This window comes from Rattus norvegicus, chromosome 19 (assembly GCF_021556685.1).
Source record: "Rattus norvegicus strain SHRSP/BbbUtx chromosome 19, alternate assembly SHRSP_T2T, whole genome shotgun sequence".
In the NCBI taxonomy this organism is placed as follows: Eukaryota; Metazoa; Chordata; class Mammalia; order Rodentia; family Muridae; genus Rattus; species Rattus norvegicus.
The window spans coordinates 12,368,182-12,440,000 of record NC_141552.1 but is presented as its reverse complement, the minus strand read 5'-3'; the positions used below and the strand labels follow the sequence as shown (position 1 = coordinate 12,440,000).

Genomic DNA, 71,819 nt, shown 5'->3' with positions numbered 1-71,819 from the left:
AATTCTAGAGAATAGGATGTACAGTATATGACTATATACCAGATTTAAAGGGTACACAGTGTAAGACTCTTTACATCTTTGCCCTTAGAAGGACTGGGATATATTTTTTCACAGGATTCTTCTTTCCATTCAAAGGTTGAAACTTCTAACAATCCCCCTGGATTATCTCCTCATAGCCTGGTGAGACAGGCATAAGCTGAAGATGAGATAGGAGTAATCCCAAAGATGGCAGCACTCACGACATCACAGTCCCTTTGCAGCAGGCACTCTGCTAATTACTTTATCTGCATAGTTTTATTTCTTGCTTATCTGAACCCTCTGAGGTAGAGACAACCATCTTAAGATCCTAGCTGGGGCATAACAGTTAGATAATCAGCCTTGTTTAAGTCAATTTTATGAAGTACCCATTCTCAGATTTGTATTGGTAGGGCACTTGGACTTAACCTAGAGAGTGAGGGTCACCTTAAATGTCAAACCCTTAACTAGCACTGGCCCTTGTCACCAGTATTTTATAGATGACAATATTAGAGTCTCTAGCTCATCCCATCATTCTAGTTCTATTTCTGTTGTTGTGACAAACAGCATGACCAAAAGCTTGAGCTTGTTGCCATTACTGAGGGAAGCCAAGGAAGGAACCTAGAGGCGGTAACTGAAGCAGATATCATGGAAGAATTCTATATATTGACTTGTTTTCCATGGATTGCACATATTGTTTCTTATGCCACCTTGGATCACCTACTTAGCAGACTGTATCCTTTCGCATCAATAATTAATCAAGACATGCCTACAGGCAAACCTGATGAAGGCAATTCCTTAATTGAGGGTCCCTTTTTCTGGATGACTCTAGTTGTTATCAAGTTGACAAAAACTAACCATCATAGCGGTTACACTCCCTAAGCCTGGTGAAGCTGAAATTGAAACCCCGATGCTTGACTCTAAGAACTGTGCTGCTCTGTGTGTAAATGAAGTAGGTACCAAGGAAACAGCATGTGGGTATCCCATGGTAGCTGGTAAATACTTGGACCAGCTGATGAACAGGCTACCTTTGAAAACTAAGCTCACTGAAAACTTACTCATGGTGTGTTACACATTGACCACTTCTGGTAGAGTAGCTATTTCAGTTCCCTCCTCCTGGTGATTACTAACCACACCCATGCTCAGCTGTCTCACTGTCCAGTCCTTTCTTCAAAGGAATGTTCAGTTTTTCTTGTCACAACTGATTCCCATTTCCAAATAATTCAAGCCTAAAAATGATTCTTATTCAATATCTCCTGGTGTAATAGTAAAAGATTGGCTCCTAACTGGACATTGTGTTCAATATGGCTTGATTTAGACTTCCTACATAATAGAAATCATGGAAACTAAGCAATAGACTATTTCCTCCATACAGGTGATTATGCTGAGTAGGTTATATAATTATTCCTGTATTCTGCTTAATCGTAAATATCTGAATATGAAAAATCGGTCTCTGCCCTAGGGGATAAAGTAAAAGTTTTAAAATATTTTTAATATTTGATTGGCAAGTAGTCAACTGAACTACATACAGTAGGTGAGGAACTATCCTGGACTCTGCCAAGGACACAAGTGTACTTGTGTTGCATTGGGAAATTCACACCTCTTCTCCAATTTAATTTTTGGTTCAATTAATGCTACCAATGGATCTACTTTACCATAAATTGGAGACTGATTCTTATCTATCTTATTTGAAGCAGACCTCTACCTCGATACTCAACTAAGTCTCTACCTTCCATTTCTATTTAGAAAAATAGATCTGTCTTGTCCTAAAATTAACACAGTCTCTGACTTAAACCTTTGGGTAGAATCATAGTGTCATAAAATGAGCATGGACTTGGGGGAAGTGCTAAGTCTGCCCACCCATAAATATGCAAACTCTTTTGTCCCATGCACATACTGCTAATAGTAGCTAACTCATACATTGCACTCCAGGGAGTATTCTGACAGCTTTCCATGAACTGACTGATTGGAGTCTCATAGGAAGTCCAAGATGTGAGCATAATTGTCTTAGGCTTTCTGTTTTTCCTGTTGTTATGATAAACTACATCGATAAATCATCTTAAGAAAGAGTTTAACTGTTCTTTGTTATACTCAATCAAATTGAGAGGCTCAGCATCAGGAGATTGAGGGAATTGTTCACTCTACATCTACTGTCTCGAAAAGAGAGTACTTAAGGAGTATGGGCCATTATTCAGCTCCTTTTTTCACTCTACTGTACTTCAGGATCCCCTACCTAGGGAATAAAGCCATCCACGGTGAGCAGTTGATCTTTCCACCTCAAAACAATCCCCCAAGACATGCTCAAAAATCCTCAAGGTGATTCTAGATTTTATGTTGACAACTAGTCATCACAGTGATTATGTCAACCTTATCATCAAGGCTATGTAAAAAAAAAAAAAAAACTAGGAAGTTCAGTGTCTGGCAGTCTGTTCTCTTGATTGGGAAACCCTATAATGTCCCAGAGAGAATTGTGGAAAATGGTCTTAAAAGCAAAAATAAATATATCTACTTAAAAGCAATGAGAGATAGCCCCCAAGGGTCTACAAAAAGGGAATTCAGTGATGAGGTTGGGATGATTGGAGTTAAATCGGATTTAACAAAGTTTCAGCTGAAGGAGTTGACTTGGGTTTTGATAGTCATCAAGCTTTGGGAACTAAGGCCTACTTAAGGGAAGGCCCTGGATATTTTCTCATTAGTGACACAGAGGTTAGCAAAATAATCCTTAATTTCTATTTCTAGGCAAAGTTGATGATTAGTGATACATTACCAGTACAAAATTCACACAAACACAGAATAAAGTTTAAAAGAATCAGAAAATTTCTAGGAGGTAGAAATGATTAAAAAATGCTTTAGAAGAAAAATAGCTTTTCCCTTGGAATATCTGCTAATTTCTGGTGGCTAACAGCTTATCATCACAGAAAGATGCAGACAAGCCCAAGACATAAAAGGAAAGTTAGATCAGTTACCCTTAAATGAAGATAACCTAGTCTTAAGATATTCAGAGCAAAAATATAAAATTGTAAACTTGATCTCCAGAAAGCAAGGGTGGGATGCTTACTTAACTCTGGGCAAAACAGATTAAAGCCTTCACAGGAATCTCTCCTAGAAACCCATCTGGACCAAAAATCCACACAGGATGAATAATCCAAAAACTATTCCAAACCAAAAATGTAATCGAAAGCATTCCAGTGTTGTGCAGAATGTAATAAAATCCTCTTTTGAAGAATGTGCTTTAACTCAGGTCTATGGGGGACAATAGTGAAAAGGTACACACTCATAATAACACATTTCATACCACTTAGAAACAAATAACTATGATCAAAACTGAGATCAAAAACAAGAATAATAACAGAAGCTTCGATGGTAAAATTAGAGTGCACTATCCATCAAATGCTAGGATTGAACAAAGGTGCTCATGCATGTTATAAATGTCCTGCTATTGAATGATGACCCCAGACACAAATTAGATTCTTAATGCTGACCAGTGTTGGAGTTATCGTGACAGAATAAGGAGTTGGTAAAAGAATAGACTTAAGGAAGAAAATAGATATTGAAAATTTGAAAATAAAATCAAAAATGGAAAGAAATTTTTGAAAAGCAACCAAGTATAAAATTTCTAATCAATACTAGAAACCATGAATATTTAAATAACAGGTTATATAGATGTATAAGTCTTGTTGACCTATAAGATATGTTTCATTGATTATGAAGATAGAGCTCAGGAAACTAGAAGATAGAGACTAGGAACAAGACATCAACAATAAAAAGGACCGAGCAAGGTGGTGGTTGTGGTTTGATCATCCTGGCTCCCGACAAAGACTTGAGGGCTTGGATGCCAATGTAAGCGTCATTCAGAAATTGAGATGTGGAGAAGAGATTGGATGGTTAAGGTTCTTCCTTCAGGAATGATATAATCCATTGATGGGCTTAAAATGGTATGATATTGAGAGGCGGTTGAAATGTTAAATGGTGGACCAAGGCTGCAGGAAGTAGGTTGCTATGGGTATGTCTTTGAAGAATGCGTCTTGTCTTAATTGCTTTCCCTCTGAAGCGCTGTCTGTTTCCTGGCTGCCAGGAAGTTAGCAGCTCCCTCCTCTACACTTTTCGCCTCTATGCTATGTCTCACCAAGGCATGGAAAAGAGTCCAAACAAATCATTCTCCCTTTAAGTTGCTCTCCAGATTTTTATCACAGCATCAAAAAAATGATTAATGCAAATGTCTAACAGTCAACTTGTCTGTAGAGTAACAGTAGGAAGATTGGAAAAGGGGGAACCACTGCTAGGCATTTTTTTCCACAGTTGCGGAATCTTACGAATCCTAGAAAAATCAAATTGCCGATTATTATTGAGGTGCATAAATTGATGACTGCTTTCCCTTCCATTAAGTAGAACAAGAAGACTGAAAAAGAGTACACTTAAAGTATAAAAGAAAATATTTGTTAAACTAGAATGCATGTATGGATATGCCCTTTCAAAAGCAAGTGTAAAACAAATGCATTTTAAACAAATAATCAGTAATATTGAATATGAAAATAACTTCATATAGGCTATGCTTCCAATATAAAATAAATTAGGCTCATAAAAAAAGACAAGGGAAGAATGGGGAGGGTTTTTGAACAATGAATCTAAACATTTTTGAAATGTAAAAGCATTTAAATTATATCTTTATGCAAGTTTTAAAAAGATTTTAAAGTACACACATATTTTTACTGAAGAGTAATCAGCATGAAAGACTTTTTATTATGATTTTATTATTCAAAAAATAAGCTCTAGATTTGTTTAAAGTAAATGTTTATGTTTACAATTCAAGGACAGTAGAATTACTGAAGCTTATAACTTTAACCATGTGGTTAAAAAAATTAAAAGTACCAAAACTCAAGTCAAATATAGTAAAAAGAGACAAAACTGATAGAGTAATACACATTTGAAATGGAGAAAAATATAAAAATATCAATTTGTTTTCATCTGCTTGGAAAAATTACAAGGACCCACTGGTAAAGTTAGTGAGACAAACAGAAAGTCATCAGTACCAGGTGTTCTAGCCTCCTGTAAAAAAGTGTGGTATCCAAATTAATACTGTACACATGGTTTGAGAAATTCCTGTCAAAAAATGTAGGGAAATGTTGTTCTAGGAGAGGTTCAGTGTATATGTCCTTCCTACAAGTAAACTGTCATTGTGTTTCAGGGCAGAGGAAAGTTCCTCAAACCTCAAAGGCTGCTTGCAGTGAAAAGGCACCAACCAACTGCATGGTGAGGTGATGTCTCTGAGGGCTGTCAGACATGGCATGTGTCAAAATTACACCACAAGAAGCATGAATAATAATGGAACAGTTCTGCTCTGTAGACATGGTAACCAGGTTTGAGTGAGCTATAATTGCCTCTGGAAGCTTCCCTGCGTTATGTGTTCCCCAGTTTTTGACATGTATGGAGCCAGGATAGACTGGAGAAAATGCCTATAACTTAAATATGCTTAAAAAATTACCCAGAGAGTTAAAGAGATATAGGAATAGTATGAAAAAAAATCCACAGTGTTGAAGAACCAAAAAATTAATAGAGCCTCAGGAAAGAAGCTAAATGACAAATCTGTAATTAAATTTTGGTTTACCATATAACTGCCTATCCTTGCTAGAGCAAGTTATTTTATTTCTCAGAGCTGTAGATTTTTGCACTTACAAAATGGTATTTTAATATCAAATTTACAAGGTTACTTATGTAATAGAAGTGAATAATATGCATAAACTCACACACACGGGTGTTGTCAGCCTTGTTTCCTCTTCACACTTCTGCTTAGTGTTTTGCCTTCTGTATCAGCTTATACTTGACCTTTTCTTGGCAAAGAAGATCTAATAGAAAATATAAATATCAAAGAATTTAGACAGATACAATTTTATATAACACAAATAATGTAAAATGTACATAGTACATCGAAGGTAGAAATTCACGGACAAATGAAAGTGAGGGAAGTAAACAAGGTAGGAAATTAATTAAATGAGGGATAAATGCCAGTCTGCAAATATGTTAAAAAAAAAAAAGAGCCCTGAGGGCTGGAAAGAGAGCTTAGTGATTAAGAGCACTGGCTGCTCTTCTGGAGGATCCAGGTTGGATTCACAGCACCCAGATAGTTGTTTGCATCCGTCTGTAACTCCAGTTCCAGTGGATCTAATGCCCTCTTCTGTCAGCTGCAGACATTGCACAGAAATGGTATGCAGACATACTTGGAAGCAAAATACCCATGCACATGAAATAATGCAAGTAATTTTAAAACCGAAGAAGTCCTGAGGAACTACCAGAAAATTGAAGATGTGGTTTTTGTAATTCACCTGTATGTACTGCGACAATGCAAACAGTGCTGTCAAGGTTTGGTCTTTTGCTTGTATTGTAATGCTAAATATTGCTTCCCCCTCAGGCCTGGTTGCCCCCAGGGATGAGTCCTCTCATACCCAAGTGACACTATATAACCTTAAGCCCCAAGTTATCCTTGATTGGTAAACAAAGATGCCTACCTAGTAGCTGGGAGGAAGAGAAATAGGCAAGATGCTTGAGTTCTTGGGCTTAGGGTCTGAGGAGACCACAAGGAGGGAGAAAAAAGTGGAAAGAGGAAAAGAAGCCATGGGATAAGGATCTTGAAATCATGGCAGTGAGGGCTGGTCAATTGGAGTTAAGAACATCCCAGATGGAACCATTGCAAGTCATATCGTGGGGTTATTTCAGGGCAATAACCATAACAGTAAAAGGGTAGCTATCTGTCCAGCTCTAGTTCTTATTATAAATTATTAAGGCGTATTATAAATATAAAGGGTGTGTGTCTTTTACCTGGGAAGTGAATGTTCAAAGCTCCTGGTTGAGATTAAATATTTTCTACAACACAGTGATTTATGGTCCTTAGCAGAAAAGAATTTTTTTTCCCCTTTGTAGGTCACATGGCCCATGTTGCAACTTTGTAGCACTATCATTGCGTATGAAAGCAGACATGACAAAATGTAAATGAGTAACCGCAGCTTAGTACCAGCAAAACCTTATTTGTAGAAACAGATAATGGGGTAGATTTAGCCCTTGTCCACAGTTTATCAATCTCTAAAATGGGCTACATTTTTCTTTTGTTTTTATGTCCTTTCATTTCTGTAGTCATTTAGTCTATCTTAACACATAAACTATGACTGTCTCCAGTTATGACCCTGATCACTCACAATGACACCCCCAATATAAATTAGCAAAGAGGTAGCACAGGATAAGAAAGCTCTAGGTATTTTATTAGAACTAGGTCTGCTTGAATCCATTACTCTTCTCAACTATTTACTGGATGGACAGAATTTGTGAATGGCATTCAGGACTTCAAAGGCAAGGCCATGCACAATCTTCCTACTTCCAGTATCTTGTTTTGCTGTGTAGAAGCCCTAAGAGCTATGTGAGAAATTAAAGACTTTTTTCAACGAAGAACATATGGAACGCTTCAGACTAAATATGAAGGGCAGTACCAAGCTAACACTTGCTTCGAGCAATCTTCATTCGGGTACCAGACACACGAACAAGCCAACATATTCCCTGCATCCAAGCTGACTCTAGTTGATGTCAGATGAGGAAGGGCCATGCAGGTGATCTCTATCTAAGTTCCTGACTGATGACCTGATGCTCTTTGTTTTAGGCTACTACATTTAGGGTGGCTTGGTTAAGTAGCATCAAAATGTTGGGACATTTGAAGAAATAACTACACCATTGAACTATGAACTATGTCCATTGTATCTGGATACCTGGGTCAGATTGTTATTTCTCTGTGTAGTCTATAGAATTGTCTTACCTTCCCTATATTTCTCATAGGTCTGTTCCAGTTCCTGTTCATCTCTGAAAATCTACCTCTATGATTTAGACTAATCCTCAAATACTTCAGGATTCACGTCATGGCCAATGTTTCTTTTCTGTCTATTTCCTGAACTCTGGGAATTATGAGCTGGCTGTTATCCAAGACTGTTTATATCTTACATGGCTCCTATTTCTTTATATTCCTATGATTTGTAGGAGGTTGGACCTTGGAGTCATCCACTGGAGCAATTCTAAGGTTATACATAGAAGACGTGAGCATTTCCTTTGACCAGATCTGAATTTCTCTTCTGAAACTTATTAGAAATAAGGGCTGAGTCACCTGTCAGCCAGTAATGTTATGAGGCTTCTACAAGCTGTGCAACTTGTAGTAGAAAAGTGTGCTTGCATCTGGACACAGCTTGAAAGCCTGTGGGTCTAAACTCTAGAGAATAGAGAAAGGACCTGACTTATTCTGCTTTTTGATGGAAAGAATGTCAAACAAGAAAAGACATTTTGGACTTAGTTGCCAAGCAAATTAAGTCTTCATGTAAGGTATCTAGAGTATTCCTGTATGTCTGTAGGACCTGACGACCTTGGGAAGTTGACATGAGGCATAGTCCCTTCAATCAGGGGGTTAGGCCACTAGGCCTAGATTTCAGGGGGGCGGGGAAGGCACCATGGCAGGACAAAATAGTTCCAGCTGAGAAACACAGCCTCAGTGAATGAACTTGGGATCCCAGCACATCGATAAAGAATCTAGAATAATAGAGTAGATGTTTGCTTCAAATTCCTATTGTTTGCTATGTTCAAGGGTAAATTAGATTTTTCAGACCAAGAAGAGTGAGAAAGGGCTGAAAAAGTATGGCAGGGAAGAAGCAAGAATTTTCCACAATGGACAGATCTGAAGACAGGAGACAGGAAGGCTGAAATGAACCATAGGAGTAATTCATCCCTAGAGTGGGAAGCAATGGGTATTCAATTCTATCTCAAATAGATGTCACTATAGTACTCACGGCAGGTAGGATATAATTTTCTATGTTATAAAGCTGGGTTTTTTTTAAGTAGAGTTTCTTTACCAAGCTTCTCGTAAGACGGTAGAGCAGATGAATGGAAGAAGGTGAGAAAGGTAGGAAAGCTTATTGCAAATTTTCTCCAAATTTATTGTAGGGCAAAGAAACAGAACTCTCCTAAATTTAGAAGAAATAGGAATTTATAGATATTAGAAGTGAGTTCAGGCCTGAAATTAGGGACTAGCTAGGAAAAATAGAATTTAAACACAAGAAAACATTAGAAACCGAAGTTATCCAAAGGACAAAAACCTGTTACAGATTGGGCTAAGCTATCAGGTGAATTGTCGCGTTAATTGTAACAATGGGTATTTTAAAACATCCATTCTGTGCCAAGCACATAGTAAATAACACATGACATTTTATAGCAGGTGGATGAAAGGACGGATGAATGTTAGGTTGAAAGATAATGGGTGGAAACACAGTGAGAAGTTACTAGAGCCAATCTGTCTCCCTGTTCCCATTGCTTCAGATCTAAAGCAATCTAAAGACTCAAAAGTCATCTCTGTGCAAGGCACATTCAAAGCTCATGAAAAATGTATATGCAGGGAAGGAAAGTGTGCAGACCTCATATGAGTTTTTTTTTAATGTCCTAAATAATATGTGAACGATGACGGCTCCAACACAAGTGGGGGAAATCTCAGTACGTCTCACCCTAACATGAGGAGTTACAAGCCCTGACAGGGAGAATCAGATCTCTCCAGGAGATGAACTTCCTGAAAAGGTTATCTAATCTCAAGTAGTTAGCACTAAACACATGTGCACAAGACCAACACCGAATAGATTCAATATAAATCTTTACATGTATAATGTCTCTCCCTCAATATATATGCATATATATGTTACCTATGTAAACACATATGAATTTATATTAAAGAAGAGGTATTGAATTTGAGAGGGGATAGGGGTATACAGGAGGAGATGGAAGGGAGAGAAAGAGGGGTTAAAATGTTGCAAATATAGTACTCTTCTATAAAATTCTTTAAAAACTACATACATACATACATACATACATACATACATACATACATACATTTTAATGTGAAAGGAGAAACTGTTGGGAAGCCTAAAAGAAGATATTGTGCAATATCACACCACAGAGAAAAACGTGTGATGTTTCTCAGTGCTCCAGGCTATAGTAGACAAACAGCAGGAGATAGGGCTAAGCAGGAGTCCAGAGCAGATGCTCAAATCTTCCCTCTATCTATCTACTCATCAAAGGGGGCTTTCTAGCTCCTTTTGCTTAGCCACAGAGACAGATTGGGAGTCCCCAGTCATAAAAGAAGGCTAGGAACCCGCTAAATCCTAAGGAGGAATGACAATATGGGAAGGAGGGGCCCGAGGAGGAAGGAAGGGTTTTGTGAGAAAGCTGGGGTCTACTTAGCACTTTTCACTGAAAGGAGGTACTACAGAGAGCACCTGTGGCCTAGCAACCACCACTGTCAACTGTCATAAAGCTACATTTACTCAGGATGATTGGAACACGAGGGAAAAAGATGGTAAAAGGAAAATCTCTGCAAAGGACAGGTACACCTTTCCGATTTTGTTTTAACTCACACACTTCAGCCTATTAGTTTGCCTTTTGCCATGGGGCCCACACTTGCTTTCCGGTCTGAACCTGCAAATTGGATATCTCCATCGTCATCCATAAAACTCAAAGCCTTTACATTTCAATCACACCATCGAACCTTTTCAAATGAGATGAGAATGCAGCTCCATGTGATGCTGTCACAGGGAAGCCTTGTTCTCCTCTTTTACTCTTGTTTCCCAACCACTCAGACATGTCACTGAACACTGAGAGCTTTCTCTTTCAGTGTTGGGATAGAACCCAGGACTTTGCACTTGCCAAGCAGAAACTATACCATTAAACCACACCCCTAGGTTTTAACCACCTCTTTTAAGTAACGTTCTTCTGAGTTTTTCCAACTAATTTAACTTGGCTTTATGACAATACTGCTCTATTTCCTTTTAGATGCACATTTTTATTAACTTATATAATATCTAATTAGGTCAGAGTAGCAAAGCAGCAAGCAGGCTATCCAATGAAACATTTACCATTGACCCAAAATGAGCTTCTAAGATGAAAAGCAAATAGTGAATCACAAACTCCACAGAGGACTGAGAGGACTGACGGGCACACACAATCTGGGAGCATCAAGAGGTGTTTGAGCCCAGTTCTTCATTCACTGTAACACACTGATGACCATTAAGACATTAAGGAAGACATCCTCGTGTGTGTGTGTGTGTGTGTGTGTGTGTGTGTGTGTGTGTGTGTGTGTGTGTGTGTGGTGATCCCTCTGCCATCACAGGGGAAAGAACACCACTTTTCACTGTAGGACAGAAATGGGAGAACTATGGAACATCACCAACAGACCTCTAGGGCGTGGGCAAATCATACCTTCTTGTCACAAGCCTATCTGAGAGCTCTGAGAAGAGAATCAGGCAAAATGCTGAGGCTGGGAGAGAAACAGCAGAATAGGAAGGTGTGGCCAGGGTGGAGAGGGGCTGACTAGAGGGACAGATTGCTGGGCATACCCCAGCCCCTCCTTCTCTTTGGACTTAGACGTGGTAGATGAGGCCTCAAAAATTATTTTGAGTCTATTAGGTAGCAAGAATGATTTTGAAAACACACCTGCTAAAGATAAAAAGAACCACTGTTTGGTGGAATTGCTCAATATTGAAAGAGAACATTTTTTTTTTCAGTGAAGAAAGATGTGTGATTTGTCCTGGGCCATATTTTAAATTATTCATGAATAAAAACATTCATAATTAATAATATTCATCTCCAAAATACTTTTACCTAAACTGCAGTGTGTCTGTGTTGAGAAGCCCTCCTATTTTACTGAGTAGTATATTTAGGTCAATTATGTTAGTGATATAATGTCCCCTAATGCAGTGCTGGAAAATTCTGTGTACACTACCAGAGGAAAAAAGCAATCTTCAATCTCTGCTAGCTATGAACCCTGACCTACAATAATGACCTACATACTTAGAAAACCATGACCACTGCAATAGTGGCACAAAGGTCATGGGAGTATCTTTCTGGAATTAGGGCCCTCTCCACAAGACGTAACCCATACCTGGTACAGTTAGCAGGGTTAAGAGTCAAGGGCCACACAGAGAGAGTGTAGGCCCTGGAGAGAATCTACTACTATTACTCTGCTAATGGGACATAGCATTAAGCCAAAGTCTAGTGAACTCTCATTATACACACAGATTAGTTCATTTCTGAGCATCATGAGCCTCAGAGGAAAAAAAATATTTTTTAAATACATGTCTGTTAACACAGAGACGCACAATTGGTTAAGGGGGTTATTTTTTGGACCCTATTTATTTTAAATCTAAGAAAATAAGATTAAAATCAAAACTTACTTAATTATTGGAGCTTTGTGACATATCAGGGAACATGTTTTGTTTTGTTTTTCATTTGTTTGTTTTGTTTTGTTTCCCAGCTTTTTTCCCCTGTAATTGTCTTTGGGCCATGTGGTATTCTCTGCATTTCCACAAGCACTGGATAGCTTTCTGTTGACACGAGATAGAGTCATCTGGGAGGAGGGAAACTACGTTATGAAAATACCTCCATAGAATCTGGCTGTACAAAGGAGACAATTTAAGATTCATTGACAGGGAAGGGTCCAGCTCATTGTTGGTGGTGCCATCTCTGGGCTGGTGGTCCTGAGTTCTGTAGGAAAGCAGGATGAGCAGGCCATTGGGAGCAAGACAATAAACACTGCCTCCTCCACAGAGTCTGCAACAGCATCTGCTAACAGGTTCCTGTCAGGTTTGAGTTCCTACACTGACATCTTTGATGACGAACAGTGATGCATCACTACAACCAAACAAACCCTTTCCTACCTAAACTGCTTTGGTTATGGTGTTTTCTTGCAGCAACAGAACACCTAACTAAGACACCATATACACTTTAGAATGTTTTCCTATTTCCATTTGATAAGTATTGCATTAATTGTCTACATTGTCTATACATGTGACTATTAAAAATCTTCTGATCTGCAAGCATGAGAGACTCTCCCATTTGTTCCCATTTATTTGCATCTACAATTTCATTGGTGTTCTAGTTTCCTTATATGAGTCTTAAAACTTCTTGGTTCATTTATTCTAGCCCTTTTTAAATATCCAATCAAAAATAAGATTGTTTTCTTAAGTTTCTTTCTGGATAGTTCATTCAGAGTTCTTTGATGTTTCCATGCTGGTTTCTGCACATATTTTCTACTGTATATTCTTAGCATTTTTTTTGTCAAAGTCTTCTTGACTGTATGCGTGGGATTCTATTGAATTTAAAGGGTCATAAGTCTGTCCTTAGGGTCATGCCCCTATATAAGGTGAAAGTTATTTTAGAGGTATATCTGTAATTCAGCACACAAATGTCAATTAAGTGAGGTGCCATATTAGCAGAATGGAAGATACCTATCTTAACTGGATAGGTATTTAAAAGAGAATTATAAAAAAAATTAAAACCCTCATATTTGAAACACATCCAGTTAGTTTTATATTCCACAGTAAACAACTGGAAGGTTTTTCCCTAAAACATGTACTAAGGCAAGGGTACTCATTCTAGTCCTTTCTATGTAATAACACTGGAAAGCCTGGACAAAGAACCAGGCAAGTACTAGAAATAAAGAACATTGAGAAAGATAATGAAAAAGAAAATGTATGTGCAAATGGTATGATCTTCTATGTAGAAAACACTAAAGCATGTGCACATGAACCCACCCACTCACCCCTACCTTTAAACACAATAGAAACCCACATATACATTCAGCAGTTCTTTGACAAGAGTGCTAAGAATACACAATAGAAAATACATGCACTCAACAGAGGCAATGGAAAAACAGATGCCCCCATTCAAACACCTTAAAGTGGACACTTTCCTAAAACCACCCACAAAAATGACTCCAAATGGATGGAAAAGAACTGAGACTTCAAAACTCCTGAAAGAAAACATAAGGGAACCATGACTTTGATCCTGACAAAGATTTTTTTGTTTGCTTTTGAGATCACTATTGCAATATTTTTCCCTTCTCTTTCTTCCCTAAAACTCCTTCCCATACAAACTCCCTCTCTTCTTCAAATTTATGTCAATAAAAGCAAAAGAGTTAAGAGGTATGATACTTCTACTAAAGAAAAACAGAGAGACAGGCAATCTATGGAAAGGATGGATATATTTGCAAACTATATATCTGATAAGCAGATAATTCCCAAGAACTGCAGGGGAAGCTTGTAAGTCACTAGTAAAAAACAAACAAAAATAACACAAAATAAGAATGAGGAAATTATCTGGATGACTATTTGTCCAAACACACCCACTGATCAAGCAGTATATAAAGAGATGTTCAACATCACTGACCTCTAGGGAAATTCAAGTTCGATATATCTGAAATGTCACCACGTATCTGTTAGGATGACCATTACCCTAACAAAAAGCAATGAAGAAGTTATTAAGTGTTAATGAGATTTTGAGGACTTCAGAGCACTTGTATGTCATTGATAGGAATGCAAGATGCTACAGCAATTGAGGGAAGTTTTTCAAAAAATTAAAAATTGAATTTCCACATGACCCAGGAATTTTGCTTTTGGGTATTTATCAAACCTGCCCAACTTGAGATTCATCCCATTGGCAAGCACCAATCCTTGACACTATTAATGATACTCTGTTATGCTTGCAGACAGAAGTATAGCATGGCTGTCCTCTGAGAGGCTCCACCCAGCAGCTGACTCACACAGATGCACATGCCCACAGCGAAGTAGTGAATGGAGCTTAGGGACTCTTATGGAAGGATAGGAGGAAGGTTTATGGCACCTAAAGGGATAGATCGTCCACAGGAAGACTAAAAGAGTCAACTAACCTGGAACACTTTGGCACCCTCAGAGAAGCAACAATCAACCAAAGAATGTACATTGGCTGGATCTAGTGCCTCCCTGACTTCCTGCCGTACATATGTAGCAGTTTACAGCTTGGGTTTCATGTGGAAGGAAGAAGACACCATGGGGTAGATGGATCATGAGAACATAGGCATGAAAGCTGGCCTGTTGGAGGAGAGCAGCCCATGTGTATCATGGCAAGTTATATCTCAGGATTAGTGACAGGGAGGCAAACAAAATAGCAGAGTTTGATATCTGCCCATCCTTAGTACTATTAATGCTAATTATAAATATAAAGGTTTTATGTTATTTATTTGGGAACTAAATGATCAAAGGTGGGCTAGAAACTCCCAGACTTTCAATTATCATAATTGGTGAAAACAAAATATTCCATGAAAAAAACAAATTCACTCTCTCAGGTATCTCACACCAGCCTCTCTTTCCACACCTAATCCCCTCTTCCCCTCGCCCATTTCCTTTCCCACCCAGTTCCCTCCATTCGTCCATGCCAAATGACTATTTTATTTTCCCTTCTGGGTGAGATTCAAGCATCTTCCCTTGAGCTTTCCTTGTTATTTAGCTTTCTGGGGTCTGTGGATTGTAGAATGGTTATCCTGTACTTTATGGCTAATATACTCTTATAAGTGAGTGCATACAATGGTTATCATTTGGTTTCAGGTAACCTCACTTAGGATATTTTCTAGTTCCATTTATTAGCCTAAAAAGTTCATGAAGTCCTTTTTTAAATAGCAAAATATTATTCAATTGTGTAAATGAACCAATCTTTCTTTATTCATTTTTTAGTTGAGGGACATCTGGATTGCTTCCAATTTCTGGCTCTAATGAATAAAGCTGCTATCAACATAGTGGAGCAAGTGTCCTTGTGGTATGGTGGAAAATATTTTGGGGATATGCCCAGGAGTAGTATAGCTGGGTCTTATGGTAGAACTATTCCCAATTTTCTGAGAAACTGCCAAATTGACTTCCAGAGTGCTTGTCCAATGTGTACTCCCATCAACAATGGAAGAATGTACAAGTCTGCTTTTTAAAACCAAAAGATTTTACAAATTCCTTCTGTAGATCAAATCTACCTGTGTTAAGTGGTAGGTTAAGGACCCTTCTATGGCATTGTGATTTATAGTGATTGGAACACATGCGTTCTGTGTCATTGTATGTTCAGCATTTGAAACAGATGTCCTGTTGGTTCCCCTATGTACAAAGAAGAAGCTATCAATGAGTGGCACAAAGAGGGTTATAAAAAATTAAAAATTCTTCTGCCCAGCTTTTCTGTGAATCTAAGACTGATTTTAAAATGTAACTAGAATGACTAATAAGTATTTGTAAGATTTAAACAACACAACGTAACAGGACTAGTGATATGCCTCAGTGAGCAAAAGGCACTTGCCTGACAAGCCCAGGAACTCAAGTGTTAGCAGACTCTATAGTCACATGCACACACACACATACACACACACAACACACACACACACACATACACAGAGAGAGAGACAGAGACAGAGACAGAGAAACAGAGAGAGACAGAGACCTACACGTGCATACACATCACATACGCAACATCACATACACACACAGGTCACACATATACACACATATTGTCACTCATATACATACATGAACACACATACTCTTACACACACACACAAACACACACACACACACACACACACACACACCCCTCTTGGTTTAGTATCTTTTGATTGTGGCAGAACCCAACTTAAGCCAACTTTTTAAACGAGGTAATGGTAGCTGTGGCTCATTGAAAGTGAGTGTATACAGCTTCAAGACAGGCTAAGCTCAGTGGTTCAGTAACGCTGATCTATAATACCATCTTCCTTTTCAGCAGTGGCGTCTCCATCCTTATGTCAGAAGGTGAATGGAGGGCAGAAGCATGAAAGTTGTTACACAGTCCCAGCCTCAAAGCAAGGGGAGCAGGAGCTTCTCTTTCCAACAAGTGACAAGGGACAAGGAAAATATTGTTAGTAGCCACTGAGTCATTCCCAGAGGGGTCACATGTCAGTCTGTACCGTCACCGTAGGAAAAGAAGTTCTACAATGTGTGCTCAAGATCAGGTATGGAGCCTTCCCTGAAGCAAGGCATAAAGTCATCTCTACCTCCACCACATTGACTAGGAGGGCTAGTAACACTCTCCTAGAAGAACTTAGGGGCACAATGATGAAGAAAGAAGTAGGGTGGGCTCATGACAGAAGAAAAAAATACCATCTTCTATTAAGGATCATGAAACTGAAGTAAGGGAAAATGTATTATGAGACTGAAGGTAGTTTTTGTTGGTATCAGGATCTGGCTTTTGCCTCGGGACCCAGCAGTGACATCATCCATAGGCAACAGGACCTCACGCATCTGTTGTCATGGCAATTGCCATACATTGCCATCGTCCATTTTATTAAGCTCCCACCTTTACCTGTGAGTGGTTATGTCACAGTTAACATAAAAAGCAGACTCTTCCTGACCTTCACCCCTTCCTCTCCCTCTTTACCCTCTTTGTCTTCTTTTTTTTTCAGCGCCCCTCTTTGTCTTCTTTGCCTCTCAATAAACCTCTCCCATGTGGAACTGCATTGGCTTGGTGTGGTCTGTTCTGATGCTAGCCCTGATACTATCACAACAGTTTTTAATCTACCCAACATTTGCAAAATTACAAATCATTGACTTTCCTTCACAAAAGAAGATACAGAGACATGGAACATGTAGGAAACTTACCGAGGATCACAAACTCTGTAAGTAGAATCATGGAGAGATGAACACAAGCCTCCTTTCTCTGGGGTTTGCTCTATGGTCCTCCTCTTTCCTGTATTCCTTGTAAACCCATTAATGTAGCAAGCAAACTCCTGTTTAGTGTAGTGAGATCTATTAGGGCATCTATTTCTTAAGCCTCAGTGGGTCAGAGAGTGGTTTCAAAGATGGTTAGAGAATTGAATGAGACCTTGAAGAGGAACAAAACACTTGGGCACCTGGGAAAATTTCCTGAACAAAACACCAATGGCTTATGCTCTAAGAGCAACAATCGAGAAATGGGGGCTCATAAAATTGCAAAGCTGTAAGGCAAAGGACATTGTCATTAGGATAAAATGGCAAGCAACAGATTGCGAAAAAATCTTTACCAATCCTGCATCCTGTCTATAGAGAGCTAATATCCAATAAATACAAAGAACTCAAGAAGTTAGATTCCAGAGAATCAAATAACCCTGTTAACTAATGGGGTACAGAGCTAAACAAAGAATGGCTGAGAAGCACCTAAAGAAATGCTCAACATCCTTAGTCATCAGGGAAATGCAAATCAAAACAACCCTGAGATTCCACCTCACACCAGTCAGAATGGATAAGATAAAATACTCAGGTGACAGCAGATGCTGGTGAGGACTTGGAGAAAGAGGAGCACTCCTCCATTGTTGGTGAGATTGCAAACTGATATAACCACTCTGGAAATCAGTCTCGAGGTTCCTCAGAACACTGGGCATAGTATTACCTGAGGACCCAACTATACCACTTCTGGGCATATACCCAAAAGATGCTCCAACATATAACAAGGACACATTCTCCACTATGTTCATAGCATCACTATTTCTAATAGCCAGAAGCTAGAAAAAACCCAGATGTCCTTCAAAAGAGGAATAGATACAGAAAATGTGGTACATCTACACAATGGAGTACTACTCCTCTATTAAAAATAATGACTTCATGAAATGGATTGAACTAGAAAATACATACCATCCTGACTGAGGGAACCCAGTCACAAAAGAACACACATGACATGTACTCAGTGATAAGTGGATATTAGCCCCAAAGCTCAGAATACCTAAGATACAATTCATAGAACACTATGAAGCTCAAGAAGAAGAAAGACAAAAGTGTGGATGCTTCAGTTTTTCTTAGAAAGGGGAACAAAATACTCACAGGAGGAAATACAGAGACAAAGTGTGGAACAGAAACTGCCACACATGGGGATCCATCGCACATGCAGTCACCAAACCCTGTCACCATTGGGGATGCCAAAAGGTGCATGCTAACAGGAGCCTTATATAGCTGTCTCCTGAGAGGCACTGCCAGAACCTAACAAATACAGAGGCAGATGCTTGTAGCCAACCACTGGACTGAAAACAGGGTCTCCAATGGAAGAGTTAAAGAAAGGACTGATATAACTGAAGGGGTTTGCAACCCCATAGGAAGATCAACAATATCAACTAATCAGACACCCCACAGCTCCCAGGGACTAAACCACCAACCAAAGAGTATACATGGAGCAACCCATGGCTCCAACCCCATATGTAGCAGAGGATGTGCCTTGTTGGACATCAATGGAAGGAGAGGCCCTTGGTCTTATGAAGGCTTGGTGCCCCAGTGTAGAGGAGTGCCAGGGCAGGGAGGTGAGAGGGAGTGTGTGTGTAGGTGGGTGGGTGGAGGAGCACCCTTATAGATACAGGGGATGTGGGGAGGTTCCAGAGTGGAAACCAGGAAAGGGAATAACATTTGAAATGCAAATAAAGAAAATATCCAATAAAAAACTAGTTATCATAAACATACACACACACACAATCAATTTTCATTTCTCTAAAGTGTTTGAAAGTCAGCTTTTCAGGGACTTAGGATTTGAGAAATGATTTTCTTACTCATTTTTTTTTGCTTTTTTCCCAAATATTTTATCATGAGAATGATTTATTTTAAATCATAGAAAAAATCTATTTAAAAGAAGTCTGGAATTACAGCATGAGACAGGACAAAATAATCTTTGATGTATTTGAGTTAGTTGGTAAGGAGGGAAAAGCTGTAAAAATTTTGTCAGGCTTCTGTGAATGGATTTTTAAAGAAATGAACCATTGGAGTTGATAGCGAATTCTTTGCATAAACAGAAGCTAATATTTTCATGTCCTCTGGCACTAGCGGGCCAGCAGCATACAGTGCATATATGCATATATGAACAACTTAACTCTCTGTTCCCTCAGACCAAATCCCCCAGTCTTGTCCCTAGAGCTGAAACAAAACACCAGCTGTAGCCTTTCCTAACAACCTCCCACTATCCTGAGGATTCTATAGACCATGCCCTGATGACCTCCCTTCCCTCCCTTGTTGCTTTGTCCCAGACCTCAACTCTAGCAGGCACTGGTTCTTAACCCAAGAACAGCTCTTCCCAGGGCAACAAGTAGGCCAAAGGCAGATTTATACCTCTCCTAAAGCTCCTGAGGTCCACTGTTTCCCACCCACCTACCCTGTCTCATCCCCACCTCTGTAGCTGGAATCTGCTACAGTCTTACTCTACTCTCTTGACTCCATTCCCAATGGATTGCAAAGACTTCCTTCAAGACAGCTTCCCCAACTCATCCCAGTTATCTACCTCCAGTACTCTCAGGCATTCTTATTAGAACCATGTAGCAGAATCCATGATATCACACTAGATGAGAGGTCTCATATGGGAAGTTAATTGGGGGGAGTGGGGAATACAGAAACTGCCTCTAGATGGAAATGAAAGAAATAGGGAGGAGGGAGGAGGAGGCCTTTTACCAGGGGTTATAGCACATGTTCAGGAGGAAGACATATAACACGAGGTGACAGTGGAAGTATGTTTGCCTCTCAGCAGCTAGTGAAGCTATGTCCCGTGGGTACCAGGGCCCTCAGGCTGGCCATGGAGTGCCTGATTACTAACATTCCTCCCTTTCATTTATTATAAAGTAGAGGAGTTAGAAGGGGAGCGATGTCAAGACTGGGATAAGGACATTGGTTCTCTTCAGGCTACTTACTGCTGTCAAAGGCATTGTCATGTCTCAGGAGCAGTTATTCCTCAATAGGCCTTGCAATCTATGGCCAGTGGTTGATAATCCTGTATAAATAACTGATCAATCATTTAGTTGGAAATTTTTTAGGATTTCTTGTCAAAGAAATGTAGAGAAGAGATTGTTAAAGCAGGGTGTGAATAGTAAAAACAAAGAGAGAAAGGGGACTGGGGGGGGGGGCGGCTAGGAAGGGCAGTATCCACTTCCACATGACGTTGTCAAAGGCCCAGGGGAGGAAGGCATTGAGTTTTTCCATATGCTTCTGAAGGTCCGTCTGGAGCGGTTAGATTTTGTTTTTTTTTTTACTATAAACAACTGGGAAAGAGGCAGTAAGTCTCCTAAGGTTTCAGTGAAAGAATGAGATGGGAAGTGGTCTGTGTTTGGTTGGGAAAGAAGATTTGAGGTGTTGAGGAGCGGGCATGTTTGGAGAGTAAACGTGGCCTCTTCTGCTAGTGCCACCTGGAGATAGAGAACTTGGACAAGTGGAGTTGTGTTATGTTCAGTGGTGGGACAGGTTGTGAGAGAAGAGGATAATGGTGGGTAACATAAAAGTGTGTGGGGTTTGTTTGTTTGGACGGTTGGTTGGTGAGGTTTTTATGTTCTTTGTTTTTTAATTTGTAAATAAGGAGCTCAGCAGCTGCTAAAGCATATATGTGGGTTGTCCATTGTCCTAGGCCCTAATAAGGGAATGGGACAGTGCGGTACCATTGGGAAAGAATACGTGAGAGGAACATCCCCGAAGAAGAAAACTGAGTGGTGGGGTGTGGGGCAGAGGGCTGTGAAAGGTATCCTGGTTCCCAGTTGAGATAAGATTAAAACCCCAGTGACCCTAAGGAATGGTAGGCATTTCCCTAAACTTTGAGGATGCCAGGCTCAGCACATAGCCACAGCTGCCCTGTAGAGAGGCTTGCGGCCATCAGTCGCATAGAAGCAGGACCACGAAGCCAAATATGTAGATGAGGTGTTCCCAAGCGCTCAGGCCAAGCCAATAGGAAGTACCTGCTGTCAGACCCTGACCCGCCCCAAAACTGTATATAAGAATCCTATCCAGACGGATTAAAGGTGTGTACAAGAACTACTCCATTGTCTGAGAGCCTCTGTCATAAGAGCTGCAACACTGCCACTTGGGGTAGAGATCTGCTCTCCTGAAATCACAGCCTGAAGCTTCCCAGCACCCCTTGCTGGCTAGCCAGCCTCCTGCTTGGAGCAGCTGCAGCAGTGGCAGAGACAAAGGTGGAGCAGCTGAAGCAGTGAAGTCAGTGGACGAGATTCCCCCTCCCTGCTCGAGTTCTCTCTGTCTCTCCCCTTCACCTAAACCCTTGTCCCTGGCTGGGCCAGAGATTTCTGTGGAAAGCCTCCAGTACACAGGCCCACATCAGGTGACCACTTGGGGCTCGAACAGCGATACAACTGTGTGAGCAGATGCTGCAAGAAGGTGAGCCCCCTGTCTCCAACTCTGGAGACAAGCAGCCTCTCCTTTCCTGCTGTCAGTGCCACCACAAAGATTTAGATTAGCTGAAGGGGCAGCTGAAGCCTCCTGGCCAGAGCCACTCTCTGGTGTTGGCTGAAGTTCCTTCTAGCCCCTGTCTAAATCCGGACAGTCCACAATGTGCGTTGGCAAAGACTCTCTATCGAACTTCTCTTTAAAACAAAAAGAAAGCCTAGTAAGGCAGCAGCCACTTAAAAGCCACAGGGCAGCTGCCAATTCTTAAATCTAGGGGAAGGCTTAGCATTTTGGACCTCTGTGGGATCCCCCAAAGCCGATAGGCCAAAGGAATGTTCCCCCTGGACAATGTGTTAATCCTCTTTTCTGTCATGAGCAATTCAACATCACATAAAAATTCCCCCAGGCCAAGGTGATATGTGCCCTACAAAAATCCCATGGAATAAAAATAGTCGAAAAACAAGCCTCCTTGTTTGGGGAGGAAGTCCTTCAGATAGCACCATGCATGGCCAATGACAATATTTATAGCCCAGACTCATGGATCTGAGTAACTTCTCTCATCAAAAACAAAGATCTGCAAGAAGGAAAAACACCCTCCTGTGATTTTTTTTTACCAATCTTAGCCACAGTTTGGCAGTGCGTAGGACCATCTAAAACAGGACAGTCTGACAGCAACACAGCTCCTGAAACCCCTCAGTCAGAGGAGCCCAAATATCAAGGTCCTAAAAACCACCCTATTTCAGATTTCACAGCCCTTACCCAACTAATAAGGGAAATAAAATCCATTTACCCACCTCTACTTCCTTATGCTTCCGAGGAGATGCTAAATAAACTGTCTGCCCCCACCCCCTGCCCTCCCTCTCCCATCCAAGGGCAGGGCTCCATTAAAAACCCAAAGAAACTCCCACCTTCCTCTCCCCAGTCTAATACAGAACTACAGCCCCCTAAGTGCTCGAGCATTCCCTGTTAATATCAACCCCAGTCAAACTAAACCACTCAACTAGTACCCAGTACAAGCCTCAGACTTGAAAGAACTCAGGCAGGGAGTGAAGGAAGATGGCATCTATGCACCCTGGACAAAATCTTTCATACAGAGCCACGTTGCCAACCTAAACATCCCCCAAGATTGGAGAGATATTTGCAGTTCATCCCTGCCTGGTCTGATGTTTTTGAATGGGAAGCCTTATTTCAAGACAAATGCCTTCAACAAATCAGGCAAAATTGGGACTGAGGCGACCCCTTGGGGTTTTTAATGAACACTTTGGCCAGGAAGACTTTTCTACCAGGGCATAGTAGGCAACTCAGCTGGCAGGGTATTATGACCAGGTCCACCTCTGTGCAACCCAAGCTTGGGACAGGCTCACTCCACCCTCAGGGTCACAAGACCCTGCCTCCTCCCTGCTGTCTCTCCACCAAAAGCCTGAAGAACCCTTACCAGATTTTATTCTGAGAACTAAAATGAACCTAGAAAGAAAAATTCCCAACCCCACAGACAGAGACCTCCTTCTTAAAACCATTGCACGGGAAGGCATGACTTCTGAATCTAGAATAGCTTGCCAGGGTCTCCGGGAGGAGCAGCATAATAGGCGATGGTGACAATCTGATATATAGGAAGCACATCACACCAGCTACATCCTTGGCTCAGGCATTTGTAGCAGCAGTAAAACAGAAGGAATCTGCTTCAAATGTGGAGAGATAGGACATTGGAGGAATGAATGCCCACAAAACTCTCTCGCCATAACAGATCCTAATCCCCCTAAGAGAATTTGTCCCTGTTGTAGAAAGGTTCCCACTGGAGGAGATACTGTACCATTGTATATGATAAGGATGGTAAGCCACTGGAGCCTTTAAACTTCAGATGGGGCATCCCTCAGCCCCAACAGTAAGAGGGACAACTATTCCCATAGAAGCCTTATGGGTGTCCAGCAGCTCAGAAAGCTCCCACCTAAAATTAACCATTAAAATAGATACCAAACCATTCAAGTGTCTTATTGAGACAGGACAATTTTAAGACAGCAAGAGATCCCAAGTGACTGCCAACTGATCCCTGGACCCTAGGTCCTAGGCATAGTGGGTACCTCTCATGCATTCATCCCCAAATAGGCCTATAGGTGGGAAGACCTGGATGGAGCTATTGGCCTCATACAACCCCTGGTGGTTTGAGTAGCCAGCAATCTCTAGAGATAGATATCTTACAAGCCTTAGATGTAGTTCTTACCACCCAACCAGAAAGAGACAACATTAAGATAGAGGATATTACCTATAAAGAAAGAACTACCCAAGGAGACCCTAAAAACTCTCCTCCAAATCACCCCCAATTCTAGGGGCCACTGTTACATTTAATACTCCCTGCCTTGATTAGCTCTCTAGCAAAGCTGTCTGGGTCTCACAGTGGCCTCTAGCAAGGGAGAAGCTTAGAGCCCTCACACCGCTGGTAGAAGAACACATCCGCCCCTCCCGCTGCTCATGGAGTACCCCTGTGTTTGCTATAAAAAATGATCTCAGGGGGATGGAGATGATTTATTACAAGATTTGAGGGCAATTAACAAAACCATGTGAGTCTGGGGCTCCCCACAAAGAGGGTTACCACACATCTCAGTCATTCCTGCCAATGTTCCCCTATTAGCAATAGATATAAAAGATTGTTTTTCTCCATCCCTCTCTACCCCTGAGACTGTGAACACTTTGCATTCTTAGTACCCCCCATTAAAAACTCTGGCCCAGCCTCACCATATGATTGGACTGTTCTCCCACAGGGAATGGCTAACAGTCCAACCATTTGTCAGGAGGCTGTAGCCACCGCATTAAAACCTTACTTAGGCAAAGGACTCAATATATATCACTATATGGATGATATAACCTGCCTCTCACTGGCAGATCAAGGACAGAGGAAGAGGAGGAGATGGAGGAAACACCACATCCAGAGGGATAGCAAGAGCTCCTGGAAGGACATCCATGACCTGGTGACTGCTGCCCAGGCCATGTGCCCTCCACAAGCCCTCCTCTCCTCTGTTCTTATGGCTGTTTTCATCATTCTTCATGCTAACTCTGCTACTGCCCAGCCTCTTTCTGGCATTCCCAACATATACTACTGGAAATTCTATGCTAGGGAAACCTACAACAGATACAACAAAGTTATAGGAACCCAGGACTGCCCACTTGAAGGATGTCAGACCAAGATTGAGGTCCCCCTATACCCAGAGTCCATCTCCACTATCTCCAGTTCGTCCCTCTGCTTTTCTTACTGAAACATAGGTGAATGTCTCCATGAGGTTTCCACATATGGAGGTTGCAAATATTGGAGCTGCAGAATGGAATCCACCGGTCGAGACCTCACTATGCTCGCCAACCTTAAAATTCATGTTCAGCTTTCCATCAGATCCATGGGATGAACGTTGGCGAATCGGAGTCATGGGTAAACTTTACCCCAATGGCTATGGCATAGCATACTCCACAGCTGACCTGCACATCTCCTGTGAGCTCATTCCTGCCTCCAAATCAGTCTTTACACATGCTGTCATTATCCATCAGGAACCAGTCTCAGAAGGAACTCTAAGCTACCCTCTCCTGGTTATGGTACATCCAATATGCAGTTGGCCTCCTTCCCTTAACAATCCATCCCAACTCCTCCCAAGGCTTTCTCTGTGCCTCTCTCTCCTGACCAGTATTAACAGCTGTTCCCATTAACATTTCCCTTCATGACCGTCACAGAGTCTTACCTACAAGGAAAGCACAAGACATTCCACTCTTTGACCTACTCTACCTCTTTGCCTCGTAGGGCCTTCCTCAAGACTCCATCCTACATGTGTCAGTGATGTCACCACCACCAAATAAGTATGTGTTAACCCTCCTGCCCTTCTTGGTGCAAAGGCACTACTGGTGCCTGTATTAATCCCCCTTTTCAAAGGTTCCTGCACCCCTGTGGTAATTGTCCCCCAGGTTTATCTCTACAAACCTGAAGAACTGGGCTTACACATAGGAGGAAGCTGGAAAAAGAGAGAGACCTTTATCCTTCTGCTCACTGGGCTAGGCCTTGCTGTCTCACTGAGTGTGATAGGAAGTGCTGGAGCATCCCTTGTCCAAACACAACATCTGGCCAGCAATTTCCAAGACAAGCTTGACCAGGCAATGGCTTCCACTACAGACAGCCTTGAGTCTCTCCAATGCCAGATAACCTCCTTAGCAGGAGTTGCTCTCCAAAATCAGAGAGCCCTGGACTTACTGACTGCTGATCAGGGAGGGACTCGTGTTCTGCTTGGGGAGGAATGTTGCTTCTATGTCAATGAATCTGGGCTGGTAGAACAAGATATACAAATGCTCAAAGAGTTCTGGGGGAACCTCTGGGCACGCTATACTCCCAACATCCCTTCCCCTTGGTACGCTAACCGCTTGGTAGTTTGGATTCTTCACCTTCTTGAACCTGTATTAGCAATTGGAGCCTTGCTTCCCTTGGCCCCCTGCCTCATTCAGTTTCTAAAACAGCAGATGAGTAGCATTGCAAAGATCACTACCCATCAGGTCTTGGTTCAGTATCAAACTGTTCCCAACATAGGAGACAGTTATTCTGATGATACCTCTCCCTTATGAAAAGAAAAGGGGGAGTTGTGGGGAGGCGGGCTGTGACAGGTATCCTGGTTCCCAGTTGAGATAAGATTAAAACCCCAGTGACCCTAAGGAATGGTAGGCATTTCCCTAAACCTTCAGGATGCCAGGCTCAGCACATAGCCACAACTGCCCTGTAGAGAGGCTTGCGGCCATCAGTCCCATAGAAGCAGGACCACGCCCCCAAATATGTAGATGAGGTATTCCCAAGCTCTCAGGCCAAGCCAATAGGAAGTACCTGCTGTCAGACCCTGACCCACCCCAAAACTGTATATAAGAATCCTATCTAGAAGGATTAAAGATGTGTGCAAGAACTACTCCATTGTCTGAGAGCCTCTGTCATAAGAGCTGCAACACTGCCACTTGGGGTAGAGATCTGCTCTCCTGAAATCACAGCCTGAAGCTTCCCAGCACCCCTTGCTGGCTAGCCAGCCTCCTGCTTGGAGCAGCTGCAGCAGTGGCAGAGACAAAGGTGGAGCAGCTGAAGCAGTGAAGTCAGTGGACGAGATTCCCCCTCCCTACTCAAGTTCTCTCTGTCTCTCCTCTTCACCTGAACCCTTGTCCCTGGCTGGGCCAGAGATCTCTGTGGAAAGCCTCCAGTATGAAGGCCAACAATGGATTCTGGTGAGGTTGACGTGGCTGTCATCCCCCTACCCCAACCATACGGAAATGAGAAGTGCCTCCTCAAAACTTCATCAGGACCGAGTAAGTGGCCCTGGTGTCCAGAAGGAAGGAGTTATGTTTTCCTGATGTTGTGTTGACTATATGGGTCTTCCTGTTAGAGATATCAGAGGCTGGATCAAGGGAGCTCAGGTCTGGTCAGTTGTTCATGGCCAGGACTAGAAAATTGCTGGAGGTCAGTCTGGGAATGATGTCCCTGCACCACAAGGGACAGAAGGGTAATCAACAGACCAATGTCTGTTGTATTGTCTGTATCAGGTGTGCTGCATTCACCTGGTGTACTTCACCTGCATGTGCACATGTAGAAGAAAAAAAGGGGAGACGGAAGTAGGAACAGGGGCCTTTTATCAGGGAATATAGTACATCTGCAGGAGGAGGACGTGTGACACAAGGCAACTGTGGAAATGTTTGCCTCTCAGCAGCTAGCGTTATCCTATTGTTGCCAGGCTCCTCAGGCTGGCTACGGAGGTGTGTGATTGCTAACAATTCCCTGTGAACACACAGCAGACGGGGTCAGGAAAACAGGTAGCACACAGATAGCAAACTCTCCGAAAATCCAGAGAAGAAACAGAAAACAAGTAACAAAACACCCACGCAAGAGGGGGGAAAAACAACTCAGAAATCAGCACCTAAGCCTATAGCCATCTGAAATCCAGATGCCTAGACTTCAGTGTAAGAACACAAACAATAATATCCTAGCAGTGTCTCCACTAGAGCCTAGTTATCCTACCACAGGAGGCCCTGAATATTCCAGCATAGCTGAAGCAAAAGCAAAAGACCTTAAGACCAACTATATGTAAAGGTCCTTTAAAAAGAAATGAATAAATCACTTAAAGGAATAGAAGAAAACACAACTTGAGGAAATGAATAAATTCCTAAAGAAACTCAGCCTTAAAGAGAGCCAAAAGAGCAAGCAAACAAACAAATAAACAACACCCCCCCAAAAAAACCCAAAAACCAAAATACCAAACAAATAGTTGAAGGAAATGAATAAAATTGTTAATGACCTGAAAATGGACATAGAAGTGAGGAAGAAAACACAAATTGGGGAAATGATAAAAAGAAAAAAAAAGACTGTAGGAATTCTCACAGGAACTAAGAGGCAAGCTTTACCAATAGGATACAATAAAATGAAAGAATCTCAGGTGTTTATGATGCAATAGAAGAAATGAATACATCAGTCAAAGAAAATGTTAAACTTAAAAACAAGACCATACAGCAACAACAAAGACTACTCCTAGCCCAAAACATCAAGGAAATCTGGAACTCTATGAAAAGATCAAACCTAAGACTAGGAATAGAGGAAGGAGATGAAACCCAGCTCCAAGCCCCAGAAAAAAATTTCAACAAAATTATAAAATTTCCTAAGCAAAGAAGTAGATGCCTATTAAAGGTACAAGAAGCATTCATAACACCAAATAGATAAAACCAGAAGTTTCCTTTCCACATAACAATCAATACACCAAACATACAAAACAGAGAAAGATAAAAAGAGGAAAATGTCAAGTAGCACATAAAGGTAGACCCATTAGAATCAGACCTGATTTCTCAATGGAGTTTCTAAAAGGCAAAAGGCCCTGGAAAGATGTGCTGTGGGCTCTAAGACACCACACCTGCCAGCACAGCAAAAAATTTTAATCACCATATATTTAAAAATATATAAAAGGAAAAGATATTCCAGGATGAAGTCAAATTTAAGCAGATCTTTCTACAAATACAGCCCTACAAATACAACTCTCCTTCCTATGCCGTTTGTTTCCTTTCTTAGGGCACCAGAAACAAAGGGCCACAAACAGGTGGATTGTCAAATGCCTTCTTCAATGGGAAGCATGACATTCAGAATGTAAGTGATGCGACTTATGAAGACTTTGATGGAGACTCTGTTCCATGTCTTGATCTAAACTCTAGTGGCTGATGAGAGTCCTTGGTGCTCCTTGGCTTGCAAATGACTTAATCTGTGCTCTCGCCATAGCAGTCTCCTCCTTATGTGTCTTCACATAGAGTTTCTCTAAGGCTACGTCAGTGCTGGCTAGGTTTGTTTGTTTGTTTTTGTTTTGTTTTTTGTTTTGATTTGGTTTTTGTTTTTGTCTGTTTGTTTGTTTTTGCCAACTTAACACAATCACACCTTACCTGGGAAGAGGGAATCACAATTGAGAAAATGACTGTATGATGTTATAGCCTTCTAGGCAAGTTGTGGAACATTTTCGTGATTAATAATTGATGAGAGAGTGTCTATGCCTCCGTAGGAAGCACCACCCGTAAAGAGGCAGTCTTTTGTGTTGTGTAAGAAAGTAATCCAAACAAACCATGGAGAGCCAGGCAATAGCAGAGTTCCTTCACAGTCCCTCCATCTCGTTCCATTCCTACTTCCAGGTTCCGGTTCTCCCTGCTGAGTTCATGTCTTGACTTCTCTCAGTGGGCTGTGAATCTTTCCTCCCCAAGTTGCTTTGGTCATGGTGCTTATGATAGCAACAGGAAGCAAATTAGGAAAAAAATCCAAATTTCCCCTAAGGATAGAGACCATCTGATCTCGTTCTAACATGCTTACATCTGCAAAGAGTCTACTGCCTAGTGAAGTCATATTTACAGGATACCGTGACATCATGAGAGGGAGGCACAATTTAATGCGCTATTTATAGGATACCGTGACATCATGAGAGGGAGGCACGCACTTCAGCATCTCACACCCCCCCTTTCCTACTTTATTTTCTTCGCAGATTTTATCACTGCACAAAGTACCCTGTTCTTTTTACAGGTATCTGTGCTCATTCTCTGATCAGCTCTGTGACCACCAAAACCCTTGCTCCTTACCGCCAGATGCCTCTCTGTCTTGCTATTAACTATATCTCTAGGAACTACAACAGGTATTCAAAGAAGTACTGAACAACTAGACTGCCTTTCTCCACTGGTGTCTTTAAAGTTTTGAACAAAACTAATCAACTGCGGGAAGGAGTATGGGTATTGGAATAGGATTTTAATTCATGCCATATGCTGCTGACTGCAGGCACCATCAGAAGGTGGTGGGAAATTTAGAAGGTGAGAGCACCTACTAGAAAGAAATTGAGTTACTAAGGATGGGCCTTTGAACAATATATTCGACACCCTAGTTTCTTCCCTGATGCTTTAGTGGGCCAGCTATGAGGATGTTTTTTTTTTCCCCCTCAGTTTCTCAGTGTTTTGCAATTGCTATGAGGTAAGCACCTTTGTTTTGTCATGTGCTTCCCACCATGATGCTCTTTCTCACCTCAGTCCCTAAAACGACGGAAGGAAACAACCGTGGATGGACTCTGAAACTGTGAATCGAAACAATTTCCTTCTTTAAGTTATCTGACTCAGGTATTTTATCACAGCAATGATGATCTAACAGAATAATCTAAGCAGACACATAAGAACCCGTGTACAGTTAATGTGTGCTCAGGAGGGAGCCTTGTGCTTTCTTTAAGAATTAAGATGGGAACCTCATACCACCGGTTTACCAGGTCCAGCCCCGAAGCCTAATTGCTGACCTCAATTTTGCTACATAGCTGAGGTTTAGTTCGAATTTCCAACTCTCCTGCCTCCACCTTCTGAGTGCTGAAATAATAGATACACACCATGATAGCTAGTTCCTAATACTCTTTGTTTTATGAATATGTCCTATGTGATATTTGATCCCTACCAAAAATACTTCTTTGTATATATTTATAGTTTTTTTTTTTTAAGTATCAGTTGTTTGTTTGCAATTCAGCCTTATTTGGACACCTATAGTTTTATTTAATTAATCTGACAAGTCTATGGTGCTGGCCTCAGATCACAGCCGTCTTATAGTCCTATTTGTGGAGAAAGCCTTTATGAGAAAGCATCATTTGTATGCAATATCAGTTAAAAGTCTCTCAAGAAGATATACCAGATACTTGGATTCAGTCACGGCCAAATAGTCACTTATTCATATATATTTTACAATAATTCTGGTCGATAAATTCTTCTTATGTTCTTTCCTAAACTTTTTAAAATTGAGTTTGAGCCATTTGCAAATGAAGCACTCCTAGCAAGCATAAGCTACCTCCCAATCAATGGCAAGTCTTGTTTTTATGGCAACCTAAAAATCCATATCTCTGTCTCTCTCATGTCAGTCCCCATTTTCCTCAGTGGTACCCTATCTATTCCAGGGGCACCAAGTTTGTCTCTCACGGGTATTGATCACCTTGCCGAGCATGAGATCAACGCAGTCTGATGCCGAAGTGGCTCCTTTTGATCAACAGTGAAGAACAATAAGCACAAAAATGATGAAGATGGCAGAGAACTTTATTCCGCTATAACAACAAAAATCACAAATCCAAAGAAATGGCCCTAAATGCTGGGTTGAATGCCACACGCTTCTTGAACAGCTATGTCTTAGCTTTTCTTATCGTCTCCAGTTTCACGACAAGGGTTTTAGTGCAGACACCATGGACCACAGATGAGTCAGTCAAAAGGAAGGTGCACCATGTCAAGGAGACACTGAAGATGGTATTAACTGTGTTTGGCTCGTACAGTGTATTTGCTGTAAAGCAGATCTATTTGATCTTACCAAATAAATCCCCCTTATTGAAGGAACAGCTAAGATTAATACTTCTCATTCAACTAGGTTCTGACTTGGTAAAGTTCAACCCTTTGGCTCCGAGCAGTAGAGGAAAAAAACAATAGAAGCCAAATTGGAGCAAATTCTTCAGTGTCTAGGCAGGAAGACAGAGCAATCTCAAAGTCTTTTCAAAAGATCGGTCAAATGGCAGGACATTGTCCTTTGCTCAAATCGAACACTCAGCATCTCAAGCTCGCTGTTCGACAAACACACTGTGAGTAACTTCATACAGCATGTATTCATTCAAGAAATATTTATTAAGTCGGGTAATAATCAGACACGGGACATAGCGATTAGGAAATTTCATAAGCAAATATAAACATTTCCTATGGTATGGATATTTGTAAGCCCTCTAGAATAAGTTGTGGTGTGTATATTGCATTTAATTTTAGACAAAAGACTATGTAGCGATCATATTGAACATAGCCCATGTCACAATACTGTTGAAGGATACATTTTTAGGAGGTAAGGGGTCCAATAAAGATACTACTCTAAAGATGGGAGGAGGGACCACATAAAAGGACTGCAAAGAACTAACTTCTCTTCCACTTCCTCTACTTTATAAGGACAATGTATATCCAGAGATCCCCAAAATGAGGCACTGTCTTGGAATCATAGACAGACCCTCATCAAGCACTAAACTTGTCAATACCCACCTTCATTTTGAAATTTTCACCACTGGAATTGTGTGAAGTACAATTCTCTCATTTAAAATTGGCTCAGCCTTGGCATTTTGTTATAGAAGCAGGGTGCTTTACATATCTTCCTTGACTCTTGAATCCCCTCTAGTTAAAAAGATTGGCATTGATTAAATAACTTCTTGAATAGATGAAAGAAATATTTCATTAAAAGCCACTAAAGAGAAATGTACCTTATGAAGACAAACAAGAAAGATTAAACAAAATTCATTAAATGTTTGAGATACTTTTGCACTTTTCTGTATGGATGCTGGTATCATCCAGATTTTATTAACACATTGTGGTTGTTTGAATATGCTTGGCCCAGGGAGTGGCACTATTTTGGGTGTCTTGCTAGATGAAGTGTGTCACAATGGGGGTGGGATTGAGACCCTACTGCTAGCTTCCTGGCAAACAGTCTGCCTGGATGCTACTAGGCTACCTGCCATGATGATAATGAACTGAACCTCTAAAATTGTAAGCTACCCCCAATTAAATGTTTGCCTTTATAAGAGTTACCTTGGTCATGGTGTCTCTTCAGAGCAATAAAACCCAAGCTAAGACACGTATGGATCCATTGTTACTTGGAAATCTTTTACCCCCTATGCAGAAAATCATCTCTGTCAGTCCCAGCTTGAGTACTGAATAGCACTCCCATTTTGTTTCAGAAACCCTGATTACCTCTAGACCAAGAACGTCCACCTGCTGGACCTACTAGGTAAGGTTTAGGAGATCCCAGGTCTACAATTAGTCCCCCTGGACACTTCAGAAAGCGAGGTGCGGGCAAACAAGAGTCAACTGGAATGGAGTAGGCTGTTTTGACTCCATCTCTGAGGCTAGCAGAACTCTCTGCATTACAGAGTAGAATTAATGTCTTCTCCATCTGCTTAACATTCAGAAGCTTCACATTTTAGTGATGATTCATGAGGTGGGAAATTTGAGATTTTTAACTGCTTTGTCTTAGCTTTCTGTATTTTCATCTTTAATGGTCTCAAACTGCTCGCGGCTTCTCTCCACATCAGATGGTCCCTATGATAGTTTGGCTTTAGACCCATTCACTACAGGCAGCAGAGGAAAACCCAGTGGTTATAACTTTTGTTCTCCCTACAGAACATTCTGGCTATTTTCCCAGATGTACAATTCTGAGGAGAAAAAAAAAAAAGGAAACTTAGAAAGCAGCTTCTAGCTGCTCTTTAGCATCTCAGGGCTTACTGAAAACTTTATTGATCAAAGGTAAAGATAACTTATTGTAAATGAGCTTAGTTGGGGAGGGCAGGATCTTGTAGAGCACATGTATGTCAATAGAACCCTGCAGTACGACACACAGCCCTGATGTAGAAATTGGGAAACCATCATGAAATAAGATGACTACAAGCCAGCCTGTAAGGGTTCATGGTTCATCAAAGAATAACACCATGGACTCAAGGAGTAAGCAAAAGCAACGAGTGTTTTATTCTGCAGAACTTTAGTATTCTACCAAGACAGAGGCACCCAGGTGATCTTGACCCAATTTAAAGCACATTAAAGGAATTCCAGGGAGGGATTGGTGATTTTTTTAGCTCGGTTGGCTCTATCTCTAGGGACATTCCACAACCATTGCTGGGGGGCTGGAAACCATGGCTGGAGAAGCCTGGAAACTGTTGCTGATTCTGCCCTTGCCTCAGGCCAGGTGGTAGGGCAGCTACTGATGGTGGAACAGATTCTGAAAAGCTGTCCAAGGCCTGGAATTTTTCCATTAACTGACTTGCCTAGACTTGTTCCCAGTTCTGAAAAACAGTCCTAGTCTCCTGACCTCCCAGTTTTGTGGAGGAAAAAGTTTATTGTAGATTAGAGAGAGAGAGAGAGAGAGAGAGAGAGAGAGAGAGAAAGAGAGAGAGAGAGAGAGAGAGAGAGAGAGAGAGAGAGAGAGAGAGAGAGAGCATTGCCAGAGGCAGAAACACCTGGGAAAGTTCCAGAGTCAACAGGACCTGAGCCAAGAGCAAAAGAAAGGTGAAAAAGGGCCAGGCAACCAAATATCTAGTTTATACAGGGAAGAGCCTCTGGGTGAAGGGCAGTCTGCCACCCCGCACTCAAAAGTTCAGAGTAGAGCGCAGGTATACCAGCCACGCCCTGTGACAGATAGGAAATGAAGGACTCTGGGAGAAACCAGAGGCCACGCCCACTTTAATATGTTAAATAGGCACTTCAACCTTTTGTTTGGGGATTTGAGATTTAACAATACTTCCTTAATCACCTATCCTATGTCAGACTTTGTCTGCACCTATCCAAAAGTCTTCCCACTGAACTGAGTCCCTCAAGTGGCTCAGATCAACTTTTTTTAGGGTCTCATGCTTGGTAAAGCCCTGAAAAAGGTCACACCTCCATCCATACACTTTTATTCTGAGTAATTTGAAAGTCAAGAATCTCAGATCCAAACTTGACTTTTACTATTGTATATGTATGTTCATGTATGTGGGAGTTGCTTGTGTGTGTGTGTGTGTGTGTGTGTGTGTGTGTGTGTGTGTGTGTGAAGTCAACTGATATTTTTCATTCATTTTTATCATTGTGTATCAACTATTTATTTGCTTATTAATTTATTTACTTAATGTACAAGTCTGATGTGTAGAGAAAGCAAGTATTTTAACTGTGTATGTGGAGGTCAGTGGGCAACTTGCAGGAACTGATTTCTCTTTTCCTTTCAGGTCCTAAGCTTCTTCTTTTACTTGTTGAACCATCTCCATTCTTTTGAGACAGGTTCTCTTACTAGCCTAGGACTTACGGATTCATTCAGAAGGGGTGCACAGAACACACCTCCGGTCTCTGCCTGCCTAGCACTGGGATTATAGACACATACTACTCACACCAGTTGTTTTGTTTTGTTTTGTTTTGTTTTGTTTTTTTATCTGAGTTCTAGAGATGGAGTAAGGCACTCATGCTTGTGGGACAAGCACATTACTGAGTCATTTCTCCACTCCATTTTTATTACTAATGAAGTCTAAGACGAAATGTGTGAGTTCTAATTATAGGTAAGTGTGCCCTCCTATATTAAACCTCAGCACAGAAGAGAGGCACATTCAGACAGACATAGATGTCAGGATAGAGCTTAAATGCCCTTCAGACTAATGCCTCTTTGTCCCAGGAGTCAATTAAAAATCCCTTACTTCTTCTCAGGGAGAAACTACAAGAGCTGGGTTGAGGATTCCTTTGTTCCATTGACGTTTATAAAAGAGATAAATCACAGGGTTGGAGTGATGACTCAGAAGTTAAGAGCACTGACTGCTCTTCCAGAGGTCCTGAGTTCAATTCCCAGCAAACACATGGTGGCTCACAATGTAATGTGTTCCAACACCTTCTTCTGATGGGTCTGAAGACAGTGACAGTATATTCACATGTTTAAAATAAATAAATCTTTAAAAAGGTATCTCTTTCCCTTCCCCAGGGCAAGTGCCTGAAGAGACAGACAGGTTGTAAGTGGTCTAACTCAGCGAGCTTCTTCCCTGGGAGGAAATCCTTAGAGCAGGAAGGCAATTCCATTCATAATAATAAGGGTCGTGTTGCTATTATTCTCTAATTGTTTTATTTGTGGTTGTTGCTGCTTGTATATCTGCAATGTGGAGGGATACAAAGTCAGTCAGTTTCCACGTATGTCTGGCAAGCTCCTTTTGTGTAGCCCATTCTTGTTCTCTAAGTCACTTAAGTTTATAATTTCTTGTTTTAAAGTTGTAGTCCATTTCTTTTAATCGTGAAGGCACATATTTCCATTGATATTCTGGAGTCTTAAATTTTTGGTTATTTATTTATTTATTGACTTGTTTATTATGTTATCATAGCCACCTTTGATACTTTAATAACCCTCTACTGGTTAGTGTCCATCAACTCCCTGTCGCATGGCAGAATGCCTACACAATCCCTTATTCTATTCCTTTCTTTCCACTGCCACCTCATTTTTATTAACTATCAGTTTTTAACTTATTAATGTGTGTATTTGATGCGAGTTGGAGCACGCAAGCATAGCAATATATGTGGAGGTCAAATGACGATTTGTAGGATTGTAACTGGGTTTCTCTTCTCATCTTCAGGCAGGCTTCAGGTGCTCAGGCTTAAGTGAGAAGCATCTGTAACCGATGAGTCACCTTGATGGTCCTTTCAATTCTTTTACTCATCCTTGGTTACCTTGTATGCATAGAATGTGATGACAATCATATTATAACATATGGCTGTGTTGAATAATACCTTTAAATGATCTTTGTTGGCTATAGCTGGAAAAATAAAGAAGGCCACACACACACACAGCCAATTGCTTTCCACTCTTCTTTTCCCCTCTCCCACAGCTTTCTCTTGTTAACTCATTTCTACATTATAAACTTTCCCATTTTAATGAGTTTAATTTCCCATTTAACTCATGGTCCATGGAGAGGATTCTGAAATAGTCACAGCTTCATTTTTGCCTGGTCTGCCTTCTTCCGGCTCTCAGGTTAGCTGGGATACACAGTGAGCTCAGCTGCATGCTTTAGAAATACAGGCCTTCACCTTTATCCACAAACAATGACTCAGTTCAGTGGCATACAAACATTCTTATGTTTTTTCCCTAGATATTTTATAAGAAACTTTCCACATCTTTTTAGGTCTGAAAATAGTTATAAAGATGGAGAATATTGAGAGTGGTCAGGAAACTTGATAATTTCCCTACTCATGTTGAGAACTAATTCTTTAAAGTCCATAAACCTAATTAGCACATGCGTCTGGGCGTTTGGTTCTATGCAAATTCTCCTGGATATGTTTGCTCCTTTACAATGCACAGGTTTGCAGGTAGATATGTGATTGATAATGATGGATGATAGATATATAGATGTTTAATTTCTAAAAATTTATGGAGAATCACAATTGTTTCTTTTATGTTTTATTTTAAAAGATATTTCTTCTTTGTTTAAACATATACATCTATTAGCTTGGTGTTGTATCTTCTTTATTTTCCATTTTAAGATTTATTTTTATTACATGTGCACAAGCATTTGTCTACATATGTATTTGTGTACACATGTGTGCAGTGTCCATGAGGTCAGAAGAAGGCACCTGATCCTCTGGAACTGAAGTTACAGATGACTGTGAGCCAACATGTAGTTGCTAGGAATTTAACTCATGTCCTCTACAAGATCAACCAGTTATCTTTACCATGGTACCACCTCTCTTGCCCCTACTATTGTTACTGTATCCTGAAACTATTATTTGTTTTCTCTTTTATTAATTTGCTTTTTTATGTATTCACTTTACATCCCAATCACAGCCTCCCTCCCCACTTCTAGTCCTACCTTTGCAGACCCCTTATCCCATTACCTCCTCAGAAAAGGGGAAGCTCCCCTTGGGTACCACCCCAGCCTGGGGACTATTCTAATTTGACTTTTTAGGACATTTCAGTTAAACATCTTTTCTCAACCCTTTTTCCAATTCATGCTATATTTGTAGGAATTTCTTATCTTTATGTGGCTACTTCAATAGAAAAAAATGTATTTCTGTGCTGGTTTTATTTTTAGTCTTCTTTCCTCGAGTTCTGCCAGCTCACATTTAAACTCTATTTTTATTAACCTTATTGTTCATGACCTGGTGTATGTTTATCTTACAGTCTCAAAGGGAACATCCACAACAAAGGGGGCTATAAGAGAATGAAAGTCAGCATCATAGCTACTGTTTCCAGAGTCAACCAGTTCTGTCAGGAGCCTCGTACTACAAGGGTTGGACTTCGGAACAATGTAGTATATGATCAACTTGGGGGTAAGCTCAAGCATTTGTTACGATGTTGGTCTCTAGTGACAGAGTGAGTTTAGACACTGAAAACATCAATACATGATGCGTGCTTCCTCTTTTCGCTCACCTGGGTTCTGAAGCCAAGTCTCACACATGACTGACTGGGAAAATCTCACATCAAAAACTGGCTTCAGCTAAGGAAGCAGAGTTTCAATCTGCCAGAGGTTTAAAACAAAAAGCAGACAAGAAGAACATTAGAGGAGATGGTGAGTACTGTCAAACAATCCAAACAGACTCCAGTTCCCACTGAGCTCTCCACACTGGCACTGTGCACCATCCTTTCAGCCCTCGGGCATAACCCAAGGTCCTCTGAGCTACCTGTTACTTTATATTATATTATTATGTTGTCAAGCATGTTCATTATAATATCTGCAAGTGTTGTTAACTCCCGTTTTTGTAGGCAAGGACACTAAAGTTAAAAAAAGAAAATAGAATATGCTCAAGGTTGCCACCAATAATGACAGAATTGAGAGTTATCATCAGGGAATAACTCTAAATATTATCATCCTTCTTCTGCCTGTTAAATCAATGAACTTGGACTATGTTGCCTCAACTAAGACAAGTTCCAGCCTCTCCAGGACATGTAATATAAACAGGCTACTTAACCACAGTTTCTTGCTGAGACCCCCGAAAGTTGAATTCTACTCTGCTGTATGATCTGGTGGTCAACGCTGTGGGGTGTAGAAGTATTGTTTGATTCTTCCTCCCAGCTGCATGCTATCAGAAATAAGACTCAGACTCAAATTACATTTATAAATACACTGGCCATGTATCTAGGCGCCTCTCTGATTAGATCATTACTTAATATAGCCCATTTATTCTGATCTATATTCTGCCATATGGCTGGTTACCTGTGCTCAAGTACCATATGTCCATCTTGTCACATCCTCCCAGTCAAATCTCCTTCACCTCTCTCATTCCAAGAATTCTTTCTTTTCCAGGATGTCCCACCTTCTATTCTACTTTCCCTTATAGGCCATAGGTTTTCTTAATTAACAGGTAATTCACCCATATAATACATAAGATACTTTATCTACAATTCCCCTTTTTAGTCCAATAAAGGACTCTTTCAAATACTAATTGAATGTAATAATTATGAAAATTATTAGATAAGATATAGATTCATAATATATTTACGACTTTAGAAAACATTCTATTATTTATCCTATTTTGCTGTGTTTAAAGTTTTGTAGGTAATTCAATTTCTATACTAATTTGCATTACCAACTTAAAAACATCTTTATCTTTTTAATTAACTAATTATTTTATTCATTCATTCATTCATTCATTCATTCATTTATGCCTCCAATATTGCCCCCTCCCAGTCTCCCCTCCCAGAGTTCTTACTCACTTCCCCTTGAGTTTCACCTCTGAGAGGGTGTCAGCCCCCAAAACACATTTTCACACACACACACACACGCGCACACACACACACACACACACACACACACACACACACACACTACCCAGCATCCCCCTTTCATGGAGTATCAAATCTCTACAGGATTAGGCCCATCCTCTCCCATTGAGGCCAGACAAGACAATACTTGTTTGTCTGGGGCCTCAGACCAGTGAATGTATGGTCATTGATTGGTGACTTAGTCTCTGGGAGGTCCCTGAGGTCCAGGTTACTTGACACTGTTAGTCTTCCTATGGGCTTGGCATTCCCCTCAGTTCCTTCAATCCTTCCCCTTACTTCTCCATGGGGTCACAGACCTCAGTCCAATGCTTGGATGTAAGTATCTGCATCTATCTGAGTTAACTGCTAGTACAGCCTCTCAGAGGACAGCCATGCTAGGCTCGTGTCTGCAAGTACAACATAGCATCAGTAGTAATAATGTGAGGGTTTGCTACCCACCAATGGGGTGGATCCCACGTTGGGTCTATTACTTGTTTGTTATTCATTCAGTCTCAGTTCCAGTTTTTGTCCCTGCGTTTCTTTAAGGCAGGAACAATTTAGGGTCAAAAATCTTGAAGGAGGGTTGGTACCTGCATCTGTCCACTGGGGGCCCTGTCTATCTACTGTTGGTGGTCTCTTCAGGTTCCGTCTCCCTACTATTTTGCATTCTGGCTAAGGTTACCCATATTGAGTCCTAGGAGTCTCCCATATCCCAGGTCTCTGGGACTTTCTAGAAGTTACTTCAACCCTAACCCAACACCCTACCCCAAGCAGATGCCTATTTCCATTCATTTCCATTTGGGCTTCTCTCCTGACTCACTCCCAATCCCCATTCCTGATCCTGTCCCAATTTTCCCCTCCCCTTCCCACTCTCACACAAGTCCCTCCCTCCCTCTGCCCCTCTTGATTATTTTGTTCCCCTTTCTAAGTGGGATTGAAGCATCCACACTTGGGCCATTCTTATTAGAAACTTGAAGCAATTCCACTAAAATTAGGGACAGGACAAGGCTGACCACTCTCTCCCTATATAGTCAATATAGTACTTGAAGTTCTATCTAGAGCAGTAAGACAACAGAGGTATATCAAGGGGATACAAATTGGAAAGGAAGAAGTCAAGGTATCACTATTCCCAGATGATGTAATAGTAAACATAGATGACCCCAAAATTCTACCAGAAAACACCCACAGCCTGATAAACAACTTCAGCAAGTAACTGGATATAAAATTAACTCAAACACATCAGTAGCCTTCTTCTACACAAAGAATAAATAGGCTGAGAGAGAAATTAGAGAAACAACAACCTTCACTATAGTCACGAATAAAAATCTTGGTGTGACTCTAATCAAGTGAAAGATTTGTATAATAATAACTTCAAGTCCCTGAAGAAAGAAATCAAAGAAGACCTCAGAAGGTTGAAAGATCTCCCATGTTCCTGGATTGGCAGGATTAACATAGTAAAAATGCCCATCTTATTAAAAAGCAATCTACAAATTCAATGCAATTCCCATCAAAATTCTAACACAATTCTTCACAAATATTGGAACGAACAATTCTCAACTTCATATGGAAAAACAAAAACCTTGGATAGCCAAAACAATTCTGAACAATAAATTCTCAGGGAATCACCATCCCTGACTTGAAGCTGTACTACAGAGCAATAGTGATAAAAACTGTGTAGTATTGGTACAGAGACAGGCAGTTAGATCAATGGAATGGAATTTCAGACCCAGAAATAAATACTCCTACTGACACTTAATCTTTGACAAAGAAGCCAAAACCATACAGTGGAAAAAATGAAAGCATCTTCAACAAATGGTGCTGGTCTAACTGACAGTCTACATATGAACACATCTTTTTCCACCTAAAATATCTTCTTAAACCCTAAGCAACTCAAACTTAATTGTAAAATTATAACTATCCAGTCTTCAACTCCACCAGAAACTTGAGAAGGAAATAAATATTATCTGAGTATGTAGGAAGGACAGACAAGCACTTCCAAAATTATAGAAATGGCAGACTGCCTGGACAAATATCCAGTATTGTAAACAACCTTCAGGAGCAGAATATTTGACAGACGTTTTGTGAAGTGGAAATTATGAAGGACTTGCTTGCCCTGTATTGGCAGAGCCTGACAATCAATGTTCCTGTGTGTGCTTGTCCTTTGTGGACAGCATTCTGTCTGTAGATGAAATTAGGGCATTTCCTTTGCCTGATTGCTAGTCTGCTACAATTGAATCAACTCCTCATTGGAGGTTCATTGATGTTTATCATCATCTTTGAAGTAGAATAGGGTACTGTCAAGACCAGACATGTCTCAATGTAAAATCAGCCTTACATTATTAAAAACATCTTTAAATACCATATTCTGTGAGTCTCTGAGGTTTCTGAAGACCATCTCTCTATTCATAGTATATCTGAACAAGCAAACATTGTTACACTCCACCTATCCATTACCTGTTCAACCCAGGATATAAACTTCTCTGATAATCCCAACTAGTATCTGGAATGACTATGAGTTTGACTGTGCAATCACTAGCTTGCAGTTCTCAACCATCCCTCATTGTTTGCAATAGCAGCTATTAAAATGATTGAGACTAAACCTTATATTTCTAAGTGAGTTGTCATATATTTGTGAAGAGAATATTTAGCATTTGACTTATCAAGAGTCATTGCTTAAAGCACCTGCTTAGGGAGTACCTATTCCATCATGCCTGTGGGGAGATATATCTGGCCAGACCCTCCCACTAAAAGCCCTTCCACTATAGGCCCTCTTTATTCTACTATGCTTACAAGGGTTAGGCTGATTTTTCACACTGGCTGCTTGGTTTCTGTCTCTAGGACTCAGAAACAAAATGGAAATATGAGGTACAATCAGTCTTCAAAGGAACAGTGTGTATTTCAGACTTGTCACTTGGGAATTATAGTCGGGGCTCCCATATGCACTCTCTTTGAGGTCTCTGTCTTTGAAGCTGTACATAATTTTTAAATAATACCTTTGCACAATGGCACAATGTGTGTTGATAGAAATGATGGAAGAGGAGAAGGAGGGGTAGGAAGAGGAGGAGGAGAAGGAGGTAATGGTGGTGGTGGTGGTGGTGGTGGTGGTGGTGGTGGTGGTGGTGGTGGTGGTGGTGGTGACTTTTTCTGATTTATTTATTTTTCCTAAAACCTTTCCCATAGATATAGATTTTTCATGAATTCAAGAAGAAGAAGAAAACACCATAAGGCCTGCATGACCTAGGTTTGGAAAAAAGTACATAAAGCAAAGTTGCTTTTGAGTTGCATTGTATGGTTTATGAGAACAACTCTGGACTTAATAACTGTGGTCTGAGTACATCTGCGAGGAGAAGACAATAAACAGAATATAAATATACCCGGACATCATCTGGCATTGAATCCCAAAACACTAAAAGCAGACAGAAGCTTTAAGACAGATAATTCAATTCTCTCACTGAACACATGGACACACATAAACCTCTAATGGTGGCTTGCCCCAAGTTACTATCCTATGGCAGAGCTGACTAGAATGGGAGTCTCCTTGTTCCTATATCCAATTTCTATTTTGACCCACCTCTGCCCCCTGGCTCATCAATTAAACTTGCCAAATTGCTCTACAGTGAAAAGCAGAGTTTTGCAAAACTGACCACTGGGCTCTTAGCTAAACAGAGACATTATCCCATGACTGACAATATTTCAGTTTACTAATTTATAAAGGGGTGCCGATGATATATTTATTCCCAGGAGATTTCTATAAGGAATTAACACCTTAGTTGAGGAGCTGGCAGAGATAAATATTTCAGTAGCTATTAGAAATCATGATGGTTATTCATAAAGGAGATGATTTTTAATAATAACCTGTTATTTTATCAGTAAAGAAATAAAATGCAGAGCCATGCATCTTAAAAGGGACCAAAGGCATGCTGTGTCCATATGCCCCATATTAGAGGCTAAAGGTTTCTGACACCAAATTAGTACATTGAAGAATAATCTTCAAGGTCATGGTAGGAAGCTGTGGGCCTTGCGAGACGATTATGTCAGGAGGGTGAAATCTTCAGAAACAAGATTAGTCCCTCACAAAAGAGACTGTAAAGCTCTTTATCCCATTCCTCCACACGATATCACAATGAAAAGGCTACCATATGAAACCCAGAAGCTGGTTCCTTGCTTGATAAAAAGCATGGGAGTACCTTTCTCTTGGACTAACACTCTTAGAACTATGAAAGATAGATTTCTGCTATTTCTAAGTGTGGTGGTCTAAACGCAAAATGTTACCAATAGGCTGAATTACTGGGACACTTGGTCTCAGGCTGTTGAAAATATTCAAGGAGGTTGTGGAATCTTTAGGATGTAGAGCCTTTATGATGAAAATATGTCATTGCGGGCATATTTTTGAGAGTTTTTCGTTCCCTCTGTGTGCTCTCTCTACATTGAGATGTGCTTTCTCAGCTCGCTGATTCAGCTGCCTGCTGTCATGCCTCCTCTGGAACTGTAAATCGAACCAAACTCTTTCTTCTCTAAGTAGCCTTTGGTCATGGTAGTTTATCAGTTCAACAGAAAAGAAAACCGATACAATATGCTACTGAGCCTACAGCATTTTGTTATGGCACTCTGACCGCAATGTATGTCCCATCCAAGCGCAAGTCATTTCCTATAGGAATTGCCAGGAAAATTCAATCTAATAAAATGTGTTAGCTTCAGATACTTTAATTATCTTGGGGCTGGCTGATTAAATAATTTATTCTCCCCATCCCTCCCACCTTCTTTCCCATTTCACACTGAGTTGGCTTCACTATTAAATAAGTCCCATTCCCATGGGGACTCCTGTATCTTAGTGTGTGTCATCATTACAGATAAAAATCTCTGTATAAAACATCTATGCTTCCCTAAATATTACTGCACAAGTTGTGAAATTCCAGCTGCGTAGGTCAACTGACCTATGCAAGGTTTAAAAAAATCATTATCTACTTGACTGTATTTAGAATCAAATAATGAATATGTCTGAGGGTGTCCTGAAAATGAAAGTCTGTCACTATATGGGGATCCTAGTATATTGCTATAAGAATAACGACGAAGATTTATTGATGGCTACATCAAACCCAACATAAATATAGGCTTTTATTTGGTATGTATTTTTGCAAATATTTATACAAATGTCTCTCTTCCTAGAAGGTAGGTGTACTGGCTATTCCTGGTTGTCAACTTGACTATATCTGGAATGAACTACAATCCAGAATTGGAAGGCTCAACTTTGATCCTGATATTGAGGCTGGGAGATCCAAGTTTCTGACTTGGATCTTGGTATGGAGGTCTTGAGGCAAAGTGGCTATGAATCCCAGGAGCTTAAGGCAAAGAGATCTCTGAGTTCAGGTCACCTGGGACAAAGCAACTCCCAGATCCAGGCATGGTGGTACATACCTTTAATCTGGGACACACCTTCTGTTGGACCTTGACTTACATAAGTACCTTGGAAGAAGTGTGTCTCCTTTTTGCCTGCCTGTCTACCTTGTGGGACTGAACCACTGCCAGATCCTTGGACTTCCATTCACAGCTGCTGTTGATCATTGTTGGGGAGTTGGACTACGACTATAAGTCATCAACCAATTCCCTTACTCTACAGAGACCACCCATAAGTTCTGTGACTCTAAAGAACCCTGACTAAGACAGTAGAATTTCCTAAAGGCAATATGTTATTGCATCAATGTATCCTTCATTCAATTGGCCACAAGCTCTAGCCCAGATCACATATCCAATGTGTCAATAACTAAAACTGCATTGATAGTCTCTTCTAAAACATACTTTGAGGGTGGGAGAGATGGCTCAGTCACAGAACATGCACATACAGCTCTTGAAGAGGACCTGAGTTCAGTTTCCAACACCCATGTAAAACTGCACAGACATTCATTTACAGTCAGATTTGGAGGTGTAAATTCAGAGGCAGTCTTAGCCTTCACCCCGAGGAACCAAAGGTTGAGGACCAGGCACCTATGCATCTACACCTTTGTAGGTACAGTCTAATGGAGTCCTGAAATCCAGCCTACTAGCGTGCACACCTTTTGAGTGTACAGAGATATCTGTGCATCAGGAATCCAGGTTCCTTCTAAATGTCTCTGCAATACAAAGTTGCCTTCATCCTCAGGCTAAAGATGCTGAACCCAGGTCCAACAATGTTCAGAGAAAAGAAACAAGGCTTCCTTTCCCGCTCCTTTTTAATTGCATTCTCCCTTTCCTTTTATCCCCCTCCCACCCCTCTCTTCCTCCCGATCTTTCTCTGCCCCCATAACTCTCACCATCTCCCCCTTCTCTTGAATTAAACTGAATATGTTTTTCTTATTGATCTATTTTCAGAGTCTTCCTTCTGAGTCAAATAATACCTGTTCCTGGGCAATCCCTTAGCCAGGGAAAGGATTCTATACTTAGAATAAAATTAGAATCTCTTTCTGTTCTCAAAATGTTGGGTTTTCTCACTTGTATGGTTTATGACTCCAACATTATTGCTTATAAGTTAGTAAGCAGAGGCTAGATAGATTCTATATAGAAAATTTATGTCCACACACATCTCCCTACAACATGTATCTTCCAACTGATGTGAAAACCAGATGGAGTTTCAAAGGAATAATCCTCATATGAGGTTTCTAGGCCATGTACCTGTTACGAAGATTGTCATGGAACTTGGATATCATGCAGCGTACGTCCAGAGATTAAGGGAAAGAGCATGGATTACCAAGAGAAGGCAGCTAAGATACTTCTATTGGCGTGCAAGGCTGCTTGCTGACATCTTGATAGATAAGAAAGCAGAGTGACGAGAGTCAGAAATAGGACCGGGTTATAACACGCAAGACCATCATCCCACTTCCTTCATCCATTGAGGCTCCGAGGCTTAAAAATTCCATATCTACACATGACAGAAACACCTGCTGTGAACATGGTGTCCAAGCACATGAACCTGTGAAGAACATTTTGAGCTCAAACCATAATATTGCTATGGGCCTATCCCAATATAAGTATATACACTTAACAACATAAATTAGTAAGTTTATACTACAATTTTACCTATTTTTACAGTCTAGGAAATGTTTATTACTCAGTCCAAGATCACCTGGTTAATAAGTGATAGTTCTGAAAATTAAATACACACAGTTTTATTTTAGAGTCTTGAACAACAATAACACTGCTTCTTTATTATGTCATATACACACTACTCACTTGCTGTCTTTGTGCAATGAGCTATGCATGACCTGAGTAACTTATTCCATCATACCTACTAAATCACTCAGCACAATCTAGGTTGTCAGTGCATAGACAGAGAAAGAACAGTGAAGAGAAAAGGACACAGAAGAATGATTTGACTTTTCTGTCATTTATTGAATTATTAATCTATAAATACTTGGTACTAGGGATACAGAAATGAATTGGAAAATTTCCTCACTTAAAGCTCCTGTAAATAAATTAAAAGCTATTTAATTGTTGTAAAATTTTTATTAACTTTTTTCATATAGTTTTTGGTCATTTTTCTTTCCTCCAACTTCTCCCAGATGTTCCACCCCTTTCTACCTATTCAGTTTATGTTCTCTCTCTCAAAAACAAAAAAGGAAAAGTATTTTATTTTTACATTGCATGCTATTATTTTTAATTATGCATGTGCATGAATGGCTTTATGTGTATATGCATATGTCTATAGGTTCACATGGAGGCCAGAAGAGGGCATTAGATTTCCTGGACAGGAGTTACTTACAGTTATAAGCAGTAAGAAAAAATAATCAAGAGAGGGGTGACAGAGAATGGAAAAAGATGGAGGAAGGGATAAAAGGAAAGAGAACATGCAATTAAAAGGTAGGGGCAAGCCTTGTGCTTTACCTCTGAACAATGTTAGACTTGGGTTCAGAGCCCTTAGCCTGAGGGTGAAGGCAAGTTCGTGTAGCAGAGATATTTAGAAGGAAAGTGGATCCTTCATGCACATGTTGACCTAATCAATCAACCAAATTTGAAATCTGATACGTTCGAGGATATTTCCTACTATATGATCTTATAAAGTTTCTCTTTTATTTGCGCCAGTCTGGATGAGTGTTTATTTGTAACAGAATAAAAAGCACCCTAATAGACAAAAATGACATACATTTCAAAAATAAAATTGGCAATATCAAAAACTGAAGTATCCCATCTTGTATTTCCATTTACCAAAAGCATCCTCTATGTCATTAGGTAATCCTTATAAATTTAATTTGAGGGTACATTATTATATTCTGAAAATGCATCATGTTTACTAAACCACTCACATATTTTGGGTAATGATATTATGTCTAGTTTTCGCTAATAAATATCATTAAGGTCAACATCCATAGTCAATCCTACTTCATTCCTAAGGAGAGATACAAAAGTAGAATTACTTGTTTTAGAAAAGAAATCTTTCAGAGGCTCCTAACATTTCCAAATAGCTTTCTAGAAAACTAAATCAATTAATATTTCCAATAGTACAATCTAATAAAATTTATTTCAGCATGATTCAAACTACAGGCATTCTGGTCTCCACCAAAGCGTTCTGATCACTAGCGAGGCTGTGTGTGCCGTCACTGACTGGTTCCATGTACTTTTGCTCAGTAATATTGTTCACATTCAGGTGGTACATCACAATTTTCTTTTATGCACTAAATATTTCTCACCACAGTTTGAACACTAGTGTTATAGAATAACATGTGGAATTTCTTGGAGAAATGCTTCTTCCATTTTCCTTAACTCTGCTCCTGACCAATAGAGTTGAGGTACTTGACTGCACAGTACTACTCCTATCATGCCGTATTCCCAAGGACATAGTCCAACAATCTACTTCTTCCAACTAAACGCTATCTCTTAATATTGACCACTCCCAACAATTCTATGATATTATTAACACCCGCCCCACCTTTACAACCCTCTTCATCCCCCTTTTTTACCTCACAGTGACCTTCCTCCTGCCACTAAACAGATGCTACTTGTGCTCAATGTGCTTCAATGTTGATAGCCATAAAGGAAATTCTTCTCCACTACGATCACAAACCACACCCTTCATTTTATCTTTCTTCTTCTTTTAAACATATAAACATACCAGAATGGCTTGTCTTATTGAGAAGAGATATGGGTAAGAATGAGTTAAGACAGATGGGACCCTAAGTCAGTCAGAATCCCTTCCACTCTCCCTATGCACCCACTACCCTAACAAAAAATAACCAACTATGGGGGAAGCCACTGAGACAGTGACAGGAAGGGTGGGGTTGGGCAAAGAAGGATACTTGGAATTGAGGGCAGTAGGGAAGAGACTATGCATGTGCTGGGAGAGCCTGAGGTTGCACTGGATAAGTCACTTTATTCTCCAATGGGCTCATTTTATATGGCCACCTTTCCTCTGCCCTCTCTTCTTCATCCCTGTGATCAACTAGAATTTTGAACTCTTTCAGTGGAGAGCAAGTATGTCAACTCCCAGGTTACACATGAAGTGCTCAGCAGGCCTCCCAAGAGTCACAAATCTACTCAGCAAATGGACTAAGATATCCTAAGGCAGAGCTGTGACCAGGAATAGATATTAGCCCAAGGATAATTAAAAGGGCAGAATAATGTTTGAATTTAAAGATAAAGAAAGATCTAAAGGGGCTTGATACCCCATATGAACAACAATGCCAACCAACCAGAGCTTCCAGGTCTAAGCCACTACCCAAAGACTATACATGGACTGACCCTGGGCTCCAACTGCACAGGTAGCAATGAATAGCCTAGTAAGAGCACCAGTGGAAGGGGAAGCTCTTGGTCCTGCCAAGGCTGGACCCCCAGTGAACGGGATTGTTTGGGGAGGGCGGTAATAGGGGGAGGATGGGGAGGGGAACACCCATATAGAAGAGGGGAGGGGTTAGAGGGATGTTGACCTAGAATAACATTTGAAATGTAAATAAGAAATACCCAATTTAATAAAGATGGAAGAAAAAGAAAGATCTGAGTATGTGGGGACAAAACTTCATAGAAGCCCAAGAGAAAAGGATTGAGAGTCCGGAGCAGATGAGATTTAGTAGTTCTGATATCACAGGAACGAAATCGGAGGCAGGTGTGAGCATCGAAATTCATGGATCGGCTGGTATTGGATCATTTCTACCTCTCAGGTTCCCCCTATGTTACTACTAGGACCAGATCAGAGCTGGAAAATTAGTTTCATCTTGCATGCCAAGTCCAGTGAAGATCAGTTGGTAGTCATTTAAGTATTCTATTGACAAGGATGGGAAGCTACACCTGGACTCCTAGAGCAGGACCACAGTGATGCATTGACGATGCCTGCCATGAGTACCAGCAATGAGACTACAGTCTGTATACCAGGTGTTTTCCATCTCTAAAGTGGCTTGCTTCTAAATTTATGGTACATCTCTAGCATTCTGACCCATGCAGCCACGACAATAATGCAAGATCTTTTACTTATCTCATCTCTCTCTAAATGTGTGCCTACTGCCTGACATCATGAAATCTGCAGAGAAAAATATGATAGAAGGAAGAGTTAAAAGAGAACGTTTGTGGTGCTTCTTTTCTCCCAAAGCACATTTTTGAAGTCTGGCAGCTACAGTTTACAACCACTGGAGAAGAGCATGAGGAGAGACAGCTGAAAAAATAGAGGACAGCTGTAAATTACTTAGGACTCTTTGCTTTACTTGAACTTTCCAAAAGAACACAGGCTCTGAGGTAGCTGTGGCATGCACCTTGTGTATTGAATTAGAAATGTGCAAGCTTAGGCTGCAAGAATAAAATAACCAGAGCATATGCCCCCAAATGGCAGGAAGATGGGGTTTGGTGATTTGTGTATTCCAGTAAAGGTTATCTGTCCTCCAAGAGCTGAGGTCTGTCAGTGAGTAGGGATGCTTGGCAGGAGTTCAGATCCATGGTATAAGGGGATGTGACCATTGAGATTAGGAGAGGGTCTTCTTTGGGCTCAGTCCTCATTTGGTCATGTAGCAGAGACATTTGTATCACCAGGTGCTCTGGACTGGACATTAAGATCTTAAATATTTTAGAAAAATGTATCTTTCTGTTCTTTCTTCTGCTGTCCAGGAGGAGGTCATTATCAACCTTTCACCTAGACTCTCATTATAACCTTTAAAAAAAGATGCATGGGGGTTGGGGATTTAGCTCAGTGGTAGAGCACTTGCCTAGCAAGCTCAAGGCCCTGGGTTCGGTCCCCAGCTCTGGGAAAAAAAAGATGCATGTGTATGCAGATACATGAGGTTATCAGTGCTCATGCATATGTGTGAAGGCCAGAGGACAACTGAATGTGTCATGCCTCTGTTGTAAATCCGTCTGGTGTTTGTTTGTTTGTTTGTTTGTTTGTTTGTTTGTTGGACAGGGTCTGGAATTCACTGACCTGGAACTTGCCAATATGCTAGACTGAGAGGCCAGTGAGTCTTAAGGATTCTCCTTTTTAGCTACAGGATTACAGATGTGCACCAACAGATGTATTTATAGGGATCCTGGGCTTAGAACAAAGGTGGTAGCAATTTGCCTATGAATCTATCTTTCAAATGTTTAATTCTTTTAAGCATTTTTTTCTGATATATGCTGTAGACTAGACATATTCACTCAGCTCCATTTTCTTCTACCCTCTTTTTCTCCCCATCTTTGTTCCCATAGTCAATTTCAGTTCTTCTTCCATTTAATCTGTTTATAGATGGTTTTGTGTGTCTTTATAGAATCTAAGAAATAAAGGAAAACGTATTTATCTTTAAGAAAAAATTGTAAAATTATTAATTGCTTAATATGATTATCTCCATTTTCTTGCAAAGGACATAACACCATTTTTCATGGCTGAATAAAATTCTATTGTGTGTACATGACAGTACACTTACTTATTTTCTGTTCTTGGATAACTAGGTTGGTACCATAATTAGCTATTATTGATGTGCTGGTATTGCTGTGATGTGTTCACTGATATCTCTTATCACCCTGTTTACCAGTTGTCTGATCTTCTAGCCCTGTCCTACACCTTGAGCCAGAATGGTCTTTTAAAAATGTGTACCTCACAGTATAGCCCATTCTTAAGCCTTCTTCATGACCTCCATAGTACGCAAAGTCCTGAAACACTCCAAGATATCTGAGGCCTACATGTGGCTCCAGACTTTGACTTGATCTGTTATAAATGTCAACCCAGGTGAGCTTCCCTCCATACTGTGGGATTTCTTACCTTCATTGAAATGTTCCACTTGCCTCATCAAAGATGGGTGATCCACTTTGTCTACCTGACTAAATCTTTATTTACCCCATCCCTCAAGTGAGCAATGTACTTCTGTGGTCCTAATTGTCTTTACTTGTATGTTCTTCTATTCTGGATAAGTGCTTCACCACAGTAGGAATCCCTTCTGCGTCACACCTAACTTCTACTACCCGAATACATGCCACACAGAAATTTCTTGCCTAAATGAATGAATGCATAGAAAGTGCCTAACTGTTCTTTAATAAAGAAAAGAAAGTTAAAGGTTCCTATTCTCAAAAAAGACTTTGAGAAGATGGAAAAGACAAGGTAAAGGAGACACCAAAGAGTTTAAATGGGATGCCGAATGTCCTCAAAGTACATTAGATAGAGGTAGGAAATGTCCCATTATTTGGTAAAACTAGTGAGTGTATGTTAATTAAGTGGTTTTAGTTTGCCAAAAGTTTTGCTATGTCTTTAAAAAGATTAAATCAAAGTCTATTTTAAATGTACATGTCTTTTAATCATCTATGAAGTCCCATCCTTCTAACTGACCTTCACATTTTGAATGACATAAAGACTAGCAATTCTAGCACCTGGATAGATGTGATTTCAGAGCAGAGGGAAAGTCTGGCAGGAGAAGAATGGACTGACTCACCAAGAAATAATATACCACTCCTGGGAATATAACCAAAAATTGCTCCAACATATAAGAAGGACACATGCTCCACTATGTTCATAGCAGCTTTGTTTATAATAGTCAGAAACTGGAAAGAACCCAAATGTCCTTCAACAGAGGAATGGATACAGAAAATGGTATATTTACACAATAGAGTACTACTCAGCTGTTAAAAATAATGACCTCACCTGAGACACCGCCGGAACCTGAAAGGACAGACCAGATAAACAGTTCTCTGCACCCAAATCCCATGGGAGGGAGAGCTAAACCTTCAGAGAGGCAGACACGCCTGGGAAACCAGAAGAGACTGCACTCTGCACACACATCTCGGACGCCAGAGGAAAACACCAAACGCCATCTGGAACCCTGGTGCACGGAGGCTCCCGGAAACGGCAGCGCAGATCTTCCTGGTTGCTGCCCCCACAGAGAGCTCATAGGCAGCACCCTACGAGCAAACTTGAGCCTTGGGACCACAGGTAAGACCAACTTTTCTGCTGCAAGAGACCTGCCTGATGAACTCAGGACACACAGAGGCAAAATTCCTCTAGGAACCTGAAAGGACAGACTGGATAAACAGTTCTCTGCATCCAAATCCCGTGGGAGGGAGAGCTAAACCTACAGAGAGGCAGACAAGCCTGAGAAACCACAAGAGATGACACTCTGCACACATCTCTGACGCCAGAGGAAAACACCCCACGAGCAAACTTAAACCTCGGGACCACAGGTAAGACCAACTTTTCTGCTGCAAGTGAGCTGCCTGGTGAACTCCACACTCAGGCCCACAGGAACAGCTGAAGACCTGTAGATAGGAAAAACTACACGCCCGAAAGCAGAACACTCTGTTCCCATAACTGGCTGAAAGAAAACAGGAAAACAGGTCTACAGCACTCCTGACACACAGGCTTATAGGACAGTCTAGCCACTGTCAGAAATAGCAGAACAAAGTAACACTAGAGATAATCTGATGGCAAGAGGCAAGCGCAGGAACCCAAGCAACAGAAACTAAAACTACATGGCATCATCAGAGCCCAATTCTCCCACCAAAGCAAACACGGAATATCCAAACACACCAGAAAAGCAAGACCTAGTTTCAAAATCATATTTGATCATGATGCTGGAGGACTTCAAGAAAGACATGAAGAACTCCCTTAGAGAAACAGTAGAAGCCTACAGAGAGGAATCGAAAAAAATCCCTGAAAGAATTCCAGGAAAACACAATCAAACAGTTGAAGGAATTAAAAATGGAAATAGAAGCAATCAAGAAAGAACACATGGAAACAACCCTGGATACAGAAAACCAAAAGAAGAGACAAGGAGCTGTAGACGAGCTTCACCAACAGAATACAAGAGATGGAAGAGAGAATCTCAGGAGCAGAAGATTCCATAGAAATCATTGACTCAACTGTCAAAGATAATGTAAAGCAGAAAAAGCTACTGGTCCAAAACATACAGGAAATCCAGGACTCAATGAGAGGATCAAACCTAAGGATAATAGGTATAGAAGAGAGTGAAGACTCCCAGCTCAAAGGACCAGTAAATATCTTCAACAAAATCATAGAAGAAAACTTCCCTAACCTAAAAAAAGAGATACCCATAGGCATACAAGAAGCCTACAGAACTCCAAATAGATTGGACCAGAAAAGAAACACCTCCCGTCACATAATAGTCAAAACACCAAACGCACAAAATAAAGAAAGAATATTAAAAGCAGTAAGGGAAAAAGGTCAAGTAACATATACAGGCAGACCTATCAGAATTACACCAGACTTTTCACCAGAAACTATGAAAGCCAGAAGTCATACAGACCCTAAGAGAACACAAATGCCAGCCCAGGTTACTGTATCCTGCAAAACTCTCAATTAACATAGATGGAGAAACCAAGATATTCCATGACAAAACCAAATTTACACAATATCTTTCTACAAATCCAGCACTACAAAGGATAATAAATGGTAAAGCCCAACATAAGGAGGCAAGCTATACCCTAGAAGAAACAAGAAACTAATCGTCTTGGCAACAAAACAAAGAGAATGAAAGCACACAAACATAACCTCACATCCAAATATGAATATAACAGGAAACAATAATCACTATTCCTTAATATCTCTCAACATCAACAGCCTCAACTCCCCAATAAAAAGACATAGATTAACAAACTGGATATGCAACGAGGACCCTGCATTCTGCTGCCTACAAGAAACACACCTCAGAGACAAAGACAGACACTACCTCAGAGTAAAAGGCTGGAAAACAACTTTCCAAGCAAATGGTCGGAAGAAGCAAGCTGGAGTAGCCATTCTAATATCAAATAAAATCAATTTTCAACTAAAAGTCATTAAAAAAGATAAGGAAGTACACTTCATATTCATCAAAGACAAAATCCACCAAGATGAACTCTCAATCCTAAATATCTATGCCCCAAATAAAAGGGCACGTAAAAGAAACCTTACTAAAGCTCAAAACACACATTGCACCTCACACAATAAGAGTAGGAGACTTCAACACCCCACTCTCATCAATGGACAGATCATGGAAACAGAAATTAAACAGAGACGTAGACAGACTAAGAGAAGTCATGAGCCAAATGGACTTAACAGATATTTATAGAACATTCTACCCTAAAGCAAAAGGATATACCTTCTTCTCAGCTCCTCATGGTACTTTCTCCAAAATTGACCATATAATTGGTCAAAAAACGGGCCTCAACAGGTACAGAATGATAGAAATAATCCCATGCGTGCTATCAGACCACCACGGCCTAAAATTGGTCTTCAATAACAATAAGGGAAGAATGCCCACATATACGTGGGAATTGAAAAATGCTCTACTCAATGATAACCTAGTCAAGGAAGAAATAAAGAAAGAAATTGAAGACTTTTTACAATTTAATGAAAATGAAGGTACAACATACCCAAACTTATGGGACACAATGAAAGCTGTGCTAAGAGGGAAACTCATAGCGCTGAGTGCCTGTAGAAAGAAACAGGAGAGAGCATATGTCAGCAGCTTGACAGCACACCTAAAAGCTCTAGAACAAAAAGAAGCAAATACACCCAGGAGGAGTAGAAGGCAGGAAATAATCAAACTCAGAGCTGAAATCAACCAAGTAGAAACAAAAAGGACCATAGAAAGAATCAACAGAACCAAAAGTTGGTTCTTTGAGAAAATCAACAAGATAGATAAACCCTTAGCCAGACTAACAAGAGGAGACAGAGAGTGTGTCCAAATTAACGAAATCAGAAATGAAAAGGGAGACATAACTACAGATTCAGAGGAAATTCAAAAAATCATCAGATCTTACTATAAAAGCCTATATTCAACAAAACTTGAAAATCTGCAGGAAATGGACAATTTCCTAGACAGATACCAGGTACCGAAGTTAAATGAGGAACAGATAAACCAGATAAACCAGTTAAACAACCCCATAACTCCTAAGGAAATAGAAGCAGTCATTAAAGGTCTCCCAACCAAAAAGAGGCCAGGTCCAGACGGGTTTAGTGCAGAATTCTATCAGACCTTCATAGAAGACCTCATACCAATATTATCCAAACTATTCCACAAAATTGAAACAGATGGAGCACTACCGAATTCCTTCTATGAAGCCACAATTACTCTTATACCTAAACCACACAAAGACCCAACAAAGAAAGAGAGTTTCAGACCAATTTCCCTTATGAATATCGACGCAAAAATACTCAATAAAATTTTGGCAAACCGAATCCAAGAGCACATCAAAACAATCATCCACCATGATCAAGTAGGCTTCATCCCAGGCATGCAGGGATGGTTTAATATACGGAAAACCATCAACGTGATCCATTATATAAACAAACTGAAAGAAAAAAAACCACATGATCATTTCATTAGATGCTGAGAAAGCATTTGACAAAATTCAACACCCCTTCATGATAAAAGTCCTGGAAAGAATAGGAATTCAGGGCCCATACCTAAACATAGTAAAAGCCATATACAGCAAACCAGTTGCTAACATTAAACTAAATGGAGAGAAACTTGAAGCCATCCCACTAAAATCAGGGACTAGACAAGGCTGCCCACTCTCTCCCTACTTATTCAATATAGTTCTTGAAGTTCTAGCCAGAGCAATCAGACAACAAAAGGAGGTCAAGGGGATACAGATTGGAAAAGAAGTCAAAATATCACTATTTGCAGATGATATGATAGTTTATTTATGTGATCCCAAAAGTTCCACCAGAGAACTACTAAAGCTGATAAACAACTTCAGCAAAGTGGCTGGGTATAAAATTAACTCAAATAAATCAGTAGCCTACCTCTACACAAAAGAGAAACAAGCCGAGAAAGAAATTAGCGAAATGACACCCTTCATAATAGACCCAAATAATATAAAGTATCTCAGTGTGACTTTAACCAAGCAAGTAAAAGATTTGTACAAAAAAAACTTCAAGACTCTGAAGAAAGAAATTGAAGAAGTCCTCAGAAGATGGAAACATCTCCCATGCTCATGGATTGGCAGGATTAATATAGTAAAAAATGGCCATTTTACCAAAAGCGATCTACAGATTCAATGCAATCCCCATCACAATACCAATCCAATTCTTCAAAGAGTTAGACAGAACAATTTGCAAATTCATCTGGAATAACAAAAAACCCAGGATAGCTAAAACTATCCTCAACAATAAAGGGACTTCAGGGGAAATCACTATCCCTGAACTCAAGCAGTATTACAGAGCAATAGTGATAAAAACTGCATGGTATTGGTACAGAGACAGACAGATAGACCAATGGAACAGAATTGAAGACCCAGAAATGAACCCACACACCTATGGGCACTTGATTTTTGACAAAGGAGCCAAAACCATCAAATGGAAAAAAGACAGCATTTTCAGCAAATGGTGCTGGTTCAACTGGAGGTCAACATGCAGAAGAATGCAGATTGATCCATGCTTATCACCCTGTAAAAAGCTTAAGTCCAAGTGGATCAAGGACCTCCACATCAAACCTGATACACTCAAACTAATAGAAGAAAAACTAGGGAAGCATCTGGAACACATGGGCACTGGAAAAAATTTCCTGAACAAAACACCAATGGCTTATGCTCTAAGATCAAGAATCGACAAATGGGATCTCATGAAACTGCAAAGCTTCTGTAAGGCAAAGGACACTGTGGTTAGGACAAAACGGCAACCAACAGATTGGGAAAAGATCTTTACCAATCCTACAACAGATAGAGGCCTTATATCCAAAATATACAAAGAACTCAAGAAGTTAGACCGCAGGGAGACAAATAACCCTATTAAAAAATGGGGTGCAGAGCTAAACAAAGAATTCACAGCTGAGGAATGCCAAATGGCTGAGAAACACCTAAAGAAATGTTCAACATCTTTAGTCATAAGGGAAATGCAAATCAAAACAACCGTGAGATTTTATCTCACAGCAGTGAGAATGGCTAAGATCAAAAACTCAGGTGACAGCAGATGCTGGCGAGGATGCGGAGAATGAGGAACACTCCTCCATTGTTGGTGGGATTGCAGACTGGTACAACCATTCTGGAAATCAGTCTGGAGGATCCTCAGAAAATTGGACATTTAACTGCCTGAGGATCCAGCTATACCTCTCTTGGGCATATACCCAAAAGATGCCCCAACATATAAAAAAGTCACGTGCTGCACTACGTTCATCACAGCCTTATTTATAATAGCCAGAAGCTGGAAAGAACCCAGATGCCCTTCAACAGAGGAATGGATACAGAAAATGTGGTACATCTAAACAATGGAATATTACTCAGTTATCAAAAACAATGACTTTATGAAATTCATAGGCAAATGGTTGGAACTGGAAAATATCATCCTGAGTGAGGTAACCCAATCACAGAAGAACATCCATGGTATGCACTCATTGATAAGTGACTATTAGCCCAAATGCTTGAATTGCCCTAGATGCCTAGAACACATGAAACTCAAGACGGATGATCAAAATGTGAATGCTTCACTCCTTCTTTAAAAGGGGAACAAGAATACCCTTGGCAGGGAATAGAGAGGCAAAGATTAAAACAGAGACTGAAGGAACACCCATTCAGAGCCTGCCCCACATGTGGCCCATACATATACAGCCACCCAATTAGACAAGATGGATGAAGCAAAGAAGTGCAGGCTGACAGGAGCCAGATGTAGATCTCTCCTGAGAGACACAGCCAGAATACAGCAAACACAGAGGCATATGCCAGCAGCAAACCACTGAATTGAGAATAGGACCCCCGTTGAAGGAATCAGAGAAAGAACTGGAAGAGCTTGAAGGGGCTCGAGACCCCATATGTAGGACAATGCCAAGCAACCAGAGCTTCCAGGGACTAAGCCACTACCTAAAGACTATACATGGACTGACCCTGGACTCTGACCTCATAGGTAGCAATGAATAGCCTAGTAAGAGCACCAGTGGAAGGGGAAGCCCTGGGTCCTGCTAAGACTGAACCCCCAGTGAACTAGTCTATGGGGGGAGGGCAACAAGGGGGGGAGGATGGGGAGGGGAACACCCATAAAAAAGGGGAGGGGGAGGGGGATGTTTGCCGGGAAACCGGGAAAGGGAATAACACTCGAAATGTATATAAGAAATACTCAAGTTAATAAAAAAAATAATGACCTCATGAAATTCTTAGGCAAATGGATGGAATTAGAAAATATCATCCCGGGATGAGGGGGAGAGTTGAACTCCCATAAGTATAGACAATCCTGAGACCTGAGGGTAGAAGGCCACATTTGCCCACTTCTGCTCACATTCCTGGCTCAAAAGGATCCTAATGAGTGGCTTCTAGATACAGGAATATAGGAGCAGTCATAAGCAGGAACCTGCTGGTTTCTGCCTGCACCCAGAACAGAACTGAACTGGTCCCACAGCTCCCTGTACCGAAATCCTGTGGGGGAGAGAGCTGGACCCTCAGAAGTGTGGAGAATCCTGAGAACTCAGAGGAAACAACTACTTTCTGCCCAGATTCCTGACCCAAGAGGAAAGAGCCTAGTGCCATCTATACCCTCTGGGCACAGGAACATAGAAGCAATCAGGGGCAGGAGTCTTCGGGTTTCTGCCTGTGCCTAGAGCTGAAAGCCAATTGCCAGGAGCGTGTACACACCTGAGAGCAGAGGTAAGACCAACTCTTCTGCACCAAACAACCTACCTGGAGGCTTCAGGTCACACAAACCCAAGAGCAGCTCACTTTTCCCAGATCATGCTGAAAGAGAACAGGTCTACAGAAGTGCTGACACATAGGCCTACAGAAAGGTCAAGCCACTGTCAGAGACAGCAAGACAAGCTAACAGCAGAGACAATGTTACAGCAAGAGGCAAGCCCAGGAACCTAAGCAAAAGAAACCAAGACTATTTGGCATCATCAGAGCCCAGTTCTCCCACCAGAGCAAATACTGGATATCCAAACACACAAGGAAAGCAAGATTTGGATTTAAAATCACATTGTATGATGATGATAGAGGACTTTAAGAAGGACATAAATAATATATATAATATACATATATATATATGTATATATCTCTCTATATATATGGTTCAGACACCAAAACTAGATAAAATTTTTAAACTAAGAAGTGCATGCTGACATGAACCAGATATAGCAGTCTCCTGAGAGGCACAGCCAGAGCATGTCAAATACAGAGGCAAATGCTAGCATCAAACCATTGAACTGAGAACGGGACTCCTGTTGGAGGAGTTAGAGAAAGGATTGAAATTGCTGAAGGGGCTTGCAACCCCATTAGAACAACAATGCCAACCAACCAGAGCTCCCAGGGACTAAACCACTACCCAAAGACTGTACATGAACTGACCCATGGCTCCAGATGCATATATAGCAGAGGATGGCCTTGTTGGGCACCAATGGAAGGAGAAGCCCTTGGTCTTGCCAAGGCTGGACCCCCCAGTGTAGGGGAATATCAGGGCAGGGAGGTGGGAGGGGGCTTTTGGGGAGGGAGAAAACCCTTATAGAAGAAGGGAAATGGGAGGAGATACGGGACTTATGTCCGGGAAACAGGGAAAGGCATTAACATTTGAAATATAAATAAAAAAATCCAAGAAAAAAAAAGAAAGAAAATATCCTGATTGATGTAACCTAGTCACTAAAAGATACACATGGTATGCACTCACTGATAAGTGGTTATTAGCCCAAAAGTTCAGAATACCCAAGATACAATTCACAGCTCACCTGAAGCTTAAGAAGAAGAAAGACAACTAAAATGTGTATGCTTCAGTGCTTCTTAGAAGGGGAAACAAAATACTCAGGGAGGAGACATGGAGACAAAGTGTGGAGCAGAGACTGAAGGAAAGGCCATCTAGAGACTGCCACACATGGGGATCCATACCATATGCAGTCACCAAACCCAGTCTCTATTGGGAATGCCAAGAGGTGCATGCTGACAGGAGCCTGATACAGCTGTCTCCTGAGAGGCTCTGCCAGAACCTGACAAATAAAGAGGCAGATGCTTGAAGCCAACCCTTGGATTGAGAACAGGGTCTCCAATGGAAGAGTTAGAGAAAGGACTCATATAACTGAGGGGGTTTGCAACCCCATAGGAATAACTACAATATCAACCAAGCAGACTCCTGAGAACTCCCAGGGACTAAACCACCAACCATAGAGTACACATGGTAGGACCATGGCTCCAGCTGCATATGTAGCAGAGGATGGCCTTGTCAGACATCAATGACAGGAGAGACCCTTGGTCCTGTATGTAGGCTCTGTGTCCCAGTGTATGGGAATATCAGGGTTGGGGAGGTGGGAGAGAGTGGGTTGGTGAGGGAACACTCACATAGAAGCAGTGGTAGGAGAAATAAGTAGGGGGTTTCTGAAGGGGAAACTGGGAAAGGGGATAATATTTGAAATGTAAATAAAGAAAGTGTTCAATAAAAAAAAAGAAATAGTAATTTCTTGTGTCTTTCCTGTACACTGAACTCATGATATTTTGAGTCTTTGTCCAGACATTTGCCACCTCTTTGTGTTTGTGTTTGTGTGTGTGTTTGTGTGGTCTGTTTGTATGTAGGGTTTTTTGTGTCTATGTGTATATTTGAGTGTGTGTGTTTGTGTGTGTGCGTCTGTGTGTATATGTGCATATGCCTGTGCATGTAGGTGTGTGCACGAGTGTGAAGCAGTGTGTGTGTGTGTGTGTGTGTGTGTGTGTTATAGATGAGATTGAGATCATTTTGGTCAACTGTCCCTAAAGGAAATATTAATATTTCATTTTGTGAGAAATAATCTCGATTATACTAAGATGGTAAATAGATTTATCTAGTATTACATACTCCTGGAATTTTTTTTGCTGCCTACCATTTGACAGTTTCCTTTTGCAGAAGGAATCCCCCCCTTAGTCTAATTAGGCTCTCTCCTGGACTGGGTCTCCATCCCTCATTTGTTTCCAGCTGTGTGACACATTACAAGGGATTTTTTAATTACCTTTATTTTGTAGGTGTCCTTACTGCAGGTGTCCAATGGATGCTTACCCAAGCTAGACTGTCAATCAGCATGAACCCATGACTCAGCCACTCACATTTGCTGTTTTCTCCCTCATCTCATTTAGAACCAAAAAACAAAGACTAGCACCAAACAAGACTTGTAAGAGCCAACTCTCCAGGGGTGAAGAAATGAGAATTTTCATCTGAGTTTACTATTAATAAATGAAGCCTAGATTTTATTTAGAACAATTTCTTTTCAATCAAGTAACCCTGATGGTCTGTCTCTGCCCTTTGTGCTTTGCCTTGCAAACCTTCTAGCTGGTTGCTGCTACCTGCAGCCTCTTGTGCAGATCAGCAGCCATTGAATCACCTCTATAATTGAGGAAAGTGTAGATGATGTCATCCCAAGGGCAGCCACATCTGGAAAGTTAAGTGTATATTGATCATGACTACAAAGCAAAAGCAAGCAGGAAATGGGCTGCCCCCATCAATAGCCCAATGAATGATTGACTCAGACCTTTTACATCCTTCCTCTTAACTTTTGTTTCCCATGTTCCAAGCAGCCTTTATGATCAAGCCCAGGTTCTCACAGTGGCTTACAAAAGGTTGATTGCCCCTTATCAAACATGCTGGAGACTGGAAGCTTTTAAAATTAAGGAGGTGGGCATGTGCATGTGTTTCTAAGTAGTTTTATGATTCTTATGTAGACATGGAAAAGATAAGGTCTAAACATAAACATATACACATAGCCTACAGGTAGCTCTCTATGATATTTTCCATGATTCTGTATCTCAGCATTTGTGGGACCCTTTGGGGACTTAGAAACATTTAAATTTTGAAATATTTTAGATTTAGGATTTTAGATTTTAAGATTAGTGATGCTCATTCAATGCTTGTTTTTAGTGCTACCACAGAGACTTATGTGCCATATCCCTGTGTGTCATTGTATCCTCTAAGCCCATGTGCCTTAGGAACTCTGTATACTGTACATATATAGTGTATGTGTACATGTATAGTATATGTAGAACATATCAGCATTGTATCTGAACTTTGTGTGTGTGTGTGTGTGTGTGTGTGTGTGTGTGTGTCTGAACTTTAATAGAGTACCTACTATGTACTCAACGAAGATTGAAGTGGAAATTTCTGGTTTCTTTAACTACTCAGTTGTGTCACATGGTGTTTTTCTAGCTGTCTTGGTGAGAGGGCTCATGATTTAGAAAGACTATGAATGGAACTCCACAGTGAGAGGATGCTCTTGCATTGCTACACCGTGCAACACTTTTGCTGGTCTTTGCTGGTCTTCATGGGTCTTCAGTTTGCAGAGAGGATACACACCAAAGAACACCACTTCTCATGGCATTCCAGCTGATTGTGGCCGCTTGGATAACTTACGTCAATAAGGTAGAGCCTTGCTGTTCCTGTTGGATTGTGCTGCTGCTACTGATTTTTTGTTTGGTGTTTGCTAATGAACTAGACTGCCAGTATCCTGACAGTGAAGAGTGGAATCACCCCCAAGGAACTACCTCTAAATAGATCCACAACACCCTTTTCCTATTAACCTTCTTTGTCCCCTACCTCTGGTTGGTCAGTTAGAAGAAAGGTTGAAGTGCTTAAGAACACTAAATAAAGTAGGTTTTGAAAGAAAAATCTAAGCCTAAAAAAACATAGTAATACTAAAAACAATCATTCATTCGTTTAAATAAACTTAATACCTTCATATAAAATTCCCATTCCTCCAGGTGTGTGCAAACTAAAGGTCCTTAGTCTCTCCCCTATGTTTTTACAGCCTCTTCTCAAGTTTATCATCAGATATCCTATGGATCCTCTACCTTTGTCCTTTTCCTTTTGGTAGGAAAATAACATTAAAATTACTTTTTAAGTTATCATTGAAAATGAAAGGTCTCAGATGACATTTTCATACCTAGCTGTGATTATGTTTATTCTAATTATCCCTTATGACCCTTGCTTTCTCTGGTTTGTTCTGTTCCTTCTCCAAAATAGTTCCCTTTCTACCGTCAAGTCACATCAACCTCTTTACTCCTTTTGCTGCCCTAAAGCACTATGCCTATTTTCTAGCTCTCAAGGTTTTATTTATTTTTTTTAACTAGGTCAGCAGATTTTAATCCCAATACACCATAATGGGATAATATGATAGATTAAGCCTCAACAGTCGCAATTAATTCCTAACCAGCCTTAATTTAATTTTTGTTTTCTAATAAATCTAATTTACCTCAGTGGAGGTGTGACACATTTGATTAGACATGGTGATGCTGATAGCAGGCGGCCTCACAGACCAGGGACTGTGTGTTCAGGGTGATAAGAAATCAAAACTGAGCAAGGGTCCTCAGCCACAGGATTAGTTGTAATTTTTCAAAACCCTAAGTTCAGTTGTCCCTAGGCTGATCCTTAATTGGAAAGATAATTTGCACCAGAAGTGATCCAGGCTCATTCCTCTGAAATTGCATAAGAGAAAAAAGTACCAAGAATAATCCAAGAATAATCCAATGTCACATGCTCCACTATGTTCATATCAACCTTATTTATAATAGCCAGAAGCTGGAAAGAACTCAGATGTCCTTCAACAAAGGACTGGACATAGAAAATGTAGTACATTTACACAATGGAGTACTACTCAGCAATTAAAAACAATGACTTCATGAAATTCTTAGGCAAATGGATGGAATTAGAAAATATGCTGAATGAGGTAATACAGTCACAAAAGAACATAAATGGTATGCACTCACTGATAAGTGGATATTAGCCCAAAAGCTCAGAATACTCAAGATTCAATTCATAGACCACATGAAGCTCAAGAAGAAGAAAGACCAATATGTGGATGTTTCAGTCCCTCTTAGAAGAAGGAATACTCAAGGGAGGAAATACAGAGACAAAGTGTGGAGCAAAGACTGACTGCCCCACGTGGGTGGGGATACATTCTGTATACAGAGACCAAACCCTGACACTATTGTGGATGCCAAGAAGTACTTGCTGGCAGGAGCCTGATATAGCTATCTCCTGAGAGGCTCTGCCAGAGCCTTTCTGATACAGATGCGGATGCTTGCAGCTAAGCATTGGACTGAGCACTAGGTCCCCAATGGAGAAGTTAGAGAAAGGACTGTAGACTGTACAGTTGAAGGGGTTTGCTACCCATAGGGAAAAACAACAATATCAACCAGCCAGACCCCCGTGAACTCCCAGAAACTAAACAACCAACCAAAGAGTACACATTGAGGGGACCCATGGCTCCAGCTGCATATGACGCCTTGTTGGATATCAGTGAGAGGAGAGTCCTTTGGTCCTGGGAAATCTCGATGCCCCAGTGTAGGGGAATGCCAGGGTGTGGAAGTGGGAGGGAGGGGATGTGTGGGGGAGCACCCTCATAAAAGGAGAGGGAGGAGGGAAGAGATAGGGGGTTTCCTGAAGGGAAACCAGGAAAGGGGATAACATTTGAAATGTAAATAAAGAAAATGTCCATTAAAAAAGGAATAATCCAACATATACCTAAGTGCTAGCTCTGGGTGACAGTGGTCAGAAAGCCTGCAGTCCTGGTAGGAGAGTACAGCAGGATCTCTAAGAGGCTCACTTTTCTCAATGCAATGGCTTTTTAATTTATAATTTAGGCCAAAATATTCAGTGACCGAGTGCTGATTAGGAATCTATATAATAATTTCTAAGAATAGAAAAATTGGGGGGAGCTGGAGAGATGACTCAGCTGTTGAGTGCATTAGCTGTTCTTCCAGAGAACCCAGATTTTATTCTCAGCACCCACATGGCTGTTCACAACCATCTGTTACTCAAGTTCAAGAGGATCCAACACCCTAAAATAACTGACAGAGAAAGATTAAAAGCAACCTGTAACCATTTTGAACCAAGAAGAATTTTAGTTCTATAGAGCAGGAGGATGCATGTAAGGTGACATCAGAGTTGTACCAAATCCCTGGGAGCACAGAGCCCACTGGGTGTCATTGCCCAATGAAAGCACAGTTTGTCAGTGACAACGAAGAGAGATTCTATGGCTAGACCAAGAGGGTTATTAGAGGGAAATATTGGCTTCTTTCCTCTGAGCAAAAAAAGCCACAAGAACCTGTCCCACCTACGTAAGTACCAGTCAAGGAGCCCAGTGTCTGGAAATTGTACTCTGGACATAGCATAGGGACCACAGAAGAAGGACAAACGTGGGTAAATAGACACATGGGACCCAAAAAATTCCTGAGATTCCTGTATCTTCGAGGACAACAAGAAGAAGCAGAGGATAGCTGCCCCCCAACCCAGCCAGATGCCCATGGTAAAGGTGAGGTGAGGAATCAAGCACAAGATGTTAAAGAAACTAAAATGTATTTCAGTGTCCAGTCTCTTCTGAGCAGTGCTATTTCTGGCTTAAATAAATGAAGAGAATATAACATATATATACATATATATATATATATATATATCTCCTTCTGCTTCTATGCCATTAGAGCTGGATTTACAGGAGTGCACCATATCACCTGTTCTATACTATATATATATATACATATATATATTTATATACACATACACACTAGAATTACTGAGAAAATAAGGCTCAGAAAAATAAACTATATGGATTTATGAATTGCCCCTGTGTTACAGAGGTAGGTGTTGAGTAATATTTCAACCTAAGTTGACTCAAAGACCATGTGTATAACTGGGCAAATGATTCAACCCTGAACAGAAGGGGAATGGCTAGTGGCATTGAGCTGACACTACTAGATTAGCATTCAGAAGACAATTTCAAATAAGAAAACTGTTGAAATCAGAGTGAATACAAAGAGTGAAAATAAATCTGCAATTGAGGGCACAATCCCAAAATACAACCGAAAATTAAAGGATCTGATTTTAAAGCAATGGTAGGAGCTAGGCTTACAGTTTAGTTGGCACCTCGGCTACCTAGCATACATATATGGTGCCCCAGATCTGATCCTGGGCACCATATAGAACAGGTGATATGGTGCACTCCTGTAATTACAGCTCTAAAGGCATAGAAGCAGAAGGATCAGAAGTTCAAAGTCATTCTTGGCTACCTGGTAAGTTTCAGGCCAGTCTAAGACTACATGAGATCTCATGTAATCTCAAAATACCAAAAGAAAATGTAAGCAAAACTAACCCACACACCATAAGGAAGGCTAGAGCAGGCAGATGGTTGAGAATAATGACAGTCTATGTTAGAGGACCATACCAGTAGGTCAATCAGCCAGAGGAAGCTATAAGTTGCATCAAATCTTTGCCTCAGCTGGGAGCCTCTGTTTATCTCTATTGTCAATATCCTGTCTTAGGCTCAGGAAATAGCTTCCTGAAATGCTCCTTTGCTCTGTCTGCCTGGATATTCTTGGCTCTCTCCATGTATGGGTGAACACCAGGCAGTCTAGCCCACCCAGGTGTTAGTATTCTTTAGCCTATGCTGTGTTTCTGGAAAGGTCAGGTGTGAATATCTTGGAGATGGTAGGTTTTTTCAGGTACGTGGGGCTTCTCTTTTCCCTACTGTCTCAAAACTAAGCACTACAAATATTTATTTTGCCTGCTTTCTCCCTGGAACTGTGTGAAGTGTGAGAGGCCAGTTTAAGGTACTTGGTTCTTCCAATAGTACCCTGATCACCCAGTCTGGGCCACACACCTTTCTTTGTGCCTCATTGATCTTAGCACTTGACTTCATGTTCCACAAAACAGCTGTTATTCTGCTGTGGTTTTCTTTCATATTGTACATGAAGCTCTGCATGTAGGCTCTAATTTTGATCTTTTCTCAGAGACTCAACATAATCTGTGGAATATGGAACTCAATGAAAACTTGCTCAATGGACTGGGTGAGTTCATAAGACCCCCATGCCAAAATATAAAATTTGAAGTCCCTAGAAGGGATAACAGTTACTATAGCAACTCTTTGGTTGCCTTTATGAAAGTTTAAACAGTTGGTAATGGCTGCTCTTTGGCTCCAGATACATTTCTGAAAATCTAAGAGCAAGGTATCAACAGGGCCAGATTCTTGGGAGGCCTATTTTCTTGGTTTGCCTGGCCTTCTCTTCCTTATGTGTCTTTAATGTGTAGCTATATTCCTCTATGTTCAAATCCCCTCTTCTTATGAGAATACTAGTCATACTAGATTAAAACTTAGCTTAAAGGTCTCATTTTAACTTAATTAGCTCTTGAAATACCTTGTCTAAAAATATAGCCACTTTTTAAGTTACTGGGCATTAGAATATCAAATTATGAATCTTGGGGACATGATTCCCAGAAGAATGTGAATGGTGGGTAGCACTAAGCTGATGTGAGCCCGGGAGAAAGCCATATCATGTGCACGAGCACACGCAGATAACATTCCATGGTCATGAGATATCATCAAGGTTAGACTAATAAAAACCTGAAAGGGACACAGAGCAGTGAGTGGTAGAGGTGGGAAGATGTGGACAAATACCCTTGGGTTGTTAGCTAAGAGTTATGGGATCAACCCCCACTTTGACTCATAACTGAGAGCCTAAACTTACTGATATCTTGAATTTTGAGGATGGCAGGAATGATCCTCAGGGGACAGAAAAGCCAACTCAAAGGGTTTCCTACTGATCTCTGTACCAGGAAAAAGAAAGAAGTAGTGGCCCTCAGGTGTGGCTGAGTCCAGGCTCTGGCTGATAGAATCAGGGCTGTTATTTCATCGGTCATCTCTGCTTTCTTGTTGTTGATTAAGTTCTCAGGAAGATTTTCCTAAAGCTTCCCTGGCCTCTGACCTTTCTCATTAACACAGATAATGTTGAGCCAGAAAATTCAAGATCACCTTTACTTAAGCTCCAATAAATCCATGTCCCATCTATCATGAGCCCTTTAGATTCCTCCTCAAAACACATACCACTTCCACCTCCCCAACTGAATTGTCTGCTGTCTTTTATTCTTCCTGTGACTTAATCTCCATATATCAACTGGTGTTATCTTTAAAAGCTATACATCCTTTTCAACTTCAATCTCCACCATGATACAAATTTCCTCACCATAAAATTTTCAGTGTTGGGCCTCAAGTTCCTGCAGGCTGTGGTTGTCACTGCTGTCTTTCTACCATCAACTCATTCTACTCACCTTTGTTCATTCTTCTCTAGAGACAGTGATCATTCTGGTATTTCTCAAAAATGCCAAGCTAACAGTCACAACAGAGCTTCTGCACCTGCTTTTCCCTTTAGCTGAAACTTTCTTCACCTACCTTCTCCATGGCTCGATCCCCCTATTTATTAACTTTTTCCTATAAGTAAATGAAATTACTGCAAGAAAACTTCCTTGACATAGTCTTGTATTCTATTTCTCTCACACAAATTCTAGGCTTCGCCTATTTACATTTCCTTGATTATATGCCTTGTCTTCACTACTCACATGTAAACTCTGTGGGAAGAAAAATCCAGTCTGTCTGGCTCAGTGCGGTATCTCTAATATATAATTATACCAAGAATACAGTAAGGCTTCCTAAAGCTTTTCATCAAAGTGAAAAAGAACTGATGGCTGGGAGTGGATAGAGGTTGTATGTGACTAGGCAAAAGCAATGTTGGGCATGTACTGACCTCAACAGTTCTCTACATGAGAACAGCAAATCTGCTATCATCACTTACTAGATAAAGACTCTCTGATGAAGATTGGGCTAGGCTCCAGCCTATGAAACTAGCAGAATACCATCAGGAATCATTCCTTTGTTTTTGTTTTGTCAGCAATGTTTGGTTCTGTCCTAGGTCTCTGGCTACCCAGCCTCGAGTTCCAGGCAGTATCAGGTACGGTCTACTTCTGGTGGCGTGGGACTCAGGTTGGACCAGTCATTGGTTCTGAGCCAATTGCACAAGTTCTGAGTCACCATTATACCAGCACATCTTGTAGGCAGGAAAAATTGTAAGTCAAAGGTTTTGTGGCTGGGTTATTGTACCAGTTCCATCACCGGAAGCCTTGCCTGGTTCCTGAAGATAGCCAGTTTAAGTTCTATACCTCAATTACTAGGAGTGTTTTTTTTTGGAAGGGTTACCTTCCTAGATTCCAGAAAATTTCCATTGCACATTGGTCCTGAAATGCACCCCAATTATTGTCATCTCTCCCAGTACTCTCTCCCTCCATCTCACTCCCAACCCTGCCTGATTCCTCCTGTTCCCATCCTCATCCAGGCGCAGTCCATCAGTGAAGGAGACCCACAGCCAAAGATTAGGTGGAACTCAGGGAACCTTTTGGAAGATGGGGAGGAAGGACTGTAGGAACCAGAGAGTTCAAGGACACCACAGAAATATGGCCTGAAGAATTAACTAAGCAGGGCTCATAGGGGCTCACAGAAACTGATTTGAAAAACATTCCAATATGGGTCTGAACTAGGTCCTCTGTTTTGTGCTCTGCGTGGCTTGGCAGAGGGAGTGGGGTTGTCTCTGACTATTTAGCTTGCACTTGGAACCCTATTACTCTTACATGATTTACCTTATCTAGCTTTGATATCAAGGTATGTGTTTATTGTAATTTGTTACACTATGTTCAATTGATATATGTGGGAGGCCTGTTCTTTTCAGGGGAAAAAATGGAAAAGGAGTGAATCTGGGGGAGAGAAGAAGTGTTGTGGGAGAAGAGACTAGGAAGAGTGGAAGCAGAGGAAACTGTGGCCAAGATGTTATGTATGAGAGAAGGAAAGTAAAAGAAAACAGCTAATAAACAGGTCAAACCATTTTTCAAAGGTTCTAGAACTGGACAGAGTAACAGTTAAAAAGTCGACTGTCTGCCAACTCATCCATGATACTGAGTTTATTAAATAACTTAGGGTCAGGAAAGAAGATTAAAGTTGTTTGTGGCTAAGCCTTCAAAGCTGTTTAGAGTCTTATCAAAGAAACTCAAGTGCGAACGAAGAATTTATTTAAAAGGAAACAGCATCCTCCATCCATGGGGCTGTACCAGGCCAACTTACACCATGTTTCACTTTCCATCAGAACTCGTTGATTGAATCTTGTATATTCTTGTATGTGTTCAAAAGGAGTGATAGGATGGATGTTGCAGAAGGGGAGGAGTCTGCCCTCCTGAAAGCCTGTATCATACATGGAAGCTGAACTACTTAGAGTACTTGAACTAGTTCATTCCCTCCTATAAATACAGCAGAGCAGCCTATTTCCAGACACCGTGACCCCCTTTATCCTCCCGAAACCCTTATTAACAGTCTAGTTTTAAGAGCTGGTGATCAGCAGTATGGCCTCATTTTCTGGGATGACAGGCTGACATTGTTTCTTGCCTACTTCCTTCACTGCCTTTCAATCAATTGCCTTGCAATTTCAGAAATAGTCACATCGATTCCCAAAAAATCTCTCTAGTCACCCTTCCATTAATACTGATCTCAAGGTTACTAGAGATACCATTTGTTTTATTGATGTAACTCCTCCTCCATTTTTTAAACTAGCCTAGCTTAGATCAATTATATTAATAATACAGCAGGCATCTTTCCAAACTCTCCCCCTTTCTTCACCCCACAATTATATTTCAACTCTGGCCTCCCTCTTGAAACCATTTTTTTCTCAGAATATTCCAGAAAAATCATACTTTCAGGAACGATAAACATTTCCTCTACTCCCTGCACCCAAATGTCTCTGAACATAGGATGATTATCTTCACCGATTTTTTTTAATTGCATGGCCTACTCAAGAAGACACACCCTTAATGGATCTTCATTTCCAGGTTGCACATGCTCTTGGCATTGCAGAGTTCTAAGGCCCAATCACACTGTTTGCCTCTGGTCTCTCTTATAAGTGGTTATTTTCTACGGTAGTCTTCAAATCCCTGTCTGTGT

The 71,819-nt window shown here is 40.8% G+C and overlaps 1 long non-coding RNA gene across 1 annotated transcript; it reads left to right on the top strand.

The window, feature by feature from the left end:
- The first annotated feature begins 32,979 nt into the window (after positions 1-32,979).
- LOC120098613 (uncharacterized) lies at positions 32,980-42,981 on the top strand. The gene is made up of 3 exons (XR_015644296.1): positions 32,980-33,041; positions 38,164-38,312; positions 42,925-42,981. It is a non-coding gene; the product is annotated as an uncharacterized LOC120098613 (long non-coding RNA).
- Positions 42,982-71,819: the final 28,838 nt, after the last annotated feature.